The sequence below is a fragment of the Talpa europaea genome (assembly GCF_964194135.1).
Source record: "Talpa europaea genome assembly, chromosome: 1".
Lineage (NCBI taxonomy): Eukaryota > Metazoa > Chordata > Mammalia > Eulipotyphla > Talpidae > Talpa > Talpa europaea.
This window is the reverse complement of record NC_140073.1, coordinates 36,633,488-36,694,435: the sequence shown is the minus strand read 5'-3', so window position 1 is coordinate 36,694,435 and position 60,948 is coordinate 36,633,488. Positions and strand designations below refer to the sequence as shown.

Sequence of the window (60,948 nt, the reverse complement as noted above, 5' to 3'; positions counted from 1 at the left end):
AGGGAAACATTTATTAAAAATATTAACTGTCTAATACATTATACTTTAACCCATATTTATAGTAAAGGATTCTTACAAGGAAGAATAAACGGCTTTATGATACAATTAATATAAGAAATATCCACATGGGACTTCTTTGTAGTGTAAAAACACCATACATCTGAAATGACCATTTGCATATAAAAGCTACCAATGATGCTTCTGTGCACAATGATTAAAAAATTCAACACAAACAGAATCCAAAATATACAATTAATGCAAGCTAGCCCAATAATCATGATGAAGAAACACTGGAGCAGGCTTAGGTCCACTTTGTCTGAAGTTACACATGGTAAGATTGACTTGTATCAATGGCTCTGAAATGGCTTTTATGAAGACAGTACATAAAAGCTGGTCTCTCCTTATCCAGTAAGCTTCATAGACTGTAAAACTCCACCAGTAATGCACTTTGATCCTTACCTGTTGTCAAAGCAACACGTAGTGTTTACAATGGCCATGGCAAGTCACTAAAGTCAACAGGGCCACCCAGCCCAGCATCTGCTTCCAAGAGGCTCATTATGACAGCCATTGCTGCCTCATCATTACTGGGGCTACTTGAGCCTTGATCGTTGTCTATCATGTCTATGCCTATGTGAGGGTTCTCACCTGTGGGAGGAGATAAAGACCAGTCAGTGATCACACCAAAGCACGTGTAACTTTCAGGAACAATCCTGAAGCACACCAAGAAAGTTAATAGTGTGAGAAAGCCTTTTTGGGCTGCACTGCCATAATATTTGGCATTTTTCAGAGGGAAAAGCCAATATTTTAGAAATAAAATGCTTAAAATTCAAACATAAAAGGCATTTCAGGTGATCGCATTTTAAGTCTATAAGCAGAAGGATAAACTGGAAGGTAAAAATCAGGAAAAGAATCTGAAAAGAGAAGTTGGGTGGGATAAGAGCAAACTTCCCATCCTTCAATGATTGAATACCCTCTAACTGCTTATTGACCACCTTTATATATCAACTTTCACTGGTTCTCCCCTGAAGAGATTATGTTCCGTACGGTAGGAAAAGGCCTGTGTCTAGACTATTCTCTTGAATTCCATGGACAAATTTGGACCCCCACCTGAACTCTTTAAAGATTTAAACAAATATTAAGCAAATTTTAAACCTTCACTTTGTTCTTATCAACTTAGCTAAAACTAGTTTATACAATTCAGTTAAAACTATGCCAGATGCTTACTGCAATGAAATAATGTCACCTACCAAGAATAGAAGAACTATCCGAATATGGATAACCTGGGTTCTCTGGAGCCTGCCCTGGTAGTAGGCCACTGGAAGGAATGTCTGGTGTCCCTCCATTTAAAATCTACAAACAAAAGAAGTTTTCACAGGAGGTTCAATCAGTTGTATTCATCATATGCGCAATGACTTCAGTTTCCTATGGAATGAATTCAAATAGTTTGGAATGATCTCGATAAGAAAAACCTGGACCCCAAAACTCTTCCTTAGATTCAGCCTACACAGGCAGTTTAAAGCTGAATAAAATCCCTAGCGCGTTCAATTACCTTAAATGATGCTGTTCACCTATTCAAGGAGAAGGACTAAATCTCAATTAGGCCACCTGGGCTGTTCCCCCGTAACTCAGAGAAATAATTTTACAGCAATAGATGATGCTAAAAGGGGGGGAGGGCTGTAAAACTGGCTCTAAGGAGTCAAAAATAACAAAACTTTAGAAATGAAACCAGTTATGCTACAGGCGCTGACTGCACTAGCCAGTGGTTTAATAAGATAGGTCACTGAGGAGCATTACTACTTAAATTTTCTTTCCCATCCTGTTTTCTTCCCCTAGCTAAGTCTCATTACAGAGAAGCATCTTTGAGAAGTATTTGGATGTAGGTGACAAAACGCTTTTTGGTAATGCTGGAATTTCAGGGCAGGTGTGATTCCAGGCCTTGCCAGTAGATGGCATTACAGCTTTTATTGCCGCAGTTCGGTTTCAGGTCTAGGCACCCATTTACTATCTCAAAAATTGAGGACTCTTGAGGAATTGTTTTGTATGATCTATACTAATAGTCACTATTTAAAGGTAAAGTTAAAAATATAACCTATTAATATAAATAACATTTTAATGAAAACTTCAAAACAAAAAATTTTCTATTTTTTGCAAATAATGTATAGCTGAGTAGACTACATAAAGGATTCTATATTTGCTGTTTCATTGTTTTCAGATTTGTTTCACTGAAGCATATGAAAGAAATTTGGCCTCTCAGGGAAGCTGGAAAAGGTATTTCATTAGCCTTTTCAAAATAATCGTCATTGTCTTTGTTACTACATCAAACTCAAGGAAATTTTCTTAAATGTTAGTTGCAGTGTAGTATCTGCAACCGTATAAATGAAATTTTGTACTCTGCTATGTTGAAATCGGCATTTAGAATAGATGAGTCTGCTTGTTTTTGAAATTGTCTTGCTGTGTCACTTGGAAAGTGCTGGTTCACTGAGTCAGGCAGAGCTTCCAGATGTTGACACATTTCATTATACAATTTCATAATATGACCATTTTTAATATTTTACCTGTCTCATCAGAAATATCTTGTTAAGCTTTCGAAAGAAGCTGTTGAGCTAAAAGTAGATTATGTTTTTCTAAAACTTTCAATTTTGCTTGATATTCAAGCTAAAATTTTATCATCAGTAATACTGTTAGTTGTTTTCCTTGAAGTGGCAGATTCACTCCATTTTCAAGACAATATATGCTAAGTACCCAAATCTGAACCACACTGTGTGATAGTAAAAAGGGTATCCTATGAAAAAAGAAATTCAAGTCAATCACATAAGTGCTCCCCCCCCCCCCTTGAGACAACTGTCATACTTGCTATGCAGTGCTTTTCTATACTTCCCATTTTGTAACATCATTAGAGTTTTACTCAAGACTTTTATAAAAGTAATCATTTTTACTGCTCCATTAAGGACATTCTTAAATGGAACTGGCTTTTAAGTTACGTGTATGAGGAAAACAGTGACGACACCGACAGTATGGTGCCACTGCCCTGATTTGTGCAGAAGCATCAGTTTTAACCAACATTGCTCGTACACTGTCAGTGCACGTATCAACGCTGAGAAAAAAAATCATGTTTCAGTATTATTAGTTTGTTTGGTTTTTTAAGACTACTCTTCTTACATTGTTTTGTTGCTGAGGCCTCATAAGAATGTACATTTATTTCCAGAATTCCTCCAGACCCATTTTTATAAGCCCAAAGCAAAGGAAAAAATTCCATAAATGCTTCAAAATGACTGAGTGCTTTGCAATGCACAGTAGAGTTTTAGATCTCTGGCAGTTGGTATGAAAAATCAGAAGACACCTTGACTTAGTTTGGGTTCATACTTTGAGGCAGCACTTATTAATAAATGCTCAGCTAATCTTTTAATATTTGGGAGTCTTAACCTCATTATATATAAAGTTGTAAGGATAAGATGGAAGAATGCAGATGAAAATTGCTTGAGTAATAATTTTTAGGTACCCTATTGGACTGATAACCTTTCAAAACAGTAGTAGGATTCCTTGTGCTACCAGAAAGTCAAGTGCCCAACGTTGAATTGAGAAGCCCAGAAGGGGAAACCACTTAAAGGGGATGGTGGATCCAATATGGATGAAGAACCTCCAGGTGTAACAGAGCAGAGCTAAGAATAGTTGCAAGCAGTGGGGGAGGGTACCCAGCCCAGCTACTTCTATTGATGCTATTTTCAGAGTCATTACTGAAGGCTACTCCGGCACTTGCACATGTATGTATTATCGCATAATAGGGTTTCCATGTGCAGAGTTGCTGGCTGTCCTAACATTTTAGCCCCTTTATAAAGAAAACCAGGGCTTAAAAAAATTATAAAGGGTCACATAACTAGCTCCTGAGGAAGTCAGTCTGAAACCCAAGTCTGTTTTACTTTGACAGTACTCTTAGCCATTAATTTGTTGACTTTTGAACATTCCTAGGAGGAGTTAAAACCTTTTTTCAAAAATAAAAACTTTCACAGAAGATTCATATATAAAATAAAAATGTTGCTCTAGTAGAAGAGGTGTCCTACCCTGCCCTTCCTCACCAGCTACCCCGTCCCACCTGGCAGCACCACAGCTCATGGTAACCTGAGCCACTTCTGAAAATTCATGCCCTGCATTCAATGTATTTTGGGTCCCAGGAGTTCCAAGTGGGTAAATTACTAATATTCTTTCTTTCTCTCTGTATTTTGGGAGATAGGAAAAGGAGGACTATGTCCAAAATGATGGCTTCTGGACTGTCCTAACCCATATTAACATCAGGCACTGTAGGTAGATCCATAATTTACAGTGAACACTGGCCTAGACTTGTATATTCTCCAGCAGAGATTGAAACAGATGAGTGGCTGCTAAACCCAGGGTGGAGCCTTCCAGACAGCTCTTCTTGGAGACGGTGACTGACAGGCATCTGTGCCCAACGCTGCCACCTCACAGGTGACCCAGGTGGCATATCCCTAACTTATCTGCAGTTGCAAAAGCAGGACTTACCTTTCAAAGCACTGCTGGTTTTGCTGTTTCCAGTGCCTTCACTAGACTCGATTATTTTCTTGAAAACTGGCAGAAAACTAAGTTTTCTACGTGAGGCACTCACTAATCATTCCTCAGCACAACAGAACCACCTTTTCCTGTGTCCCCCAGTTAAATGGAATAAATGCTGAGGATGTCGCAACCCCCCTGGCACTAGTGGGCAGGCTTTTGTGCTGCGCGTCACACAAATACTTTACTTCGAGGGAAAAAAAGGCCCAGCTTGTGGCACCCACAACTGTAATTATATACTCCCACTTCCAACATTTGAGAACTTGAGCAAGAGGCTCTCTAGATTAAGAAGGACTGTAGTCTAAGAGTCACCAGGCTTACCTTCTTGCCTCCCGGAGAAGAGGCGTCAGGGGGAGGTGTACTTGTGATGTTCAATGGGCTAGAGCCACAGCTGGAAGGCGACGACCCTCTTATCCTGTCAGGGAAGAGAGGTGTTTGTTATGCCGCCTTTCCTTCCCCCGCCCGGGAGTATGAATTCCACACACGTGAAGAATAAAGATCTATAGCAGGGACTGGCAAACCTTTCTGTGAAGGCCAGATAGTAACTAGCTTCGGCTCTTTAGGCCATTTGGTCTCTGGCATAAGTACTTGACTCTGCCACTATGTAATACATAAATGAATGGGTTATATCTGTGTTCCAATAAAACTTTATAAAAATAGGTGATAAACTAGATTTATTCTATAGGCACGTGATCTAGAATGTGGGCCTTCGAGTCAAGCCTCTGTTAAAGCCCTCAGATTAGAGTCTATTCCAGGCTGATGAATTTCAACTAAATGACCAATTTTATTTCCTCACAAAATCTGTATTTCAGGGTTGGAGGAAACCTTTTTAATAGCATGAACTGGAATCCACAGCAAGTGATTTATCTTGTTCCTACAAACACTGGTTAGTAAATATTCAGGAAATGGAGGGGCTAGGGTGACACAGGCGCACCTACAGAGCAGACTCGCAGCAGTGCAGCTGGATTTAGGGAGCACATGGTAGCAGCTGTGCAACCACCAGCTCTCAGCTCCTTTTGACTCTTATTTGTACTGCCTACTTCTATATAAATTCGTTACCACATTTTCTCTTTTGGATTAGAAACTCCTCAAAGGCAAGATAAAATTATATCATACTTTCAGCATACACAGGCAGGCACTAATTACTTGCTGAAAATGTCTCCATCCTTTTCCTATTTATGACTCTGAAGCCACTATTTTCCCCACAGTCCCCATCTTGGAATTGCTTTTGCTCATTACTTCATCTTTACTACCTTCCTTAAAATGACTGAGTTCTCTTTCAGACAGTACCACCCTTATAAGCTGGGCTTCATTCCTGGGTGATTACTTGCTCACCTTCATCTCTTCCAATTCAGTGTCCACAATACTTAACCCTCTGGACATTTGCTCAGCATCCTACAATGAATGGGGTCTTGCCCTTTTTTTGGGTCTAAACTCTAATATGCTTAGCATAATTTCATGGGATGCTTAGTACTATCTCCCATCATGAGCCTCTACAAAAAGGCTCCCCAGTTAGATGGCCTGCTTTTAGAACCCAATATGCCACTCACATGCCCACTCCAGTATGTGCTTGTATTTTCTAGAAGGAATGCCCACCTTCATCACAAACCCTGGTTAAGATCAAATTCAAACTCTTGCCTGCTCAGGAATTCTCCCTCTTTTCATTGTCATAAAGAAAACAGACCTCAAAGACTGTAAGATCCGTGAGGTCAGGTACTCTTTTGTATTATCCTTGGATGAACTCAATCAAAACACAGTGTTTAGTGGCCGATCACTGCACACAGGTCCTTCCTGAAGTAGACTAGGGCAACTACCTCCATCATTCCTAGGGCTGGTGAAAGCACACTGGGGTAAGCGCCCTCTGCGGCCAACTGGAAAACGATCATCCTCTGAGTCTCCTAAGAGAATCAAGACAGTGGCAGCAGGGATTGTTTTTCCCTTCTGAGTATGTTCCTTTTTGTCTGCATTCCCAAGTAGTTGGTTACCATTCTCTCCACCCCCCAAATTCAAATCGACTTAAAATGCCTTCTCTGTGACTGCTCTTGAAGACAGAGACTCAGTATTGAAGCACTCAAAACACACCACTCACCCTATGTCTGTTTCTGGTCAGGAACTTGCCTGCGTTCCCTCACAATCCTCAACAGTCCTTGGGAGGTGGCTATTGCCTGCCATTTTTATGGTGTAAGTCGACAGAAACCAAAAAATTAAAAGATGCTCTAAAGAAGCCAAGTTCAGAGGTCCAGGGTGCAAACTTCCAAACTTCTCTTAGATGCGGAACAGAAGTCTTGCGCACGAGAGCTTTCCTTCGTACCTGACCTGCTCGGTCTCTATTACTAACCTCAGGCAGCTTTTTGATTTGAAGAAGCTAATGTTTTAAGGGCTTGATCACGCGGCAGATCACAGCGTGTACTCCTGCAGTCCCGGATGTTAATGTACACCCATCCTCCCTGGAAGCTCTGTGTCATACAGAAGCAATAAGAAAGTCGAGCTTCCAAGTAGTTCCCTTTAGCTCCGGCCTGTTTGGATTTAGGGTCTTTATTTCAGGCAGGATTTCCCAATCACGGCACTGCTGACATTTTGGACTGGTGGGCGGGAGGGAACGGGGCGAGTGCCCCGCGTACTACAGGACATTTGGCCAGAGTGCTCCCTGCCTCTACCCACCAGGTGTTCCGCAGCAGCCTCCCGCCCGGCCATGACAACCAAGTCTCCACAAGACCCCCATAGTGGGTGAAGCGCCCGTGCTTGAGGGGGTGGCGGGGGACTAGAAAGGGCTACTTGCCTGTGGATTTCCATGATTTCCTCAGCAATCATGCGACCTATTTTTCCTGCCCCGGCCCTGGTTCCCCCTGGAATCCCTGGAACAGTGGGGTGGGTCCTCTTCGGGCCACCTACAACAAAGGAATCTGAGAGTGGGAAAAGGGAAAACCGAGGAAGAAATGCTATTACATGTTAAATCAAAACCAGTTTACCCCACGATGTGGAGTTCAACGTTAGGGTTGTGCCCTGAGGGACATCAGAGGCACAGCCTGTCCAGAAAAGGCATTCCACAAGAAAACGCTGCAGTTTCCTTCCGGGATCAGAGGCAAGCGCTGCCGAGAAGCATCTAATTTCTCTTGTGCGCTCAGCGGATGTTTACCCAGTACCGGGCCGAGCACCAGAGAGAAGTCAGCATCCTTGGCCTCAAGGAGCTCACCGTCTTCACGGGCTGACAGACAACATGAACGCTGGCTGCAGCAAAGTGTAAGTTTGACACCCAACAAGGCACCCAAATTATCTGTGGTCAGTTTTCTGACCACAGGAAGAGCTTAACTGTGGGACGAGTCTTGCGAGAGGAATGTGCACTAACTTGTCAGCGAAGGAGGGAGGAGTCAAGGTAGAGTAGTAATACATGCAAGGGCACTGAGGCAGGACAAGGGGAGAAGCTCGCCATGACTGGCCATGAGGGAGTGACAGAGTAAGCTGGAGAGGCAGCAACAGTCAGGCCACGAAGGGCCGCGGGCATGCTAACAAACTCGGACAGTATCGAGTGGACAAGAAGCACCAAAGGACTCCACAGAAAAGGCACCGACTTAGATTTGGGTTATTAGAAAGTCCACTGCTGGAGCATGAGCTACAGAGGGGGACAGGGCAGGTGTGAGAGAGCAAGACAGAGGCCAGGAAGTCATCTGTGACCATCCGAGAGATGAAGGCAGCACAGCAGCAATAGTGGTGACAGGACTGAGATGGAAGGGTCAGGACTCCATGTCTGGACAGAATGAGAGATGGAGGGAGGGGTTTAGCAACCGACCAGACAGAGGAGTGCGGACCAGCAGGTGCCTCTGGGACCCCAGGTGGCTCTGTCCAAGAGGCACTTGGCGAGACAGACCGTGGCACAGGACAGAGTGGCTGCAGGAGTCGTGGGTAGAGCGAGGTGGGGACTGAAGCAGAGGTGGGTGCGAGGAAGGGTAAGTCAGATGTAGACAGCAGGGGCCAAGGCCCCATCCCGGATATGGCACCCCCCTTGAACCCCTGCACGTTGACAGATGCCCCCCCACCACCACAGGAGCCAGTGACAGTCGCCAGAGAGCACATCACAGCCACTAGACACCACACAGGGAGGAGTGCACAAGAGGAGCAACGAGTTTGCTATTTCAGGGACTTCCAGGGTGAGGGCAGCCCCAGCAAAGAGGGAATTCCTGGTATTTCAGGCTCCACAGAGAAAGCGAGACGACAGCGTCCTCAGTGCTCATCCCCTCGAGGCCTCCCTTGCTCCACAGGACATGCTGGCTGGGGCTCCTGAGTATTTATCGGCCACAAGCAGCTGCTCACGGGCAAGCCCCGATGCCCAGCAGTCCGTAGTTACCTTCTCCAGAGGGCAGCATGCTGTCCATGCTGTGGGGGGACGCCGTGAGCTGCGGGAAGGTTGGGTCCCCACCTTCCAGGACGTTGGCTCTGTGAACAGCCCAGCAATAAGGAAATGTGAGTCAGGCCTGCTCAGAACCGTGCACCTTTCACCTTGGCCCAGGGGTCCGGTGTCCACTCTGGACCTGGACAGGCCAGAAAATGAAGCGTGCGTCTGAGTGGCTGGACAGGCTTTGCTGTTGGGTAACGCGATGGAGAGCGCCCAGCCTTTGGCCTCGCTGCCTCCTAGTCTGTGCAGGACACTGTTCAGCAGGGATGGCGACATTGGCAAGGCCTGCCTCTGCTGCCGGGCCGCCTCTCCTGCCTGCCGCACACCCAGCCCCAGCCCTCCACTCAGTTCTAACCACCGGTGGAGGTCTGGGAACCCTGGAAAGGAGACTGGGGAGCAGCCAGGGACACGGAGGAGGTCCTTCCCTGCCCCGTTCACGCCGCAGGCGGCAGCCTTTGAGGCATTATTCCGACTGCCAGTGCTCAGGCCGCCAGCCTGGTGGGGTGGATGCCCGCCCGTCCTAGGCCACAGGCAGCGTGCGCGGTGCCTGTGCGCGCCGCCTCCTCCACAGCAGCACCCCGGGACGCCCTGCCAGTGAGGCCTGCGATTCAAAGGCTGATGGCTTTGTCAGAAAGGAAGTGCTGCCCTTTCCTGGAGCAAGTCCACAGGCTGGTGGCCTGCACGGGATGGGCACCGAAGCTGGTGCTAATAACCCCTTTGGCTTCTGTCATTCCTGAGGTGTCACAGGATATTAGCAGGGGGGGATTAAAGGATGCGACACTGGCCCTGCCTGAACCCCCTTCCCGGTGAGGTGCCCAAGGCGTTTCTCTTTGAAGCTTCGCTTCTGACACAGGAAGAACACTTACAGAACGACTGTGTTGGTGGAGACAATGTATTCTACTTCCTTGGTCCAAGGGTTCATGAAACTGAACCATCGACTCCGTAGCGTGATGAAAGAACCATCCTTGATTTTAAACTTATAGCAATTAGTTGTAATCTTTTCTCTTGTCTGTAAAACTGAAAATACAAAGAAACCGTGAACGTTGTTGTTTCCTCAGGCCAGGCTGTTAAACTAACCAGATACTTAGCGCGCTCAGGCCCCGGTGCTCTCCTGCTTTCATAAGCCGAAGGAGCCGGCACATCAAAGAACAGACTGTTTCTGGGGGCCTGACTCCGCGCCTTCCCATTCATTAGTGGATCTGTCACTATTTTTCAGACTGTATGAAATGCTGGCTCCAGGGAATAACAGTGCAGCCTAGACATCCAGCTGCAGCCAGCTGTGAAGTGAACGTCAATGGACAAGAAGGCGCGAAAGGAGCACCTGAGGGCAGCTCAGCATTTTCAGGACATCTGGATCAGGCGAGGTCACCCACCGACGGAGACCTCATGCTATGGTATAACACTCGTCACGAGCACGCTTCACGCGCCAGGCGCTGGAGATGGAAGAGGAGCCGGGGGAGAAAGCCTGCCCCCATGCAGCTCTGCAGAGGAGATCAGAGCCCTTGGGATGAATGCAGATTTGCCCAGAGGAGGAGAGAGGAACCCAGAAGTGACTTAGGGGTGGCAGGGCCTGGTAGGACAGGGAGTGAGGAGCTGGTCAGTGTGGCTGGCGCATGGGGTGTCTGTAGGTAGGGATGGGAGTGTGAAGCTGAGGAGGTGGAGCGTCCTGAATATCTGCCAAAGGCCTTTGGATTGGAATCTAAAGGCAGGGATTTTGAAGCAAGGACATGTCATCATCAGGCTCAATTTCTCAGGGCACAGGTGGGATAACAATGGAAGACAGACCAGAGCAAAAGGGAGCAGGCAGGCCTGTTGGGAGTGGGCATAAGGGCCTGCAGCAGAGTCATGGCTGTGGAGGTGGCAGAAAGGGGCCTCTCTGGATATGCGTGTCTGCAGGGAATCAACAGGTCTGGCGTAGGACTCAGCGCTGGCTTCTCTCAGGAGACCACATACGCAGCTGTGTCAAGAGGAAAATACAGGAGACGGGGCGGGATTTTGTGGAGATACATATTTAAGGCCTCCTGTAAATCTTTGCAGAGTCCAGGTAAATTCTCTGAACAAGAGATGCCTTCATGAAATTGCTCTGGCCTGTGTACAGAGGACGGCATGACAGTCGGGAGAATAGGGAGACTCTTGGGCTGGCTGACTTCCACATCATGGAGGGAGATTTCTCTGGAAGGTTAGACGGGCTAGTCTAGAAGCAGGGGGACACTTTAAACTTAAGACTTTGTAGACTCCAGCTTACCTTGTCTATGACATTCTGCAAGATGTCCTATGTCATCCTGGTGAAAATACTCATAACATGATGTGCCTAGAAGTTCTTGCGGTAAATATGCCAAAATAGCTGTTGCCCTAAAAAAGTTATTTTTAAAAAGGAAAAGCTATTCAGATGATGAACAAACATCTCTGCTGTCGATGAGCCCTACTATCAGAAGATCAAAACTGTTACCTTATGGATACAGACACGAAAAAAATACAACTGGATTTAATCAAGGCTATAAAAATAGAAGGAAAGAAAGCAAAAAAGCCTTTCAAAGGGGCTTCTTAAGAAATCAAATGCCGGGAGGTTTAAAAGTGGCATAACCATACTGGATGTAAACGGTGGCAGAGATCTAAACTCCTGTGCAAAGCCTCTCCATCTTAATGTCCATTTTTATCGGGATGACGAAACACCAGGCACTCCAACAGTGGGGCCACAAGGACCTTGAAAAGCAGGTGTTTCCAGCACTTAGTTACTATTTTTAGTAGCCAGAAAATTATTACTCTGTGAATGATCTTCAGGACACAGTGGAGAGCAATGGGAAATTTGGGACATCAGGGATCTTAGTCCAAATCAACTACTAATTAGTTGTGAAAACAAAAGAAGTCAGCTTTCAGGATGGGTCCCCGCTCCTATGGATATTCCATAAAAGCTGAGATTGAGATAGGTCAGTTCTACCCAACAGGACTTTCTGAATATAGAAATGATCTCTCCCTGTGCCCTTAGCTGCATACGGTTACTGAGTACCTGAAACATGGTTGCTGAGTATGAGAATTCAAATTTTTTATTTAATTTTAATTGATTATATTCAAATCTAAATAGCCATATGATGTTACCATACCCAATGACACTATTTGGGTAACTCAGCACTTGTGAATCTTTTCCAAGAGCTACCTTCTAAGAGTCAATCACGGTAATGGCCGCGGAACATTCCATAGTTTCAGAGTGCATGCTCTACCTACTACTTCTCTCTCGGCCATCCACGTCACTCCCTTAACTTTCGACATGCCAACGAATGACACAGAAAACCTACTGGGCTGCATTTCTCAGAGCCTCATCACTTCCTTCTCTGTAAGTCTTAAGAAAGCCAACTGGTGGCCCATGTACCTTCTGCCTCACTCAGAGCTGACAAGTCCTCTACCGTCATGTTCAAGGGTGACACGCGGACTCTTACCTCTGGTCTACAAAAACAAACTTCCCGTCTATGGCGTGCCGAGAAACATATTCCATTGATTTCACCCTGATCTCCCCATTCACTGGTTGTGGAACCACGTGAGAATGCAGCCGACCAATGGCGACCAGGCAGCTGAGATTGCAGCCCTCGTTGTCTGGTTCGTTGTCTTCATCCAGCCCCATCTTTGTGGGTGGCCAGCTCTTCAAATATCCTGTGCTGTGGATTGTGCAGAAGCTTTTTCGATCCGCTAGAAAGCAAAAGCCTGTGGTTAGTGGCGGTGTGGCTCTGGGGCATGAGGCACAGGTAGTCTAGGATGGGTTGGAAATCAAAATAGGAACTACGGCCTTCCTGATCCAGATGCAAGCATCCGGAGAGAGAGGGAGGAAACCAGGCAGCTGCCCCCCAGGGTCGCACGTGCTTAGTGCAACAGGTTTTACTGAGAAGGGAGCCCCGACTCCATGGGGATGGGGCACTGCCCAGAAAGACAACACAGAGGATGGAGCAGGCAGGAGCAGCACCAGCTAAGGGGCCGGCACGTGTAAAGGTGGGGGAGTGTATGAAGGCACAGAGGAGCTCCTGTTTCTCACACAGAACTAGCCCAGTGACTAGCCCCGACCCAGTGCTGCGTGAGCAGCAGGACTTCTGTGTGGTTGAGTGAAGAGCAGGCACCAGGGGCAGAACTGGAAAGGCAGGCCAGGGGCCAGTGTCAAGGATCCTGGATTATCTGCTAATGTGTTCATTTTTTTCAAGTAGGAAATGGAAAGCTCCCAAAGGTATGGAAGTGGGGAAACAGCGAAACTAAAGTGTGGTTAGGATGCTCTAGGAGCAGAGTGATGGGCAAACTGAAGCCCATGAAAAGCAGGAGGACAACAAGAGATGAGGCCCACGCCATGGCAGTCCAGTGAGGATAAGGAGGCAAGGGAGGCCGTAGGGGGAATGTCTGAGGCAGATCTGCTGGGAAAGGCATGAACTTCAAAACATTTGGTACGAAAAAGAAAGTGAGGATGATTCCAACTTCTTTTCTGCATAGAACAGTTGTTGGTACAATTCACTGACAGGACGTTTCAGAGGAGACGTCGTTTTAGAGATGAAGATGTCAATTTTAGTGACGTATGCGGCACCTATGGATTTCAGCAGTAAACAAATTTTTTGGCGTGTTGACTAAGCACTGGGACTAGTCTGTTTACTAAGCATCTGGGCTAGTCACTGGGAGAGAGAAGAAAGCAAGTCAGATGCGCCTTTGTGGAATGTACAGTCTCCTGGGGGAGACAGGCATCAAGCAAACAATCACAAAAACCACGTAACTGCCACTGCACGAAAGAGCCAAAAAGAAACCCTGCAGGGCGCTACAAAAAGACAGAAGGCAGCCTGAGGGAGGGAGTGGCAGACATTGCTGCCAGGATGAGCAGAGACGGGGAGAGGTTCCAACCAGGGGTGACAGGTTGCCTAGAGGCTGGTAGAGAAAGGTTTAAGGCCTAGAAGGGAACTCAGCAATGCTCATGCGTACTGAGTAGAGGCAGGGCTGGGGGCTGCATGGTCGCAGTCAAGATTTTCAAGTTTTCTTCAAGAGCAATGGGAAAACTTGAAGGGTATTCAACAAGGGGCTGATCAAATGATTTCCTGTCAGAAAGGTCATTCTGGCTGCTCGGTGAAGGGATGAAAAGTATGAGATGCTTACTGCACAGACTGTGAGAGCTGAGCGCAGCCTGGATCTTGGGCTTGGTAAACATGGAGACATGTGAAAAGGTGCATATCACTTCTGCGGAAACAATTCATTGTGGCAAGACTTCCTGTAACTGACTGGCTGCGGGGAGGTGGTATAAAAGGGGTGAAACAGGGTGAGGGCCATAGGGTGTGCCCGTCTAGGTGGATGCTGGAGACTTTTACACTCAAGCAGCAGCTCGGGTGGTTACTTCAACATGTATCACGTCTGAGATGCCCTTGGGTGTCTATGCAGGAGATTTAATAAGTTGTTCTTTTAGGGATCAGGAGTTCAAGAGAGAAAGCTGGGCTAGGAACATAAAGTTGGAATGTGTTGGCATATAAATGGCACTGAACGCCAAGGGAGGGGGTGACATTACCTGTGGACAAAGCATGTGAATAGCTGCTCTTGAGAAGAGAAGGCCCAGGACGGAGAGGAGGAACTAGCCGGCGGGCCAGGAAGAGAAGTGGCAGAGGATAAGGGAGACAAGAGGGAGGTGGATGCACAGCATCCTGGGGAAGAGAACACTTCAAGACGGAAGAAAAATACAGTGTCCACTGCTTTTAGGAGGTCACAGGGGACTTAGTGTGAGTAACTGTGGTGTGCCAGTGGGGGCGCAGGAGCAGCTGCGATTGTGGCTGACAGTATTCCTTCCCAACCACATTAAAACACACCGAATTTCAACAGAGAAAGCTCTCCCACAGAGACAACCAACCAGGGCTTTCCAAACTCACCTGTGCTCCCCAAATGCCCTACACTGTAGAGGGAGGGACAGGGTGTTTAGCAGGCTCCTAACTACAGCCCTGGGGCCTGACCAGCCAGGAACCACCGACCCACAGCCTGCTGACAGCACCGTGGAAAGAAAGCAAGCCTCACCTGAAACAGGATTTGAAAGAACTGTTGAAATGGTTACCTTTTTTCTTTGAGCAGGTAGAGGGGAAATCCTTGTCTTCAACCTTTACTGAAGGCCTGTTACACTTCATCCTACAGAAGAAAGAACGTCGTGCTCCAGAACATAATCGAGATGGCCCAGGGGTTATATCTGTTTTAACTGGAAGTCCAGCTGCAAATCAACACACAAAATGTGATAAACTGAGAGTCGTGCTAGGTGTCAGGAGGGGGAGTGTGACCTTGCACAAAGTCTTTTCTTTCCTGCCTCGCGGTTTTATAGTGATGACACGAGAATGACACTTCTCAGGTTAAGCCTTAACAGGTGTGCTGTGGAGAGGTGTGCTGTCAGCGTGGAAGTGTTTACAGGTCATGTGGGATGCAGCTACTGGAGCATCTACTGGACTAGATGCTCCAGGGGGTACAAAGAAATTAACACAGGGCTCCTGTCCAGCAGGAGTTATAGCGGAGAAGGGGAAACGGAAGCTCATCACGAGAAGACGTGATGGCGCAAGGTCATGCATCACTGATTAGCACCAACTAAAAGGCATCAGCGTCTGTGCTGCCCAGAGGACGATCCTGGGCTGGGACTACAGGGCGGGCATGATGCGGATACAGGACTGAGAGGAGGAAGCAGGACTGCCCGACAGCCTCAAACCTGGCTGCATGCCAGGACCCCCAATGTGTCAACATACAGCTTCTCGGACCTCATTCTAGACCTCTGCTGCCCAGGGTCACTCGCTACGTGTGGCTACTGGGCACTGGAAAGGTGGCTCTTCGCAAAGGGGTGCTGTGCTGGAGTGTGAATACACACAGGATTTCAAAGACTCGTACAGAAAGGCTGTAGAAGACGTCATTCAGTTGAACATTAACGTGCTGCAGTAGTATTTGAATTTCTCAGCTACATAAAACATAGTATTAAAATTAACTTCACATTTATTTTTACTTTTAATGTGGCTACCAGAATATTTAAAGTCACATGTAGCTCCTGTGTGTGGTTCACATTATGCTCCCACTGGACCGCGCTGTTCCAGACCAGCGGCACCCGTCTCTGGAAGAGCAGCAGGACCATTATCCGCAGAGAAACACGGGCCGCTTGTCAGTGCACAACACAGCGCTAAGGCTGACACCTGGGGCACAAGCGCCCTCACCGCCCATCACAAGAGGGCAACTGTCAGAAAGTGGCTGCTGCCCAGGTCTCAACCTCCCAGGGTCCCTCAGAATACCCACCCAGCTCAGAACCCCTCACTGGGTACCCATGAAAAAAATCTTGGTGGTCCAGCCTTCCTGCTCCCCGCCCCCAGTAAGTTATGCTCCGACAGCACCACGCAGGCCACTCTTCTGCCCCCGTCCACAAATGTCCTCCCTTCATCACCTGGCAATCAGTAACTCATCTCTGCAAACCCTCCTCAGCTGCCATCAGCTCGGTGATGCTGTCCCCACACCCACATGAGAATTAGTCATCATTCTCTATGCTGCTATTTCTATGGCTGCACCTATTACAAGGGTGCTGTCTCGTCTCCCTGACTATGAAAGAACCTTAAAGACAAGCACCAAATACCATTCACCTTTGCTTCTCAGGTCATTAAAAAAATTGCAGGACCAGACTACAAAGAGCAACAGGTACCAGGAACTGTATTGTTCTTAGAGGAAGCGGAGTACCCAAACGAAAAGAATGATTTAAGAGAGATTCCTCTGCTGGTGTTTCCCTCCAGAGATGATAATGGAGACCTTGGAAGCAGGAAACTGGCGACTGCCTGGACAGCACTGGAGTGAATACCAACACAGGTGTTGCGCTTACTATGTGCTGGGAACTGTCCCACCAGTCGAATATATATTAGCATATTTAATCCCCACCATAACACAATAGAACAGGTATTATTCCGTAGATACGGAGGCTGAGGCACAGAGAGGCTAAGTGACTTGCTCAAGGACACACGGCCAGTAAATGATGCAGCCAAGATGTGAGCCCAGCAATCTGACATGAGTCCACTCTCTTAACTGCTGCATGGCCTCCTGCGGAACTAATGGGGAGGAGAGCTGCTGGGGCCTCTCCCAGGAGGCGGGAGGGGGTGCAGGTGCAGGAAGCTATGGGAGAATGTGAAGGAGATTCCACCGTGGCCGGAAGGCAGCCAGGAGGTGAAGCAGCCTACGGAGGAACCGCTGTGGTCACAGACACGCTGTATCTGTACCTGAAGCTTTCTTTGTCTTAAGACATGAGAGCAACTCAGGTCAGCAGAGGTGATTTTTTTCAGGGGAAATGAATCAATCTGCTATGAGCCCTTTAAACTCAGGAGCACACAACTGGGTATTTCTAGATTCTGAAAAAAAATTACTAGACATCAGAAAAAATCAAATCAAAGCAGCTGTTTTTTGGGGCCTCTTGGTGGCCTAGGGGTTAAGTCTCAGCGCTATCACTGTTATGGCCTGAGTTTGATCCCCCCGCCAGGGAACTAACCCACTTATGCTGCAGCAGACCTCTCCTGTCTCCCCTGCTGCTGCCCTCAGCAGTGTGTTTCAGCAGGTCTGCCTGTTCTGCTCCCCACTCTGTCTCTGGTGGATCCTCTCACCGTCCCACACATCTGGCCTACACCCCAGGTTCTCCTACACATAAATAGATAAAAAATAAAAAAATAAAACAAAGCAGCTTTTTTCCTTCTCAATGAATTTAGACATTGAATTTTTTCTTTCTTTTTGTAAAAAGCAAACACAAAGACAAGGAATAGACATAATCCCATTCAGCCAAAAAAGCACCCATGAGCCAAGAGAGGGAGGCACGCTGAGCACCCAGATGTGGGGCCACACGCCCTGCTCCATCCCGGCTCAGCGCTGAACTGCTGCTGCTGCAGAGGGAGCCCCGGCAGCCTCTCCCCACTCACTTTTTGCATCAATGAGCCGCTCCCGGGGTGCAGTGTCGGAGGAGGAGAGCTGCTCCTTGACTTTGGCGATATCTTTAGGATGCAGGTAATCAAACAGACTCTGACCTATCAGGTCATTCTGTGGGAACGACACACCAAAAGCAAGTCAACAGCTTATGGAACAGAAATTATCCAACAAATGGTCTGCCTGTGTTTTATATTTTTCTGCACGAGCGTGTCAGGCATTTCACACGTGAGCATGTGCCCACGTGCAGCCGCCTGGCCGAGGTAGAGTGAGGAAAAGGCGGCTCAGTGCATGAATAGTTGTTGTACCCAAAGCAGAAATCTCTCAGCTGCATATATTCTATTTTATTTCTATCTGAGACCCTCAAATACCCTACTAGGACCGTGGAGGAATGCTGGCTCCCTCCATCCTCTCGGTTCTTGAGGAAGCTGAGCCACACAGCATGCCTGAGCAGCCTGATCTGGGAGCAGAGAGAACTTTATTCTAAGACTAGAAAGAGCAAAACACTTTGGAAACATTAAGTTTGCATAAATTCAAATTTACATAAATGTTGTTTTGATTCTTTGGTTCTTCTGAATTCCAGATTCCAGGCAAACACCAGCATGTGAATTAGTGAACAAATACATGAGTCAAAACTCTAGGGATGTAATAGGTGAAAAGCTCTGTTCTTACAGCTTTCATAAATGTTTATCTTGCTTGATCCCACAAACAATCATAAAAGATATGGATCATTGCAGCTATTTTTTTGAGGATGTCAAGGTTCAACAGGGCCAATAAGTGACACATCAGTGCAAGCACAGTATAGGCGGATTCCCAATTTTCTTAGTCTCTGTTATTACCAGCTTACCTTTCCTTCCTTGTCAGGTAGGCCTTCACAACCCCCCCCCCCACCCCTTAGTTGTGGGGTATTTTGCAGTCATAAAACAATTAGAGTCAAACTTTCCAGTGGGGGAAATATAAAACATATTAAAGGAACTTTCCACATTTAAAGAATTTTCTGAAAGACGGATGGGGTGCAGAAACAATGTAAACCTTTCACATGTGACTTGACTGCCATCACTATTCTGAGAAGTGGGGTTTAGTCTGAAAATTTCTGGTGGCTGTGCGGCTGTCTACCAGCAACAGGAGTGTAAGCAATACCTGGCTGTAGTTGAGGATCTTGAAGACGGACTCTGACACAAAGAGGATCTTCCCTCGGTCACACCCGACGACAAACAAAAACCCATCTGCTGCCTAATCAGGAGAAATGGATAACCAGGTCACCACACTTTAAGAAACATGATCTATAATCATTCTGATAGCAATTAAAGATGTGCTTTCTAAATATCCCGAGCACTTGCTGGGCTGCCCGTGCCGACAGTCTCGCGAGTACCCTCAGAGTAAGTGCCTGTGAGAGCAGCGAGAGTCTCTCCGAGGGAGACACCCATGCATCACTTACTGATGCAGGGGTAAGTTTAATTAAGTAAGTTCTGTTTCAAAGCAGAATTCAGCTGAAGCGTTTTCCTTTGATTGCATGAAGGCTCAGGGAAATGATGTTTTATTTCCTTAATTATAAAACTCTATAGAATCTGAGGTTGGAAGGAAACTTTAAGATCAGAATTTCCTCTCTAATGTCTCGGCCACCTTCTACCCTCAGCTTGAACACCTGCATTTACAGGAAGCCCTGCCATTTACAGGAAGCCCTGCAGAGCAGCAGTTCTTGACATTTTAAGTGGTCTTTTTTTTTTTTTTTTTAAGGCAGATGATGTGGAATGGGGCTGGATCACTGGTACTGTCCTCACCCCATCTCACACTCCCTTCCCCAAGTGATTCCAATGTTCACAAGGTTGAGAACTATTACTGCAACTATTAGCCCTTGACTCAGGGTTGGGCTGTTTGCATCCCAGGTGAGACAGGAAAGGCACAGTAAGATTTTCCTTTAAAAACTTTTTACCTCTTCTTCACATTAAATGCACATAACAAACTACAGTGCCAGTAAAGAGTATTTACTAGACAGACTGGAGCACATGAACACCAAAACCACAGTGGCAGGGCGCTCAGGCTATTGGTGTTTGTGTGCGTGCCTCCTACCCACGAATTTCCAGAGAGGCAACCACTAACTGGGGTCTTCCCAGTGACGGGGAGAGCACCCCCCCAGGGACTTGTACACACTTGCTTGTATACTCTGCTGCCATTGCTCTAATACACAATATCCTCCTTTACTCACTAGTCTTCACTCTGTTCTCTGGAAATATCTAAAGAAAGTCTATTCCCTTTTCCACAAAAGGGCCTTTGGGATATATTTTAATTCAAAGAACTGGGAAATGAATTCATGTGCCAGAAGGTCACCGCAGAATGGTGCATCCACCTGTGCTGGGATGAAGCAGTGAGAAGGGGAGTGGAATTACTGTTGCTGGAGAGCCTGGCGGGTCACCCAGCTGGAAGGGAGCTGGGAGGATCCTTTCCTAAGTTATGCCTCTAAGCTGGCCCAGGGGCAAGGCATGACAGTGAGGGGGAAGCCACTTTCCAAGCACCATCTGCTGGAAGCCTCATTCTGTCAAAAAATAGGGTATTAATAACTTACTCATTTGCCTTGCAGACAATCTTATATCTACCAAGAGAAATGTTTGGAGGCTTTTCATTGACAAAGTGATGTGGCGCAAAAAGTGCCTGGGACGAAGGTGACAGAGACATTCTGGAGGAAAAGCACCACAGGCCTGGAACAATGACACACCCAGAGGACAGAGTAGGTACCAGAGGCTGGTGAATCCTGTCAGCACAGGGGAGGGGAGACTGAAAGCATTCTGGCTGGGCATCACTTGGGCAGATGAGCACCAGCTGGTGAAGCCCAGGTGAGGGAGAACTGAGGAGCAGACGTGTGAGAACACCAGCATGATCCCAGGGCCACAGTGGGGCCAGGGCAGAGCGCCTCCTGGGAGGACACAGAGGGACCCTGGCAGGGTCTGCCTAGCTTTCAAAACATAGGGAAGTCGACTATTTAGACATTATAAAGCAGTCAGGTTGACGGCTCCCCTGGCACACCATCAATTACATATGCTTTGAAAGCATTTAATAAATAGAGCTACTGGTCAGATTTGCATTGGTAAGTGAGAGAGAGTGGAAGTCCAGCTCCTGCTGCCAAGCTGTTCAGACAGCACCTGAGTGGACCCTGCCTTCTGTTGAAGCAAACTGCCAGGAACTGGGGACCTGGAAGTGGCAGAGGATGGGACACTACTTCATAGCCCCTGATATGTGCCAGAGATGTGAGAAAGGTTTCACCAGGGAGGACATCATCAGAGTTGTAGGCAACAGGAAAGCAGAAGGGGTGAGGGTTCGAGGAGACATCTAGGTCGAATAGCGTCAGCAGCCTTGTTCCATGCCATAAGTGAGGGCCTCTCACAGGAAATTACTTAGAAAAGGAACAGCTATTAAAACATGTCATTCCAAAAGACACTTGTTTTACATATGTGTGTGTTTTACATATTTTATATAAATTGCCTAACATATTACATGTATAAATATAACACACACAATTCATATATAAAAATATATCTTAAGAGAAAAATAGTATATATCAAATTATCTGTATGGTATTCAGGACTGGCTACAAAATTTGTAGGACTCAATACAAAATGAAAATGCTGGGACTTCTGTTCCAATATGATGACTTTCGAGATGGTGACAGCAGCACATTAACTGCCTGTCACAGAAAGCCCTGCACACGCAGCTCCTATCTTCACTTCAGCAAGTCCTCCCTGAGAAGAAGGGCATCTCTATGAAGTGGAGGGAGAGTTGAGGACAGAGCTGGGCCTGAGGAGCAGCAGCGTCACTAGCTGGCAGACCTCAGGCCCATGGTGTGTGTGTCACACCGTGACATCTATGGGATGTTCCTATAGAAAGTCCTCAACAGTGCTTGAGTTAGTGAATGAATGAATGAAAATGAAAAACTCAGAAGGCATGCCTATCAGATCTGTACGTCACATGAGGCTTTGAGGGCTTGCTAATGACAAGCTGGGGTATAAGACTATTCAATAAATAGATTTCAGCAGAGATATAAAGTTTAAAAAAATACTAACTGCATTTATACATGATGACAAAACCTGATGCAACAATAATTCCCAGTAACGCGTGTCAGGAAAGGGCAACATTACAGCTGTTCCAAATGTGGCGCCCATCAAACGGCTTCTGGGGGAGGGAGGCACCAGTCAACCCCAGGCCTCGGCGACCACAGTGGAAGTTCTGTATTGGCTTGTGCGAGCCCCTTGTGAAGGGAGACCAGCACATGGAGGTAGCTCTGGAAAGCGTGTGTTGCAACTGCTGTTTGGGGGCTGATTCCGCCCCCCTTTCTCTTATGCCTACCACTATTAGGGAAGCTGGAAAATCAAAATACTTGGACCATAACCTGCCCTGCAGCTAGGAGTGACAGCTTCTGAATAATGTGAAATCCACTACCCGGCTTCCAGGAAGCATTTCTTGATAAAAAGGGCAGTCGGCTTCCAGCCTCTCTGCCACTTTAATCTGGCTAATCTGGCTGTCAGATCTGCCACAGCCACCTCACTACATGGAGGAGACAAGCCACATGCCAGTGTGCTGCGTGAGAACACAGTGTGGGTCCTGCTGACTTTATGGAGCCACTGCACCAGCCCCTACCTGGCTATACTTTCCCAATCTTCTAGGTTATGTAGAGGAAACAAAACCCTATTTGTTCATCAGGTCTTCTGTTCCTTGCAGCTAGATGTTTTCCAATTAACAAAGCATGTCACAGGGCTGGGCAGGAATCCTGGAGTGAGCAGTAGGTCAGACTTAGAGGTACCCAAAGCGAGGCTGAGGCTGAAAATGGGTAGTGATGATGTTGGGCTCCCCTCCAGGCTGGGGCTTTGCAGACTTCTGCTGAAAGAAGGGTGCCAAGATGGTGTAGGGGGCTCAGTAAACCAAATCAGCTCTAGCTGGGGGGAAGTGGGGCAGTTATCTTTTTAGTTCTATTTTTCCTTTTATAATTTGCAAGTGGACCTGTTACTGAATCCAGTTCTCTCTCTCCCTTCAATTTGCAAGTGAATCTCACGCTCCCTGGGAGCAGACCTGCTTATGCACGGAAGCCAGGCTCCGTGTGCCACCCGAGTGCCTCTCTGCAGAGACTGGCAAGACAAATCGAGCGCTGCAGTCAGGCAGTGAAAGCATCACCTCCTCCATTTACTTTCCTCTTTAAGCCCCGATGTTTTTAGGAGCTTCCTTGTTTTGATGAAATTTTGGTATCAAGATTCAGGAGGAGGCTTCTGAGCTAGGGCTTAAGTGAGGGTAAGAGAAATTTTCAACGGTTAAGCAGTTTCAGTCCCTTTCTAACATTCAGGAAATTCTTAATTACCTCCTATTTGAAACAAAATTCTGCCTGATAGAAAAAAAAAAAAAATCACAGTAGCACAGACCTTCAATTTTTGCCTAAGCAAGGTTCAAAGAGGAGGAAGAAGGTGTCAGGGAAGGAACGGGACGTCTATCCAAACAGTACGATAAAGGGATAAAGGGGGTGACCTGAGAGAAAGAGTGTTCTAGGAGTTCAGCATGCAGGCATTAAATTCCCACATGCCGGAGCGCTGGAATTGTAAAAATAAATGTGCAAAAATAAACAATTCCATAATTGCAACATACCCTGAGAATGAGGTGTTTCAATTCATCATCTGACAGAAAAGTTGGTTTGTAGTTTGCTTCTGTGTATGGATTGGTGGCACCTTATGGGGAAAAGAAGAGAAAGAGTCAGTATACTTTATGTTCAAGATCATGTGTCATTCTACTGCCTGTGTCAGACCTTCTAACTGAAGAATTTTATTTCATCCTCTTACTCACTTTTTCACTGAGACAGGGTTATTAGTTCTGGTTTTGGACAGATTCTTGCAATGCCAAAGAGAATTCCACTGAAAAGAGAACACTGTTGCCCACAGGAGACTTAACAAGCTTGCTTTTGTCACGATCGTGAAAATCAAGAGATAATAGAAGGAAGTACAAAATCTGCTTCTAAGTGGTAGCAGCTCTTGAAGCAAACTGGCAAAGGCTCCTGGGAGGGCTCCTTCTGCCCAAGATCTATATTAAATAGATTGTCTAGCAGTCCCTCAAATCACCACTTTAAATGTTCTTGGGAAATCACCCTGTTTGCCAGGCCCTGAGTAAATATATTGTCGAGGGCATTGACTGTGAGTTCCTCTTCATCAGGGGAGAATTAAATGAGCTTGGCAGCCCTGAGACATGTATTGCTTCAGTAAATGCAACTCAAGATCCTCAGCCTTAAAGTAGACAAGACTCACGTTCAAATGGCAGTCAATCTAACATTGTTCAGGAGAATGGTGACTTAGAGAAAAATGCCAGGAGTAAACCACTTGGCATCTGCAGAGCAGTTAGCAGAATAATGAAGAAATAAAATGAAACAGAGCCATAACAGCTCCAAGCACCGTGGGGAAGGAGAAAAATCAGAATCTGTCTGAGATGTTCAAATCAACCACCGAGGCTCCTAGCATCGCTACCCTTTTATGTTAACTCGAGATTAGCCTCTTTCCCTTCCAATTTAATAGAAATTAGTTTATGATAATTTAATCTCTATCATTTTTCTAATATGAATTTTTAAATGTCATTCTCCAAGGAATACATTTTAAATTATGATCAAAAGCCAGACAAAACCAACTATAACTTCTTTCTGGAAGCTTTGTAGGAACATAAAGATGCAACTCTTTTTTTTTTTTTTTTTTTATTTATTTATTTTATTTATACAAGCACTGGGTACAGTCAGAAGCTTGGGAGGGTGAGAGAATTCACCAGAGCCAGAGCGGGGAGCAGAGCAGGCAGAAGGACCGAAGTACACTGCTGAGGGGAGCAGCGGGCGGCAGGAGAGGTCTGTGCGCCATGTGGACCCTCCTCTGGTGGCCGGGGAGCAGCCGGGGATCGAACCGGCGCTGCAGAGGCTGCGGGCAGCTTCGCAACCCAGCGCTCAACCGCTGTGCCACCGGGGAGGCCCAAAGATGCAACTCTTTCTACACAGGTCAGCGATCTGATTGAGTGCCCACTTTCCAGTGTCCTTAAAGAAGTCCAAGACTTATGGAAAATTCCAGGAATGGCATTCACTACAATGCCTGGCCTGTTTCAGATTTCTCCTTCGGTTTGGATAAGTCACTTTCATGTTTCTGTCTGTTTTCTCACCCTCCCCACATTCAGAAAAGGAAAACACACCTCCCTCATAAAGCGTCAATCTAGTTTGGGAAAATTTCAGAAAGATGAAAATATCATCAGTGTTCATTCCTGACAATAAAATGCAGCAAGAACCATCAACTAGTGACTCATTCCTCAAAGGAAGCAAGACGAATTTTCCTCTTAAAAACTGAATGTGACTTTTCTGTGTCATAAAGTGCACCTACATTTCTGATATTATGTGTGGAGGTCAGCAACACACATGTGGACAGGACATCAGCACCGTCCTCTGGTCTGTGGGTAGCCTGACCACCTGCACCACAGGCACACGCAGAAGACACAGCTCTGCCCTCGGAGAAGCAGGACTGCAGAATCCCACCTTGATGCCATGTAAACTCAACAATCATTTGGCATCACATCTACTCCTGAAAATTACAGGCATAGTCCGAGATAACATATTTGCAGTAATGAACACTTGCCTTTGGGATTCAGGTCCATTCTAGGTGAGGGTGGCAACACTGCAGGCATGGGCATAACGGACAAGAAAGCCTAGGATCTCACCTCGTAATGTTTTCATGTGCTGAACAGCCATCCTCAGCACAGTAAGTTTATCTAACTTTCTGGACATCGCGTTGCACGTCGGAACCAAGGAAGCCAATTCATCAATGAAACTGTTCATTTTATCCCGACGCCGCTTTTCGATCTGACTGTGAGCTTCCCTGAACGATATGAAAAAATATCTCCATAAAATGTAACCAAGCATCAAGGAAACAAAACCAAGTTATAACTGTTTTCAGTATCAACCTGACAAGGCAAATTTAGAATCTGTGAAAGGTTTCAAGCTAGACTTTCCTAGGAATATCACCAAAAATGTGGTCTTCCTGCTAGGTCAGTTCTAGTTTGTTCTAACGCTTACCTCATCCCTAGAACTAAGGGGAACTATGACAAATATTGTCTTTTCAGAGTAAACTGAACCACTAATTTCTCAATTTTCTTTTTCGCTCAGCCTCTGTGAAGGTTGAAGATGGAAGCAGAAGGGAGAAGGGAGGGGGAGGTTTCCAAAAGTGCCCAGAGCAGCTCTCAACATGGGTCCCACAGCGTGTTGTGTCTGAGGTTTGAGAGGGGCCCACTGAATGGTTCTCAGACACTCACTGAGTCGCCAGGTAACTAACGCTGCCATCCTTGGATCAACCATGACCCCACCTAGGTGCAGCAGATGCTACATCTTCAGATTATCATCCTTCTCCCTCCCTCCCAGGAGTTGCTACTCGCTGGGGCTCACGCTCACTCCTTCACAGATTTGCACCTGCTGATTGTGACTGTCCCCCTAAAGAGGTATATGAACAGAGGAAATGTAGCAGCTGCCACTGCTGTAGCAACAACCACAGTGTCTCTGGCTGAGGCTGTTCCGAGAGGGGAAAGCTAGCAGTCCCAGCTGAGCCAGATTCTGCAACCTTGGGGGGCTCTGGGGCTAACAGCAGGAGAGCGGAGCACCCCATGGAAAGGAGCCAGCAAGTGTGGTAGGAGGCAAGAGAACCTACTCCTGGGAGCAACTCCCACCCACAGGTCTGGCCTTCAAGTGCAACTTGCAGCGCAATAAGGGATCCTTTCAGCAGCCAGCCCAGGAAGTGAGTCAGTGGGCCAGATTTTTTTCTGGAGTGGGCCCCAGGAAGAAGTAACCTGCTGAAGGCTGGGGAGAAACTTTAGCCTTGATTAATGTTCTGCTACTTCCAAAGTCCCCTTCTGGTTAAGTGTGCTTAGACAGCAAGGCATGCAGGCCAACTCAGCCTAGTAAGAGGGAAAGGCAGATGGCCCCAAGGCCTCTACACTCTTTCCACATCCCTAAGGACATGACTGTGTTGAGGACAGATGAGGACCAGAGACACAGACCCTGTGACTGCATCACCCCAGGGAGTAGAGCAGAATGAGGGGCCAACCATACCTGGCATTTTTGATCCTTCCTTGGTGCTCTGTGTATTCTAACCTGGAAAAAATAAAAAAGGGCAATAGATGAAAGCACAATCCCCCAGAGAGGCACAGTAAAGTTATACATGCCTGTCTCCTTCCTTCTAAACCCTGTCATCTCTCTACAACACACAGGGTTCTTGGCTGTAAGCTACATTGGACTGGGGTCACGGGAGACAGTCTTGAGCCTGTGGCCTTCGAGCTTATCCCCACTCAATGACAAGGGTGGAACCAGCCCAAGTAGGAGAATGTGTAATTATGCAAAGAACAGGGCTGTGAGGACACTGAGGTTCTTATTACTAAGGTCACGATACCTTCCATGAGGATCCTCTTTGTCTGTGTCCATACTTTCTCTGAAAAAAACAAGAGAGAACATGACTATCTGTTAATAAAGACACACAAAATAGCTTACTATAATATAGAAGGCTCTCGTTTATCCAGAAACCAAATAATTAGAAAGCTCAAATAGTCACAGTATTTTTGATGGATAGCAATAAAACAAAACAAAGCAACCTGAACCTCCTATAAAACCCAGACTGGTTTTCTAGTTTATCAAACAAAAGTTATGGATCATAGAGCTTGTATGTTAATATATATTTTACCATATTTTGATTGTTTGGAACTTGGGAATTACATAGCAACTATGGAAAACTCTTAAAGTATCCAAACAACTATATCATTACTCCTATCATTCTGGATAAATGGAGTTTATTCATTCTGAAAATTTATCTAGCATCAAATACATGTATACATACATATATACTTGGGGTGTGTTGGGGCGGGGGTGAAGTGAGGAGGGGAAATCAAATTACCAAGACATAGAGCAGAACTACAAGCCACTTTTCAAAGGCACAGCTACCCAATATTCTGTTCTCAGCTAGGCAGCACACCACTAGGCTCAAGGAACTGGGCTAGAGGGGAGGAGCAGGTTGTGGGTGTGGAAACCTGTCTGGCTGCAGGAGGTCCTAGGGTAGCAGTAAGGATCTGCCTTCCTTGCAAAGATTTCAGAATTTCATGGCGCCTTGTGGGTCAGCAGAAAATAGACTGAAATCCTCAGAGGAAGGAGTTGCAGATTCAGCCGGGATCAGTACACTCCCTTCACCAACACTGACTGCCACTTGACCTTTCTCCTTTATCCCATAAAATAGGGTGAGGGGGATGATGGCTCCTCAAGCAATGTCATCTCTAGGACAAAAGCCGCTGTTTCTTAGGAATACTGAATCCCATCATGGGCATTCTGGAACACTGGTTCCCAACCTGGGGCCCCTTCATTTCCTCTTGGGCAGAGGTTTTTCTAGTTAATCCTAAAATGCAGAGGAACTCATATAGGCCACATGGAAAAATGAAACCCCCTCTTCACCCCAGCTTTGTCTAGACTTGGATCTGCTCCTTGAGGTCAAGTTGATCACTTTCTGACAGCCCTACTTTTACTTTTTTTCTCATCAATGTCTCATCAATGAAACTATAGGATTTACTTGTTAACTTTGTAACTTTTATAAAAGCAAAAAAACCTCCATGTGTACGAGGGAATCTAGAAAATGCTCCCTTGTCCCTGGCCCACTCATAAAGTCTATACCATCTTCCCCTGTCCTTCTGTAGGTAAAGAGAAGCTCTGCCTTTAAGTATGATACAATTATATACAGGGGAAGGACCATGGATCTTTAATGAGGGTTCCATGAATTACCAGAGATTAGCAAATGGGGGTCCACAAGGGAAACCTGAAGGCCTTGTATGGTGACAAGGTTGGAAGCCATGGGTCTAGGTAACAGAGGTCTTAAAACACATCACTGGCTGAATCAGGACATGAAACAAGGAGGCCATGGAAAACATCTCCTGGTCTCCAGAAGAATACCCACTGGGTCCTCACCCCACTCTCCATCCCCTGGGCTTTTGGCTCTCTTAATTATCTGGGATAACTTACATATTTAATCATAGCATCTCCTAGTGGGCATCTGACCTCCAGTCACTGTGCTCCCCAAATTCGACCTGTGAACTTCAGCAGAAAGGACATCTGCTGTACAGGGGGTACCTCTTTGGAGATGTTTCCTCATTAAACAAAAGAAAATCTCTTAAGTGGACATTCGGGTAAGATTCCACACAGCTGCCTCAACAAAACAGAATGTGCCTTTGACTGTTCTGCTCTGCCTAGTTCCCTGGGTTTCTGTACAGAGATGGAGGAGTTGACTGTAAGTGTGAACATTTACTTACTCAAAAGAAAAGTCATCAAGTCTAAAAAGAAACAAAAATACTATTTAATATAGCAGGTACATATTAATTTAAATAATGTATAAGGACAACACAGATGTTTTCCGAAATGACCTTGACTTAACTCATTCCACAAACATTAATTAAGCAATGGGTGTCTTTCTCAGAGACCCTCAGGCAAAGCTCTCTTTAAGCTACTGAGATTATATCATACATTGATTTAGCCACCTAGCTCAAAGGAGCAAAGGCAGGCAAGGAAGGGGTAAACAGAACTTGGCTTTAAGGCTGTTCTTTTTCCCTGGATGAGGAACCATTTGGGGCTGGGACAGTAAATGCCTTTCTGCATTTACTGGGGCTGGAGGGCCCCCCGCCCTGTTTGTAATCCAGGGGGTAACCCAAAAGCCAACTGTGGGGCCACCCAGAGTTGGATCTTTCATCCCCATCCCTTTCCATAAAGAGGATCCTTTCTTTCAAGAGCAAAGGTGGCTCCTGGATGGTCCACATCTGCAAACTGACACCAAATTGAGCCAGAGAAGAGGCGCTCTGAAGGCCTTACTGGTAGTCCGTGGAGCTGCCTTTCCTTTTGCGGTTGCAATCCACGCTGCTGGTGCCGAGGGGGCTGGAGAGGAGGTCGGTGGCACCCGGGGACATGAAATCACTAATGGTTGAAGAAATGTCCATTCTTTGGTCGGCCATTGGAGGTCTAGAATTGGTACAAGGGGGCACAGAGATGTCTTTATTTCCAGCTGCTCTTCTCAAGTGGCAGAGGCACTCTGGAGGCGCGTGGGGGTTGTTTACAGAGCCAACACTTCTCTCACCCAGCCACTGCACCAGGACACGGCCGCGCCAAAGTGCATCGTAAACTTTAAGAGTTAGCATATGTAGTGCACACTCACCTGCTTGTTTTGAGTTCAGAGAAACTGGGTGGCTTTTCCTAGGTCCTGGTGCTAGGGCATGGGAGAACCCCAGGGCCCAAGGCCCTAAGACTTGCAGTCCAGTGCATCTCCTGCTGAGGGGACTAAGTGTCCCAGATGCTTTCTGATAGCAGTTTTACTTTTTTCTCATCAATATGTCTCATCAATGAAATAATAGGATTTACTTGTTAACTTTGTAACTTTTATAAAAGCAAAAAAACTCCTTGTGCATGAGGGAATCTAGAAAATGTTCCCTTGTCAATGGCCCACTCATAAAGTCTATACCATCTTCCCCTGTCCTTTCATAGCCAGCATCCAATGCATGCAAACATTGCACAATGAAATGATAAAGACATTGTAGATAAAATCTCAAAAACATTTTGAGAATTCACATTTTAAAAACATGAAGTATGCTGGCTCAGAGGGAAAAAGGCTGCCAAGTTACCTTGCAAGGGGCTCCAACAGCAAGCCAAGGTGAAGAGGGCGGTGTGCTGCCCACGGTCGGAGGGTAGGCGCTCCACACGCTGTGACGGGGCTGTCACTCCCTCTGTCTGGGCCCGAGTTTCCTCATCTGCCAAGCAAGAGGGGAGTGTGAGCTAATCCTCACCACCACTTCCCACAGATCAGTGAACCAGGCCCTGGTGGTTAGGCATGTGTGCCAATGTTTCACTTCACAAGCATTGCTAGAGTAAGACATCTTGGTGCTAATATATCCAGGCGTATGAGCTATTCTCTTAGAATTATTTCTAAAAGTAGGGCTGACAGGGACACACACTGCAAGTACCTATCCCCAACAATAGCTCTTATCAATCTGAAAGAAAGAAAAACAGAACTTCCTTGTTTTTTTTACTTGTATTTTTATTTTATTTTACATTTTAAAAGGACAGGTTTATTTGGAAAAGAGAAGCATTTGTGTAGTCACAGGTGGGCAGGAGAGTTGCCTACTTGTATTTTTAAATCATCATGGCTGGTGTCCTGTTTATAGGCATTGTTGCCTTCACTTGTGCCTGCTCATACACTGTTTTGTTTTTTTTTACGGTGTTGCCTTTCCTATGGGTGGACCTCCTAACTTGTCTTCTCCCTGGCACTGGAATTCAGATTCCAGGGACTGTCCTCACTTTCACTCCGTGGCCTTCATCTCCAAGGCCCAGGGCTGCCTCGTCAGCCACCACACTCCTGTCCTCTCCTCTCTGCTATCCCAGGCTCACCGGAGATCTGCTATTGGGAAATCCAATGCCCATCTCTATTCCTTCCCTAGTTGGCCTCTCAGTACCACCTGACAGAGATGATCTCTCCTAATTGTCTCTTGGCTTCAGAGATGGCTCTTTTACTGCTTCAGTGGCCAGCTGCTCCTTTTTGATCTCTTAGAGTTTTGGTTACTCCCCTCTCCCTCACTTCTATGTGAGGGCCCCACAGATGTCCTTGAACCTCCTCTCTGTTTATACTCACTCTCTATGGATCTGACTAGTTTTGTTGCTTCAAATATTCTGCCACTGCAGTCCCCAGATTTACATCTGGGACACCCCCCCACCATTCCAAACTTATATACCAACCATCTCCCTGACATCTCCTTTTGAACATACATGGAGACCTCGAACTGACACAGCCATAACAAAACCCTGTCTCTTAGCCAAGCCCATGTCGGTAAGTGGTCCTTCAATTCTTCCGATTGCTTAGGCCCCAGACTCAGAAGGCACCCCTGACTCCCTTCACAGCCTGCATGCATTCCACCAACAAATCCTATGAGCTCCAGATGCAAAACACATCTAGAGTACAACTACTTTTCCCCTTTTCCTTCCTACTTCTGCTCAAATTGTCACTTCCTCCCTAAATATCCATAATGGGACCCCCATCAACCTTCACTAACCAGTCCACTTTCACTGTTTTTTTTTTTTCTGTATCCCTATCAAGCTTGGCCTACATTAACTTTCTTTACTGGCAGGCCTCTCCATTAAATTTTAAGCATCAGAGGAGCAGGGGTTTTGTCTGGTTCACTGCTTTGTACCCTTAGTGCCCATAACACCTCCTAGCATGTAAGTCTTCAAAAAGTAGCTGCTAAGTGTATATTACGAATGTTACTTGTTCATCTTAGATGTTGTAGGTACTGTTTCCTTCTTTTCACCTTTTAGCTTTGATGTGGTGTTTGTATATGATATTAAAAGTGACATTTTTAAAAGCTTTTTACCGCACTATCATAAATATATTCTCTTTAGTAAAACTTTTGTAATTTTCTTATTTAGCTCTTTTAGTCCATTTGGAAATGTGTGGTAGACTACCAAAGGCTGGGAATTTTTTTTATCTCCCTCCAAAGACTGGATAACCATCCCAAGAACACATAACAGAACAGACATCCTGTTACTGATCATTTGAAATTGGGTTTGATTGATTTGTTGTCTTATTTCTGAACTTCCTATTCTGCTCATTTGATCTAGTGATTTCCATTTAGTATCACACTTTTCATTATCATGGCTTTATTGTAATATCTGGTAGAACAGCTCTTTTAAGTCTTCCCTTTCAAAAATTTCTGGCTATTCTGATTTATTCTTCAAGAAGCATTTTTAATCATTAATCATATTAATAACTGCCCTGTTTGGTGGCTGCTACTATTGTTACTGATGTTAAGACTGAGAGAGTAGAGTCAGGAGGGAGTACAGAGCCCCAAGCTCAAGGCTGACCACCCTCTGGGCTGCATACCACACATGGGTGCCCGTCTGGCTATCTCCTCTTTTGAACAACCAGACAATTGGAGGAGTGAAACTATTCCAAGGTTCAGGCCTCCTGGAAGAAACCCCACTTTCTGAAGAACTACCACCCAAACATCCACTGACAGTTGCCGAGGGGGTTAGGAGCTGGGGTGATTTTTACCTGAAGTTACAGTTCTAAAACTCAGATCCACCCTGGCAGGAGCAAGGGGCTTGCTGGTCACCTCAAAGCAATTTTCATGTTTCGTAGTTTCCTTCCAGGCAGTCAACTTCTTTCAGAGACCTATGGGGGTGGGGGGAGCCACAGGAACAGAAAACCCAGACAGGTCACTCTGGGGTTAATAACTTTAACAGCATGGGATTAGCTAAGGGTGAAGGGGAAGCTGCTCATGATTCCCAGCTACAGGGAGTTACGTGGACAACACACAGTCCCATCCTTCAGCTGCCTGTTAAGCTAAACTGCAAACACATGGGGGAAACTGGCAGCTGTTTTCTGTAAAAAACAAAGCCTTTTAAGTTGCTAAACATGGACTGGGCATTTTCTTAACGAAGACGATGTTTTCTTTTTTCCTACTGAGGTAAACTGAGTGTACACTCAGTTGAGTACAAAAGACACACAACTGGTTACGCTTTGAGTCAGGCACAGTTTTCACTGCATTATTTAGAATAACACATCCAAATCGGAAAATAACTCTGAGGTAGAAACTACCGTTTCCCTTTTTACCAATGAGACTGAAGCAGAGCGAGGTGAAAAGACGGGCCGAGGTCACACAGCCTGAGTGTGGTGGGCGCCAGAAGCCAAGCCGCTGCTCACATCACCCGCTGTCTCAAGTGAGGTTCATTAACTAAACACAGACAACAAGGACCAACAGAAAACAAGTCTTCAGGAAATACTAAGTGAAAACAAAATGCCAGCAGGGCCAATACCTAAAAACTGTCGGGAGTGAGTTCAGATATTTAAAGAAAATGTCCATGGACCTCAGGTGTGTAGGGCGTGCACTCAGCGAAGGGAGAAACGGATCCTGAAAAGGCGCCCGCGTTAACAGAGTGGCATGTTGCCCTGCCCTGCCGGCATGGGTTTGATCTCTGCCCTTCTGCTCCCTGTGCTGGAGCCGCCACCCTCTCCATCCCTGCTCAGCCCCAAGACTGCAAGACTCAGAACAGATGGGGCTTTCCCGATCCTTCGGACCAACAGCATGGGTATTTCACATCCTATCAGCTAATTCTTGCAACTGCTGGGCTCCCTATCATTGGATTCACCATAAAGGTCTTCTCCAAAGGAATATCTAGGAATACAATGGATTTTGTCCTCTGGAATTATTCCTCTATGCAGTAAGGTTCAGGAACCTTCGCTGTCTGGCTCTGATAGCCTCATTCTGAACATGTGCAAATAGGTGACTGGGAATTTTGTCCCTAAGTCTCAAGCGACACAGCAGCAGCAGCATCAGTGATGAACACAGTCCCCAGTGGAATGCTGCCGGAGGGGGGCTTGACACACGATTCCATCTAAATCGTACTCTCGGCTCCCAAATCAGCAGCTCACACTCCACCCTGGGCCTTCTCCCCCGCCCCCACCTCCCTGCACCCTAGAGCTCCCACATGGTCCTCTGATGGATGGGCCCAGCCACTTCCCTCCATTCCTGGTCGTTACCTCCATCCAGGCCTATTCCTTCCAGACTCGCTTCGCTCTTTCCTCACTGTGGTCTGAGACAGGACACCTCTTGCCTAAAACACTGCAGTGGCTTCACTGCTCTGCCCCAAGCCTTCCAGAAAAAACCCAAATTCCCTAGCAGGACATGCCAGGACTCCATAACGGGCTTGCCTACTTTCCAGCCCAAACTCATCTCCTACCCAAGACGCCAGCTGGCCTGAAATAATTGCTTTCCCAGGAGCACATGGTCTCAGTTGCACCCACTTGTGTTGTAGGTGTGGGTGGCTCCCTTACTTCAAGGGTCCTCAGGTGCTGCCTACTCTCCTCGGAGGCTGAGTGTTCTCCCTTTAGCGTATGGCCCCCCCCACCCCCGCCGCCCTCCTCCGTGATCCCATGGATAGGCATCTCCCAGCACCACCCCTCACTTCAGGTGTTCTCAATCAATGATAAACAAATTCAAATCCCTTCTCTTTCCCTCCCTTTGACACCTTAGGTTCAAAGTTTAACGTAGCAAATGCCACATGAAGTTTCTCACTTTCCCAATACTCATAATTACTTTATAGAAATACACGTTAATGCAGATTTGTGCACTATATTTTGCAAATCGGTCATGAGAAGGCCTTTCTTGGACACCCAGACAAGGCAAGGAAGCTGAACCTGCTAGGACACTCAATTATTTGTGGAAAACAGTTTTCTCTCTAAGAAGGTGCACTTAGATGTGAAAAAAATAAAAGAAAAACTCTTTCTGTGCTAAGTACTTCCAAGAGTCTGGAGCCAAGGGAGGCGTCTCAGGAGATGGAAGGTATCTGTGAGAGAGACGCTTGCTGGGGTGGGCTCAGTGCCCACTTCTAAGCTAGAGATTTCCAAAGGCAGGAGGGAGGCTCACTGGATGTCCAGAAAAAGGCCACGAGGAGTCTTGTGCAGACTGACTGGGAAAAACTGGGGCACCGCCAACTCCCTCCCCTGTGCCTCTCTCAGGAGCTCTGCACAAAAGGCAAAGTCACAGCACGGGGGCCTTGCAGAGGTGCCTCAGCAGCCAAGAAGGGCGAGAGTGTCAATCAGGGATTGGCACCAAAAGGAGACACAGCTGCTGCTCTAAGGAGAGCAGGGCCAACCTGAGCATCCTTTAGGAAGCCCTCGCTCCCCACCTAAAGGAAGACCGTAGCCATGACCACCAACCGCAGACCAGGTGTCTCTGCTTTCCTTCCCCGCGGCCCCAGGGCCCCAGAAGAGAAAGGGGAGCGTGTAGATTGTACGAAGATTCAAACCACTGGCTGGCCTGCCTGTGGGGAGCACCTGCAGGCTGCCCGTGGCAGGCGTGGCCATGGAACTTGCTTTGGCCATTCAATGTGAGTGGAAGGGATAGTGCAGCTTCTTCTGAACAGAACCGGTACCATGTGTTCCTGCCTGTGCCGAGACCAGTGATTTCCTGGAGAGAAAAAGGGGCCTCCTTTAGCCAAGGTCTTGGGTAGATAGCGGCATGACAAAGACATGAACCTTTGCTGCTGCAAGTCATGGAGATGGGACGTTGCTTATCACTGGGGTGACCAGCTCTTCTGCTTGACTGCAACCTTCCCATTTTAGCACCGGAAGCCCTACACCCCGGGAAAGCCCTTTGCCTCAGATAAACCTGGTGGTCAGTCACCTCGTTCTGACCGCTGCGTCGCTCCTCCTCGGCTGACTGATAGAGAGAGGAGGAAGTGAAGACTAGGACCCCATAGTCGCTGACTGTGCCTGACCACAGAGCAGGGATGGGAACAGTTGTGTTCACACACTAACTATCCGTTAAATGGGATCATTACCCAAAGATCCTCCCACGCAAGGAACTAAGAACTGAAGAGGCAAATTACCTTGCTTAAGATGATGCAGTAAAGAAGGGTAGACTGAAACCCAGGTGCATCTGGCTCCTGCTGGTTCTAACAACCATAACACTGCCACGCCTGCCTCCAAAACCACTTCCAAAAGTAAAATATAAACCCCCAACACCAAGTATTCCTGGGGAAGGTAGGAGGGGTAATCCTGGTTCAGGAAACCCACAGAAACTGGGCCCACAGGCTGTCTCTGGGCTTCCTGGCAACCTGGGCGGGGTTCCCCCAAGGGCACAGGCTAGGAAGGGTGCTTGTGCATGGGAACAGAGGGGAGAAGAGGGGCGTGGGTCGGGGAGGGTCTCTCTGAAGGTCCTGAGTAATACTGTGCTGAATGACTCTCGGGAAGCAAGCTTTATGAAAGAACAGAGGGTGTCCCCCTTTTAAAATGGACCCCAATGAAAGCCTATCACCCTCGGGCCCCCATCCTCCAGTGTGACAGCTAAATGGAGTTCTGTTAAGAGCACTGTGCCACCCCAGGATGTCTCTGAGGCAGTGGCTTCGTATAAAATTTAATAAAAGGGTTAGGCTCAGGAGATATGGACAATAGTGAATCAACACCCTTAGCTACCCGCCTAGCATCTATAGGCTATTGATCAACCTCCCCACAAAACCCAGAACCTGCCAAGAGGGGCCCTGGAAAGCCCCCTCTGCATGCCTGCAACCTGCGAGGCGTTGGTCCTGGGCACACCACCTGATCTGGAAGGACTTTCTTCCCCTGCCCAGAAAGCCACGACCCCTGCTCCAGTGCTCCACTACGTGGTGCTGGTGCCAAGCTCCAGGTCTGCTGAGGGGATGAATGTGGAATTGCTCTGGTCTGTTTGGAGGGTAATGGCCTTTAAGCAGAGGCAAGCGGCTGATGGGGCCCTCTGCCCTCTTCCCTCTGCAAGTGTCCCCATCCACGGTTACTCAGGCAGTCCGAGGGAGTTTGGTTGCCTTGCTTTGCAACAGATGGATTTAGAGAATCCACCGAGTGAGACCAGGTGCCTTGAACCTGAGGTAACAGGTGTTTGCCCGGTATGATTCAGCAAGCATTTCCCTAGCATCTTGCAGAGGTCAGGGCACTGGAGACATAGGGATCAGCAGTCCTTGTGGTCCAGATTCCTTCATCTAGTTGGAAAGTCAAATAATTAAATAAGGACACGACGGCATGACTACTGTAATAGGCAGGAACATGCTTATAGTTGTGCCAGCAGCACCTACTACAACTCCAGGATGTGCTTTTGCATTTCTAAGTGGCAGAGATTTCTGGAGTCATTACCACAGACTTCCGGCAGGTGGCAGTCAAGTGTCTCGAGGAAGCAGAGTTTTTCTAGCTGTGGGGCATATGTAAAGTACAGGAAGGAGCAGAACAGAGAAAATGATTAGCTTATTGGCTGATGACAGAGAGAGAGAGAGAGAGAGAGAGAGAGAGAGAGAAGGAGGGAGAGGCAGAGAGAGGGAGGGAGAGAGGGAAGGGGGGGAGAGAGAGAGAGAGAGAGAGAGAGAGAGAGAGAGAGAGAGAGAGAGAGAATATGAATGGTAATGGAAGGAGAAGGGACCAGGGAGGAGGTGATATTTGAATTAAATGTGGGGGGGTGGTGGGGAGGCAGGATGTTTTGAGCGGAGGAGAGCAGTGTTTGCAGTGGACTAGGAGGAACAGGCCTGTTTTGGTCACTTGTGTATCCAATCCTATTGACAGCTCTGGCTGCTTGGGGATCCCAATGTCAAAGATAAATCAAGGAGATTACATTTGGAACTACCTGGAGGCCAGTGCAGAGGGTCTCATAGGAGCAGATTTGTGAATCCTGGGGTGCTTTGTGGTAAGGCCGGCTCCACATGGATGGAGGACAGTCCATGAATTCCAGTCTTGCAGAGCTACCACAGGCTCTTAGAGGAATTGAGAGGTCTAATTAAGAGTCATTAACCAGGACTAACCGTGAATTCCCCAATGGCAGGCATCTAGCCCAGGAAAGGCATACTGTAAATGCTTACTGAATGAATGATAAAAACAGATGCCTGCTTAGACCTTCACCAGGCCTATCACTGAGATAAAGGGAAGATAATAGGCTGGGGAATAAGCTATGGCCCCAAGGAGCTTTCTAGGAGGATTCCTGGGCCTGGACAGAACTACTGATGGCACCAGTGGGAGAAGTGGCTCAATTCCAGCTGACAGTTGACCAGCTGCCCACCTGAGGCAGATCACGATGTGAAGACAGAAAAATTATAATGAGAGCAACTGAGCAGCAGCTAAATTACTTCTTTAGCAGTTTTGATAAAAAATAAAAGACTTCAGAGATACTTGGAGTCTCAGGAATGACCAATCCCCTAAGATACCCATGAAGTGCCTATAAAAGGAGTTGATGTTTTTAGTTCTTTCAACACACCAGGCCCTTCATGAAACAGTGGTTAAAGACTTGCTCTCTGCTGGGAGATGATGGTCATGTTTCAAACCCTGACTACCATTTATTAGTGCCTGGGGTGCAAATCTCAGTTCCAAAATGTGCTGGACACTTAACCTCCTTCATTATGGTCCTGTGACCTGTGAGAGACTGATGATATAAAGAGCTCAGAATGGCGGCTGGCACACAGCAAGCCCTCATAAGTGTGAACCAGTGCTAATTCCTCAGTCAGCCATCACAATAGCTGTATTAGGTGCCTGATGTCATCTCTCCTGCTTTACAAGTAAGCAAACTTAGCCTCGTAGAGATTAAATAACTTGATCAAGGCTAGTGATTTTGCAGGAAGGCAGATTTAAACCCAGCTTAGTCCTGTCTAAAACTCACACCCTTCACACTCTATGGCATGGTTGTCGTGCAAGATAAGAATCATGAGCACATTCCCCAGTAAGCAGAGACTTAGAGATTCGTCAAGTCTGTATTTCCCATGGGTCTGTCACAGAACACCGGTTCCACAGGATCTTAAAAATATTACATGGGTGGGGAGGGATCAATGGCCAGAGCAGTCTGGGAGATGTTGGTTAAATCACTGGGTTTCTCTTCAGCAGGGCTTCTCAGAACCTAAACTTGCCCTGGTGGAGAGTGAAGGTCCAGGAGCAGCAGTCTCCAGTTCCCCATGGGTTCCCATCCATAAGCCTTTTCAATTCTAACATGTAATAGATAAGGGTTCAGTGCAGCACACTGAGGGGAACCCTGCTCTGCAAACCATTCAGGACTGAGAATCTCCCTCTCCTGTGACCCTATGATTGCAACCCCAGAGGTGCTTGGTGTGTCTCCTGGCTCCTCTGAAAGCAGCCTGAGGTCTGTCTCAATTTTCCCTGAGTCACCACATCCTCTGCACTGCATGATTCTGGCTCTTGTGCCCTCTGCCTCTTAGCACCCACATCACTCCCCAGAATCTGCTCAGGGTTTTGCCTCCAGGATTTCTCTACATCGCCCAGAAGATGACAAGGGAACTGAATCTGAAGCTCCCAAGGGAGCCTACAGGGGCTGCCTCTCCCCACCAGGGTCTAAGCCCTGTTCTTCTCTGCGCCCCAGTGCCCACCACAAGGCCAAGCACAAAGGACATGCTCAATGTCTGCAAGGATGGGTATGCTTGATTTCTGTCATGTCCCTCCTGCTCTTCCATCTCAGCCCTGGGATACAGCCCCCAAGGGCAAACTTTCTTCCTGGCCCTTAGCCTTGACATGTCATTCAAAAATGGCAGAGGTGACAGTCTCCCTTAGCCTCCCATACCAAAACGCATTAGTGAGTCATGTTTATTAATGGAAGGCATATCAGCCTGGCTTCTGTTTTCTTCTCTTTACATGTTTAGGTGCTACAGAATAAGAGACAAGAGCCTGGCTCTAAAGACTCAGGAAAACACTCTACCAAAAAACTTACTGCCTGAAGCTGAAGAAAGTTCTGGGAAACATCTGCATCTTGTTCTAAAGAAAACAAAAGGATGCATGGCTGTTATTTGGCAGAAAAAGGAAAGATGCTGGTGAGAGGGAGAGCAGAATCAAATATGGGGTGGCCTCACAAAGGAGCTCAGAAAGGGGTTCTGAATTTCTGCTTGCGGCTGAGGATAGAGACAGGCCAGGACAGGCAACGGGGGGTGGGCCCAAGGAGGAATGAGACTTAGAGAGAAGGGATGTGCCTTCTTTGAAAATATGAGGAAGATTGAAAGGGGATGAAAAACTGGAGAAGTATGGAGGAGGGGAGAAAAGCGATGCTGAGGATCTTAAATGGAGCCGTGTTCACTTTCTTGCCATGACAGAGAGAAGGCCAAGTGCAAAGCAGAGGAGGCACCTGAAGACAGGCCAGGGCGGAGAGCAGGCCGCGCAGCAGCGCTTACCCACAGCTATCTCCACCAGGTGTGCCGGCTCACGGGCACCCCCTCTCTCCCCGCAGGAGCAGAAAGGGCTGGGATTCTATTCCAGGCAAGAGGCATGTGGGGTATGGACAAATGGGTGAGAGGATGACGAGTGGGTGAAGAGAGGTAGGACAGGACAGTGGTCACTGTGAAGTCTATGAACCCTGACAGCCTGGGCTCCATCCCAATTCTGCCACTTACTGGCGGTGTGTCCTGGGCCAGGCCCGTGACCTCTGGGAGCTGGGGCTCTCTCACCTGGAAAAGGGGAGGATTCTTCTTCCAGACTGAATGAGCTCCATAGAGGAAAAGCACTTGCCGTGCTCGTCGGTGCTCATTAACTCAATGGGTAACCTCATGCTGGTGAGAAACAGAGGGGCAGCAGGCAGTGGGAAAGGTAGGCACTGCCGTCTAAGACAGCAGACTCACACTGGAAACCTCAGGGATGGAGGAGCTCAGAGATGGGGAGGGCAGAAGCACGTGGGCCGTGGGGGGCATGCTTGGCAAGTGGACGAGAAGGAGCTTGAGGTTGAGGAGACCCGGGTAGTGACGTCTGGGGCCTGGAAAGGCGTGGAAGAAGGTGACTGTGGGATGGCTAAAGAAGGGCCTGGGGGGACGGGTGGGAGACATCACAGAGGCCAGCACTGGCAACAAGCAGCACTGGGCACATAAGAATTTGAAAGGTGAGAGGTTTTTTTTGAGTCCAACTGCTTCATTTTACAGTCTGTGCAACTAAACTACTTAGAAATGACTCCCATGGAGTCGGGAATGGGATAATGAGAATTAAGTCAGTAGGCGCTAATAACAGAATTTCGGAGTCGCCCGGGGAGAGGAGACAGCCAGAACAAAGGAGGATTTCCCTACAGAGGTGGAGCCCACAGGAGGAGGAGAAGTCGACAGCTGCATCAGGGCTCTGGGTGCACAGGACACCCAGCTAGGAGGGAGGTGGGGGTACCCCTCTTGTGGCCCATTGCCTGTAGGTTTTGGCTGGTGGGGAAGGAGGCCATAGATGGCTACACGGTCCCAAAGCCTTAAAGCAATCCACCCGACACAGCTCACTGATCACTCACATCTGCCAGGTAACTTCTGTGGTATAGAACTGGTGATTTTAGTAACTTTCCACCACAAGCTGCATGTAGCAGCCAAAAACCTCAATTCAGGACAGTTTTGTAATAATGAAGACACTGTTAGCGTGCTGGCCCACAATCACTCATTGAGCTTTCAAAACATATTTACTGAGGGCATCCAATGCCAGGCACTGTTCCCCACAGCAGTGCCAGGGATGAGACAGGAGACAAAGGTCCTTGTCCTCAGCTGGGAAAACTTTCTGGTGAGGAAGGTGAGCAAAGATGAGATAAGTAAGTAGTCAAGTATGAAGGACACTGGGAGGAGGTGAGTGCTGGGGAGGAAAGTCTGAGACGGGGCAGGAAGAGCTCTTGAGATGAAGGAAGTTGACACTGAGGCGATGAGGGGTCACGGAGGGATCATTCCAGGTCAGGAGGAGCCGCGGACCAGTGACCAAAGTGGGAGAGAACTCGTGGTGCCTGGCGGCCTCTGTAGGTGTCTTGGCTTTGCTTCTGAGTGAAATGGGGTGAAATGGGGAGTGCTGTGATAAACTTGGGCTTTAAGTCAGGCTGTGGTGCTGAGAAGAGACTGGGGGTGGGGTGGGAGGGAAGGCTGTGTACATGTGTTGGGTGAGGTTGGGGGGGACCTGTGCCTGCACGTGATTGGGCAGGGGGCAGATAAAATTAAAACAGGGAGGTGAGTAGGGGAACAGGGAGGTAAGGGGATGACTCCAACAGTCTGGGGAAGAGAAGACAGAGCTCAGCCTTAGTCTTTGGAGTAATGGTGGTGAGAAGAGCTTGAATTCTGGACAGATTTTCAGGCAGGCCACGCTGATTGACAGGATGTGAGGTGCTAGAGGAATGGGGCTGAGTAGACGTGGTGGGTTGAGGAGAACCTGTGGATTCTTGGCATACTCTAAAGGAGGATGGGATTTTCTGTCTTTTTCTGACATGAGAGGCATCGGCCAGTCTGTGAAATGCACAGATGCCCCCAGCCAAAGAGGTGTTCTGGGGTGAAAAGGCAGCCCAGTGGAGCTCACTCGCCAGGCAACGCGCATATATGACAGCTGGAGAAGAGCTGCCTTTTTGTCATTCGCCTGGCAGGGCAGGAGCCACTGGTCTGGGGCATGTTAAGGGAGAGATCCCTGTGGGATGTGGAGTCGCATCATAGATGACACCTCTGTGGCCTGGGCCTGTCGCCCTGCCTTCCGCAACAGTGACCATCTTCTGTTTACGGAGCATCAAATATGCAAGGACCATGCCAGCCTTTATACAGCCCCATTTAGTTCTCAAGATAATCCTCCGGTAAGTGATTATGATCAACATCGGGTAGAAGATGACAGTGAGGCTCAGAGGAGTCCAGTGCCTTGCCCATGGTCATACGGCGGGAGAGGGGAACAGGGGGCAGAACCCCAGGGTGCCCAACTCCAGAGCTGGGACTCTGCACATGCTCTGCTGGTTCAGTGACGCAGCGAAGAAAAGCAAGAGCTCGGTTCAGAGTAGGGGGAAGGGGGTGAGGTCCGTGGGGCCTGTCGCCTCCCTCCTACAGGGCAAAGCCAGCAAAACCAGTGAAGACATGAAGTGAGCAGAGTGCTGGGGGATGCAGGTGTGTTTAACTTACTGACTCCCAGTTTATCAGACGGTCACTTCAGTTTCAAGTCTGAACGGCTGGAAACCTGGCTAAAACGCCCTTGTCCACTTGCCTGCCCTGGTGAGCACAATTCCAGGAAGAGGATTTAGTCTTGTGAGGGGTCTTCTGCCAGGACTCTAGATCTAAGATGCTGATCTGGGTGTATCCTGACCCCAGAATAACCCTGCCAGTTCCTTTTAACTAAAATGGAATCAGCTGTTTTCCTTCATCTATCTCCTACACCAGAAATACAAAAATATCTCAGTGATTTCAGTTTCGTTTTTGTGACCTTTGGTTACAGCAAGCGAGTGTTGTATGTGTGAAAAGCTGAAAAGGCAGGAGTTGTAGAGCTTGAGATACTTTTTCTAAGAAAATATTCAGTGCGGGAGTCACAACAAAAATAACAAAGCTAAAACTGTAGCAGCAGAAACCACACACCGGGGCTGGTGTGCAGTGCCAGTCAGTGTTATTTCACTGAGCTCTGGAAGGAGGAGGAACTCACTCTCAGATAGGTCAGAAAGCCAGATCCAAACCAGGGCTGTTTGACTCTAGAGCTCTATGACAGGTAAAGGAGTATTATCACAAAGCAAACAAAACAAAAACAAAAGCTCCTATAAATCAAGAACAAACCAAATAACTCAGCAGACATAATAAGAAAAGAACCTGACCAGCTAATTCACATGGTACAATTCATTCCTGCAGGCAGAGGCCACAGACCAGCAAAACAAACAGAAGGAACAGAGCACCTGGCTGGTTTTCCTTTCTGTGAAAACTTATTCTTGGAGGTTACAAAATATATATGTGCAGGTGAACATGGTGAGAAACAGAGATGGCAAAGATGGAAAAAAATGATCATAACCACCATGTTTCATGTGCCTTCATATTTTCTAAAAGGGGTAGGGAAAAATTTCATTTCTCTGATAAAGAATGAAAGCAGATAAAGACCCTGACTTCTACTACATATCCTTACGTAAAAGGATGTATTTTTTAAAAAGAGGAAAATATCTCTTCTAATTTCAGGTCCAGCACAAGGTTTTAGGTAATTTATAAGTGTGTGCATGCATGTGTGTACACACACACACACACCCTCCCTTTGTACTTTCAAAGACTCAATACAATTAACATTTTTTCATTCTCTTGAAATTTTTAAATAATAAAACCTACCAACACTTGTAACTTCAAAAACAATGAGGGTAATATCCTAACTATAACACAAAGAAAGGAAAAAACGTTTGTCAAAATAGGAAAATATGTACACCGATGTGCATACATTTGGCGAGGCTGCACCAGAACACATGATAAAAATATAATGAGATGCCTTACATATTGATAACAAAGAGGTAAATCTCATATGCTTCGCTTTGTAGCCTGGAAAATTCCTCTCAAAATTATTTGTTTATGTGTAAAATGAAGCCAGATTTCAGGCTGAGATCATCACAAACAGGGTTTCGCCCACATGAACGTCCACTGGACTTCAGGAAACTGTGCAGGACGCTGCCTGATCCTGAGTTCCCCATCACATCCAGCATCCCTGCTGGCCACCCCCACAGCCTTTCCCCCATCACCGTGACAGTTAAATTACCCCACAGCTGCAGGATGTCCAAGAGGGGGTGCTATGTACCCATTCAGAACCAGTAAATTCTAAGGAGAGGCAGATCTTTACCCAGAACCACAGAGTCAAAAGCAGTCAGGACTAGAAAAGGACCAGAAACAGAAAGGAAATCATTCTGGTGTCTATTAATTACTAGACATTGTGCAGGTGCCTTTTGTCATACCCATACTCATCTACACCTCCTATCCTTAACCTTAGTGGTTAGTGCTATTACCACCCCCAAAGTGTGGGTACGGGCCTGACATTGCAAGAAGATTGGTCACTGCGCAGGGCCCTGTTTTTTGGTAGTGAGAAAACTGATTTTAGCCAGTGTTTTTTCTATTGTTTCAAGCTGTTCCAGGTGTCCTGGCCCACACCTCTAGGACGAGGCCCCCCACTCTGCAGCTTAAACATTTAGGAAATAGTAACTAGGATGCATATTATCTGCAAAGCAACTGACAAAAAGAAAGATACTTCAATCCCCGCTTCTCGATCCTTCTGGTTCAGTGTGGCCAGTGTCTGGACCAGAAAAGGTCAGTGTCCCAGAGCACAGAAAGCAAAGATCTCACTGAGGGACTGGAGGACACACTACAGAAACAGGAAAGGCCAGACAGTGAAGGAGGGCGTGGTCACCAAACCTTGAGGTTATCAGGTGTGGGGAACACGCCACAGCACTCAGCTCCATGCACCTCACCTCTGCTCATTTAACCCTCAAAACAACTCTATGAAAAGGGAGTGTTATTTCCACCCCACTGGAAACCAAGAGCACAAGTGACAAGTACCTGGTTACAGGGCTGGTGAAGGGCAGGGCCAACACTACAGCCCAGGTTAGACTGGCCCCAATCCATCCCTTCCTGACTCCTCCTCCTGCACCTTCAAAAACCCTTCCTGATCTGCACATTTTGGTAAAATGTGTATTTGACACCTATCGTCCTGCTTTTGAGGGTAGACAGGGAACACATCCCTCCACCTTGTAACCAGTGGGGCTGTTCTGTGAGATGGAATACTGGATTCAGTATTTTAAGAGAGGAGTGCATATTTGTGAGGTTGTCCAGTCACAGTTCCTAGGCACCTTTCTCCGTTTTCTGGCCACAAAATTGTTTCCAAGCACTTTAATTGCTTCAGACTTCATATTCAGAAAGAGAAAATACTAATAGCTCATATTGGCACAATGATAGAAACCTAACTCCTGCAAGATCTAGCAGAGCTGGGCCTTGTTGGTGACAGTGCAAAGCCCTGTAGTCTGTCCTGTCAAAACAAAATGAGGAAGTGTCACAGAACATGGTTCAAGTCAGGCTCCAGTCAAATGGTTTCTTGCAAACTAAGCTGAAGCGGGGCCAGCCCCAGTCTCCTGCACTATGGCTTACTTTTAGCACTAAAGGTGTTAGCTATGGTGGCCCAGCAGTTAGGAGCACAAACTGGGGAGCCAGAACACCTGTCTCCAAGTGTCCCCTTTGCTGCTTAATAATATGACTCTGGACAAGTGTCTCTGGGGAAGATTTGACCTGTTCTCAGCTTCCACATTGGTAAAATGAAGATATTCACAGTACCCACCTCATAGGGGTGTAAGTAGTATAAGACAATTCATGTAAGAAACTTAGAACAGTGCCTGACACATGGTAAGCAAACAATGAATGCTGCTTATCCTTAAAATTAATACTGACAGCCACACCATAGAAAGAATGATGAAGGTGCTGGAGAACACAAATCTTGGGGAGGGAGATAGAAAAGAGGGGACACTAAGGGAAAGGGGTCTGTGAGCACTACTTCCGCACTTCTAAAGTGCAATCGGTCATGCTGATGGACTTTTGTTCCATACTGCTACAAAGGGAAGAACTAGGTCAATGAGTAGACGGTTCTAAGAGGCAGATTTGGACTAGAACAGAGAAGAATTTTCTAACAGGCAGACATGTCCACAAAAGGGGAGTAGGAAGCCTGGTGTGTGGGTTCTTAAGCGGGACCAGGGTCCTACCTGTCACAAACAGTACAGAGGAGATGTTCCTGTACACCAGAGTGGCAAGACAAAGTGACCGCTGATGCCCTCTTTCTACTGGACCACAGTATCACTCAAGATAAAGCACAGAAAGTGCTGACAGCCAGGGTGCGGCTGATTAGACTGGGGCAGGAGTATGGACTTTGGGCCCCTCTTAATGTAAACAACCTTGAGGACTTTTAACTTAAGGCTCTCAGAACACCATTAGTGATGGCTGCATGGCTGTGACCAGCAGTGGCTCCATAAACCAAAAGTGTATCTTCAATAGCCCCTGGGTACCTGGCAAAATAATTCAGAGAAGGTGTGAAATGACAGCAATAAACTAGCACTGTTTTCTTACTGTGGAGCATGTGAAGACAGCGTTGGTTACTAATGCCACTGTTCTCTGGGGGCACACACCATGACGAGATTAGGCAGGTCAAGTCCATGGACTCAGGAAGAAGGGGACCTTCTAGTTCACAGGCCTCTCTCAGGAGAAGGCTTCAGTGTTGTTCACCACAAAGCTTTTACAGACACAACCCCGACCTGGGTTGACTAGTTCTCTAGGGCCCAGCTACACACAGGGATGTGGCTGGGACATGGGAAAGGTCCAGAAACTAAAAGGAAAAGCTAGAAACTAGAGCCAGAAAGGGAGAATGTGTTCCTTGAAAACTGATTCAGGGCCTCCCCGGTGGCGCAGCGGTTGAGCGCTGGGTTGCAAAGCTACCCGCAGCCTCTGCAGCGCCGGTTCGATCCCAGCCACTGGGTGAGGGTCCCACATGGCGCGCAGACCTCTCCTGCTGCCCGCTGCTCCCCTCAGCAGTGTACTTCGGTCCTTCTGCCTGCTCTGCTTCCCGCTGCTCCCCTCAGCAGTGTACTTCGGTCCTTCTGCCTGCTCTGCTTCCCGCTCTGGCTCTGGTGGATTCTCTCACCCTCCCGGGCTTTTGACTGTACCCAGTGCTTGTATGTATAAATAAATAAATAAATAAATCTTTAAAAAAAAAAAAAACTGATTTAGACTGGCTGAGAAACCCAGGAGGTGTCCTCCATCCTAAAATAGTATTACCTTTATAAACTATAAAAACTAAAAGTGTATGTTAAGCTAGAGACTATTTCATCAACAAAAATATCATTAGAGTACACTATAATACAAACCAAGGAAAAATATAAAATTTTCAAACTAAAGCTCACCAGCAATTTTCCAGGTAATTCTCACATAATTGTTACTATTAATCTACACATTCTCAATTCAAAAGCAGGCAAGCAGCCCTAGGTGTCAAAAGCATTAAAAAAGAAATTGCACAGAGGTGACCTGGGGACAGTGTCTATACTGATTTCATTCCTTGCTACCTGGCAACATACGTGAGAACCACTGTTTTGGGGGGCAGGGTGGGGGCGAGGGAGACATCCTTCTCTTCTCAGAGAGAAAGTATCCAATGACCCAAAGGCTCGGCCTGGGTAACACAGGCTCCAGTGCTGCAGGTCTGGCAGAGCCCCGATTCCTCCCTTCCCACCACAGCAGGTCCGGGTCCCAGCACCTCACAGTCCTTCACTCTCCAGTGGGGTGTCTGTCTGTAACTAAATCCCACTGCTTCTTGCGCCCACCTTGAAATTTCTCAAGGAGGTGGCAGGCTACACCCTTATTTAGGCCTGGTTGCCCCCTTCCTGGCCTGCTCACCTCTAAAACTGGCCTCAGCACTGCCAAGGATGACTTCTCTAGAAGACTTCCACATCTACCTCTCCTTCTCGTAAAGGTTTCCAGAGCTCCCTCTCCCAGTCTCAAAAAGAGAATTAACACCCACAGCCCCCTGGGGCACGGGCACTGAGCAGACGATTAGCCCAGGGCAAGAAAGAGACTCAGGTTCTGGCTCATGTGCCAGCTCTAACCCAAAGAAGGAGTCTGAAGAGTCAGAAAAAAAGACCGCAGGGGTCAGTTATCATTTCTCTCCTGGCAGTCAGTGAAATGGGAATGGGAGTACTCGCGCCACTCGCATGCTACCCAGTAACAGATCGGGCACTCCAAAGACTCAAGGACACTGTCACCAGCCTGTGCCCCAGACTTCACTCCCTCTGGTATTCCCATGAAATCACAATGATTCGCTCCGGGGACTCTTCCGAAATCTCAATACTTAGCTTTACTGTCACCCATCACTGAGCCACACTTCCCCTCCCTGCAGCATTCAACAGATGTGCCATGCCTTTCTCCATTAAAACTTCACAGTATCTATAAAGTGTTTCCCAAGTGGTCAAAGTGCAAGTGAGTCTACTTTATCTTGGCATCCAAATACACAGATTCTGAAATTCCCCATTCTCACCATCTCCCCCAATCAAGCAGCCAGTTTGTTGTACATATGCAACTTGGTCTACTTACGCATAAGGTGATTACTTAACTGCCTTCTTGTCAATCTGAGTCAGTAAACCCTGAAGGGCAGAAATCAGAGCTCCCAGTTTGGCACACCTGGTCACGGACAGAAAAGCACAGAGACCATGGCCCCAGCTTAGCCAAGCATCACCATGGGGCCCTGGGCCCATCATGCTCATCTCTGGGCCTCAGTTTCCCCACCTATAGTAAGATGCACTTGAACTAGAGGGTCTCTGAAGTCTCATCCAGCTTGAAGGCATTGATAGCATAGGCCAAAAAGCACTAGATTCATGTCTTTTTATGACCGTGTAATTATCACTCCAGATTGGGCGCAGAGAGAGATCACAATACAGCACTTTAGAGTGGAACAGATCTGCCACAGTGATGAGTGAAAGCCCTAGAGTGGGTATTTAGAGCTATGGGATGTATGCCTGTAGGGTTAAGCATAATGGACAATGCAGGATGATTTTATCTCCCTTAGAGAACATAAGTACACTATTCTATATTTATACCTCCCATCTCCTAATTTAGACAGTGTAGAGCTTATTCTGATCAGCACTCACTTGCCAATAATTTCGCTCTACATCTAAATGAAGACTAAGAGTCATATAAGTTCACAGATTGAATGGATGGCTGATTTACAAAGCCCTTAAAATGTGGCTGCAGGCCGACGCTGGCAACCCCATAATTAGATGTGGCATGCTCTGCAGTGATGTATTTTTTACTGTTTTTTAATAACTCCATTCTCCTTCTGGGATGAGGGGAAAATGGAATTTGTTAAAAATAAAATGAGATTTAGTGGCTTTTCAGCCTTCTGCTGCTTGTTGCTCACAATATTCTATAAATAAAAGAAGCCTTGCCCTATAGTGCACTGTAAACACCCACAGACACTCAGAGCCAAATTCCTCCAATTATGACCCTGTGCCAGTTGCCAAGCTACTGCAAGGACCTACTTGAAAGGCAGCCATCTAGGCCATTTCCTGATTAAGCTGCCCCATAACAAGGAATCAAGGCCTGCTGCTTTGGCATCGTATCTAGTCTCAAATAATTGCTCCGTGTTCTTGAAATTAAGCCCTTTCCTTGTGATTGAATTACAATTCAGAGGTAAGTAAAAAGCTAATCACTTGTCCATCTTTCCATTTACTTCGGTCTTATATGTGTATAAGATCCTGGGCTGCCTCATCGACTTAATCAGGCAGCAGAAGTACATTCATGACAGGCTCAAACTGCACTGAACAAATCAAGGTCAAGATAAAGTAGGTGAGCTGTGGACATGACAGGTGAGGCACAGGGAGCCTGCCTTCTGTTCAGTGGCTTCCCTCACTAATCAGCTTGGATCACCATTGCCAGTGCAGCAGGCTCAAATGGTCACTGAGAAATCCACACTATACCCAAGAGGGGCGATGTGGCTGGCACTGGGTGTTGGACCGACAGTTCTATGGTTCAAATGCTAATGCATGAGCAGGTGCTTCCCTGACTACCCTGCTTTTGTGGCCCCAACAAGTCCTGACGGCACTGCACTGTCAGTGAAGCAGGAGGCTGCAGTGTGGCACAGTCTCACTGAGAGAGAAATTACTTTCAGCTCCTTAGAAACCAAAATGCTCAAAAAACAGCACTGGAGCAGAACAGGCTCCAGCTAGAAAAACTCACCCTCCCTCCCCACACACAGGCCCTTCTGGGTGAATGCTCTGGGAATGCTTCTCCAAGCTCTGGAGAGGCCTTTGAAAGACCCAGTCAGTGACAAGGTTCCCAGCCCCAGGAGCTCAAACACTGGAAGGGAAGCCGATGGCAAACAGGTGCCACCCAAAAGAAGTGAGGCGTGTCCTTGTGGTCAGATTTTCCAACCTCGAAGTGTCCGGGGAAACCTGGGGCCTGGTGGTCACAAAGCAGTGAGCCCTCTCGAGAGAGGTGTCCTCTGGCTCTGCATTCTAGCGGGGCCCTGCTACGCCTGCGCCCCACCCTCAGGTTCTAGTTCTTACCTTCTGAAATGATCTTGTTTCTTTGTTTCTCCTCTAGTAAGAATGTGAGCACCACAGTAAGAGCCCCCCTCTGTGTTGTTTTCCAGTGTTTTCAAGACACTAGAACAGTGACAGGCTCATAGTAAGCACTCAAGGTACGCCCAGTAGACAAATCTAGACCTCTGGAAGAGCAATCTCTGTACCAACCTCCTTACAGTGATACTATGAAGTGAAACGAGTCTCTCTCCTGTACAAAGAGAAAATTGAGGCTCAGGGAGGGTATGTTTTTCCCCAGGGCTGCACATCTGATAAGCTGAGAGAGCTGGAGTTCCAAGCCAGACGTGAAGAGTTCTGATCCTGGCTTTGAAACGAGCATCTGTTGCTTTTACAATTTAGAAAAAAAAAAATTAAAATTTAGAAAAAGCAAAAAAGATAAACTTTAGAGGAAAAACTACACATCAGAAAGAGCTTGACATCAAAAGATCTGCCATAGGATGAATTCATTTCCTGCACCCACAATCCCAGTGCCCCTTCTATCTGCAGCCAGAGAAAGGTGGAGGACTCCAGGGCCATTTTTGGGGAAGCTTCTGTTCCCATTTTTCTTTGGGGCCTAAAAGGCCAGGGAGGGGAGTGGCCATGAGCAGCCACACCCAAGACTCCAGCCTTATTCCGTGGTTCACTGGAAAGGCTCCATGGAGAAGCCTCTGAGCAAGTTAGAAGACCACAGGGTTAACATGCTTGGAATCTGCCTTCTCCCAGACCCATAACTTGAACAAAAAAAAAAAAGGGGGGGGGGAGAAAAATACATGTTTTAAGACCGAAATTTCAAAAAATTTTAATTGAAAGTAGAGATTTACATTTACCTGAATTTTGAACACTAAATCCTGCTGAAAGGCCTTTATAATTTATAACTCTCTACACAACTCCTATTAGTCTGATAGTTTGGACCATAAACCTTTCCAGTCTGTCTGCCAGACATAGCCAACGACTTGAATTTATGTGCAAATCAGCTGCCTAGTCTTATGAAAATAGCCAGACAAGTTCTGTATATAATGTATATAAAGTTCTGTATATAATGTATATAAATACATTTCTCAAATGTGGGAAAGTAATGAAAGTGGTCAATAGTACCAATAAGACAGATATTTCTAGACGCGACTGGGATGGTCCAACAACCACGAAATAAACCCTTCATGGGGGTGAGTAAGGAGCAGCAGGATGACCAAGGAGTACATAAAGTTGATCTTCTGGATGTGAATTTCTCAGATGGGGTCCCCAGTGGGCTGGGAAGCATTTGTCATGTGTGTTTTTCTAGAGAGGGGCACTATAAATTTCACTGACTTCACAAAGAAGGCTGTGACCCCAATATAGGGGAACATCCAGTACCCTTTCTGCGCTATCCCCACTTCCTTTGGACAAGGATGCTGACACCATCAACTATATAGGACACCCCACCTACTCACCCCCACTTTCATAATAGACAAGATGATGTTAACAAATAGGGAAAAGTATCCCTGCTCTTGCCTGTATGATCCAGTCACTGGGAATTGATTGAATCAAGATCATTGGTTGGAAGGACTAAGGAAATGTTGAACCTAAGCTTGAATCGACTGCTCAGATGAGAAAAGAGCACAACCAGAAAAGACCAAGAGATCCAATGCAGTGACCAGAAAATCTTAGGTAAGATACTACCCATAGTAACGTTACTACCCATAGTAACGATGTAGGACAGAAGAAGAAACCTGGATTTCAGAGCCAGCCCAGCTGAGCTACCATCAAATCCTGAGTCCTGTATCCACCACACATACACGAGCCGTGTGGCCTTTAGATAGAGACAGTGATGATGATGGTATTATCTATGATGAGTTATTTACTGACAGCTCAGCAATGACTAGCTTATAGTAAGCAAGTACTTATGTATTTATGAATTTACATATATTATTTCACTAAATTTCACAGCAACCCTTTAAACCCTCTCTGTAGTCTTTCTATGTTCTAGATCTGAAAGAAGAAGGTTAGTGAAATTAAGTAAAATGCCCAAGGTTCACAGCTAGTTAGGATTCAAACCCATGTCTATATGACTCTAAGCCCACGCTCTTAACTACAAAGCTCTACTGCACTGCCAAGCTTCAGCCTCCTCATCTGTAAAAAGGATAATAATACTCACTCTGGCAGGGTGGTAAGGATTAGACAGGATGCATGTGAAGTGCCTTATACAGTACCTGGCACACAGGAAGCTCTATAGTGTAGCTATTAATGTTACTCTTATGACATCTGGACCTTTGGAAAAGACAGGGAGATGTGGGAGGTGAGCATCTGGCTCTGCAGATGGTACCGCATTTCACTTCACAAGCCTTGACAAATATGATTTGGAACTTTGGTCCAAGCCTTAAGAGCCTGGAATGACATACTCTCAGTCAGGGACAGGAGGGATACCTCAGCAAGACAGATAGGACTGTTCTTACTCAGAGATGAAAAGCTTTTCATCAAACCTTGGAGACAACTGTGGGTTTTTTTGAAAAATGAATAACAGGTTCATGAAGAAAATCCTCAAGGGTCATGTGACAGCATGGGTCTGCCTGGGCCAGGAATGCGGGCTCACTGCCAGTCTGCCTCCCCAGTACCTGAGGAAGTATAAGTGTTCCTGTGCATGTTTGCAGCAAGTGAGACGCTAAACCCCAAGTTTGCAGTGAGCTCCGCCTAGAACTAGGGCAGAAGCTTAGACATTTGGAGGAAAGGATAATTTGTTAGAGAAAGTCCCTTGTTGAGTCAAAATCAAATATGGAGAAATGTACCCATTGTTAAGAAAGAACCGATGACTTAGCGTGGGTTCAGTGTGTAAGATCAAGACTCATCTGCAGGAAGCAGCAGACTAAACAATCCCACCACCTTGACCACATTCTTACTGAAATATTGAATAAGGGAATCTACGAGAGCAACAGAGTCGCTCCCTTGAGAGTCAACAGCACTGCAGAAGACAAGCATCTCAGGGCTGACATTTGTTTGGGCAGAAAAGTATCATGGAGTGTCACCAGTCTCTCCCCAGACCAGCTCACCCCATCCTATTTCTCTCATAAAAGGAATCACGGTACCTAGTTATCCCAAAAGAAACCAGAGATACTCAAAGTTCTTCACATCCTATCATCGGTTCCCTCTCCATCCGCGCAGCTCCACACAGGGCTCAGCATCAATTTCCTAGACCATTTTCACAGCCTCTAACTAGTTCTGTTGCCTCCCTCCTACAGTCCAGCCCCCACACTGCCACCAGCTGGCTTTCTAAAATAAAAATGCTGACCACGTCACTCACCTCCTGAAAGATGTCTACTGGATTTGCACTGCCTACAGAATAAACACCAAGTCTTAATTTACATTAATCCATTCATTTTTTTTCATCTACGGTTTCATGGTTACCTACTGTGTGCCAGGCTCCGTGTTAAGCACTGAAGACAGAGTAATGAGTGAGATAGATAGGACAAGGACCCATCTTTGTGGATTTACATTCATATGGAGTAATAAAAACAAAAAAGATAAATAAATATGCAGTTCAGATCAGACAGTGATGAATGATAATGAAGAAAAATAAAGCAGAGTAAGAGGTCAGAGTGAAGGGGGTGGGTGGAGAGTAGTGCTTTTTTAGATAGGTAAAACAATAACAAAAAAACGAGAACGGAATCTATGAAAAAACAGCAAGTGCAAAGGCCCTGAGGCAACAAAGAGAAAACCAAGAGAGACATAGAGGCTGTAATGGAGTAAAGTGCAGAATACTAAGAAATGAGACCAGAGAAGTAGCTAGCAGGCCATGCGAGCTGCTTTTAGACTGCTTTTCAAGGAGGTAGACAGCCACCAGAGAGTTTTAGGTAGGGAAACATGATCTTGATTACTTTAAAAAAGAAAAGATCATTCTGCCTATCTGTGTGGAAGACTGTGGTGGGGCCAGTGTGGCAGCAGGAAGACCTGCTGAGAGATGGGGGAAGTCTGGATGAGGGCAGAGAAGGGTGGTGGCTTTCAGGATAAACTCTAAAGAGAAAACTTTAGAGTCAAAAAATTGCCAACAAATGGTGTGATTCCGGAACCAGGAAAGAAAAAACCAAAAATGATGCCTACATTTGGAGCACGGGTAACCAGGAAAATGATTGTGTCACATGATATGAGGGAGAATAGGGACGGGCAAGCTTATGTTTTTGCTTTTTTTTCTTTTTAAGAAAAAAAAATCAACATCTATTTAGCTATGTTGGGTCTTAGAGGCCCATGAGCCATCAAAGTACAGAGACTGAGTGGGCAGTGAATATATGAGTTGGGGGTCAGGAGAAAGGTCCTCCTATGTGTCTTGGCCCCAGTTTTAGACACGGATCCAGAAGTAAACTCCTCCAGGGTTCTGGCTTCTGCCCTGTAGATTCTCATCCCTAGAATGCCCTGCCTGCCTGCACAGACTCCTGCTCATTCCTTAAGACTTGCTCAAAAGTCCCCTCCTGGCTACAAGGAGTCGCTCGGTTCTCTCGACCCCCCAACCCCGCACCCTATTACATGCTTTGATACAACACAGCCCCATGTGTCTCCATTACCTGTGTGCACTTTTCCTCCCCGTGAGCCTCTCCAGGGCAGCAACTGTAAGTCTGCTCCTCTCTGGATCCCAGTTCCTGACATAAGGCCTGAGCATGGTGAGCATTTACTAAATGAATGAAATTCTCCTCTCTGCAAAGAGGCACAAGAAATTATATACATGCAAACTGACTCACACAGCAGCTGCTGTCTGCAAGGGAAAAGAAGGTGAAAAAAAGAAGGCGCTGTCACTGAAGCACTAATAAAGCTCAATGGGGTAGAATGGTATCTTCCTTTGAGGCGCTTCTTAACACAAAAGAGCTTCAAGAAATCTAAGAGCTGAGTATGCCAGGGGGTTGCGAGGTGTAATGAACACTGCATCTGAGAACGGTGTTTGGGTTTCACTGCAGAAACACCCAATGAGTCCCAAACCCACGTACTTAGCAGTCGGAGACAGAAGGAAACGAACCAGTTTACATGGACTCCTTTAATCCTGACAGTGATCCCACAAGCAGGTTCCATGCACCCACTTTCACAGACGAGCACTATGAGTATCAGACAGGCTAGGTGACTTTTTCAAGGTCACAGAGCTGGGAAGCACAGGATACAGGATGGCATTCAGGTCTTCCTACTACCAACACCTGTGTTTTCTTCCAGCCTATTCCTGCCTCACAAATAGCAGGCAGGATGCTCAGAGACCACCTGAGTCCCAGATTACACTGAGGAAAGCAGAGAGGGAATGGGATTCACCCTGTGTTACTGAGGAGCTACCAGCAGAACAGAAGCCAGACCCAGAGTCACTGACGCCTCGGCCAGGCTCTTACAGATCCCTTACCAGGCAGAGAGAATGCAAAACTCAAGTTGTAGAGGTCTAACAACGTACCCACTTACAAGTACCTTAGGAATAAATGCAAGGAAAATGGCAAATTGTATTTTCATCAGTTATTACTGCTGTGGGATTCTGAAATCGCGTTACTAGCTAGAAAGCCAAGCGAGGAGTGCCACCACCACACTGAGTGGGCCACAAAATGCAACTGAGCGTGGTGGCAGAGCTCTCATTCATTCAGTGTCTGCTGCCCACCTACTGTGCACAAGATCCTGAGCCAGGCAGCGGAGGATGGGGACAAGAGCACCCAGGAGAACTATGACTCCTCCCACTTGTGCAGTAGTCACCATAGTAGCTTCTCCGAGTCTCAGTTTCCTCATCTATGAAAAAGAATCATCAGTCCTTTTTTTACCAAGTTGTTCTAGTGACTAACGGGGGGTGGGGGGGACACATCACCCAGGTATAGAGGAGTGACGCAGTAAACATCAAACCGGTAGCTTGTTCTCTGCCAAAAAAAACAAAAGAAATTATTCATACTGTAGGAAAAAAGGAACAGGAAAAAAACAGCTACATCAAAGCACATGTAAAAACGTTAGCAGAGTGAAGTAGCATCATTTTCTGAGATTTACTAAAGCATAAAAAAAATCCCTTAGAAAAATTTAGTGGCAGAATAGCAACCAAGGTAGGGTGGGGAAGAGGAGGGGCAGAACACGAAGAAAAAGGGGAGAGAGAGATGCTGACTTTGAACATATCAGTGTCTTAGTAAGGGTCAAAAGGAGTTAACAGATATGTCATATATAGGATACATACCGATGTATTACCAGGGCAGCCTTTTCTAGTAATTATAATCTTGGCTTCTCTGTCAAGCTCCTATTCAACTTTCAATACCCTACTTGCTGCATGACTTCTTCCATTTCAGCCCACTGAGGGCTGTCTAATCTTTCCTCTGTCCATTATTTCCTGTTAGTGTAGCCGTTACACCGTCTCTGCTCACTGAGCTCCTGCGAGTCCACGTTGTGTATGATTCATGGGAGGGGTCCTCTGGCCCCAGGATCTCCAACCAGCTGCCACCAGTTTGGGGCATCCTAGAGGAGAACCTTCTCTTTACAACAGGAAAATGAGAGAAGACTCACCCTTTTGTAAAGTATCTATTCTGTGCTGCACAACAGACTCACCTTTCAAATCTTAATTTAAGTGGTTCTCAAAATGCCCCTCAGAATTTTTGATGCAATTTTGCAGAAGGATACAGAGGCTCAGTGACTTGAGATCAAAAGTTGAAGGTTCACGTTGCTAATGCAAGTGAGGAGGACAGGATTCGAGCCTGGATCTGTCTGAATCAGATCCCTGTTTTCACTAGACCTGACTGCACTGCACAGGTCTAAGAAGCTGAGGGAACCCTGGAAGGATGAGCAGTCTGGGTATCAAATCTACCTGCAAGCACATCAGTGACATTAGTGCTAAGCAGTTTTGGCTAATATAGGGTGAACTGTTAGCAAAGCCAGATACCAGCTCAGAGAGGCAGAGGGGGGTGTCTGGAGAAGACGGAATTAAAATTTCACACTCAGCAGGGTGACCATCTTTTGAAACCTGTACTTTCCAGAGAGACGCTATATCCTGGAACAGCAGTTCTCAAATATGTCAAGGACCCTGGCCAGGAATTCACAGGAAACATTTGAGAACATGAATATAACTCTGCATTCCTAGGAGAAAGCTGTGGACCAAAGAGACCACAGGAAGTCTGGGAATGTTACTTCTCTTTGCTTCCTCCTCTCCCAGCTCAGGAAACTTCCATGGCAATGTTGTAGGCAAAAAGCTACATCTCAGCCTCACAGGGGCCTGATTTCACTGGAGTCACAAGACCAGTGGTGTCAGAAGACCGGTGTCCAATGTGCTCTTCTGCTCCACATAAAAGTGTTGCCAGTTACCAACAGTGGGAAGAGGGGATGCTAAGCGCAAACATGTGCAGGAAGGAACCTGTTATTGTCACTAGCACTCAGATGTAAGAGAGGTGCTGGACATTGTCAGGCAGCACACCATATCCCCTGCTGCCTCCCCTCCTCAGTTTCTTGGAACTAAAGCCTGATGCTCCCTAGTACAGTCCAGCCCCTCAGCTCTTGGGAGGGAACACAGGCAGACCTGGTAAAGTCATGGAAAACGAAGCTATGATTTGACTATTACTCTTCCAAAGGCCACCTGGCACAAATGAATTCCTTAGGTAAGTATTCAATAAGTAAATTGGTTATATTATTTTGTCACCTTGTAGAATGATAACCATTACCAAAAACAAGGTATGAAAGTCATTTCATTAAACCTATAGGCTTAAGTATCATGGATGCTTTTCTAAGACAAATGTGTCATTTTGATGGCATATTTGTAAAATTTTCAATTTACATTTCTTAAACATGTTAAGCAAAAGCTAGATTCTTGAAGCCATAATCAGAAACTCTTGAGAGGAATCAGAAACTTCTAAGGAGCATTTATGGAGTGCAATTTGATAACAATGATTCAAATCTTAAACCACGAATACACTATAAGTCCTACTTCTGGATATCTATACCACAGAAACCTCATGCAAAAATTCACAGGCATGTGCAAGGACTTCCACATGGGCAACGGATGCAACAGCAAAGGATCAGAAATGTGGGTGTCTACCAACAGGAATGGCTAAATACACTTAAAATGTATTCATACCATGGAGGACAAGTGTTAACAATGATAAGGTACAGGTCTCTGCACATACTGACTTGGAAAGATAATAATCATTGACAGCTGACTATAAAAAAAAGGAAAGCTGCCAAATAGTGTGCACATTCTATTTTTACAAAACAAAAGTAAAATTGTGTATATTGGGGGTGAGTACAAAGGGGTGAGGATAGGACATAAGCCAATGAAAAAGTGCAGGACTCTACCCAGCAAATTCTTAAAAGTGCTTATCTCTGGGGAGAGGTTGGCTGCTGGTTGTGTGTGTTGGGGGTTATGAGGAGGGAGGTCACAGAAGACTTTGTTAATGAACTTCAGTTTTATCTGAATATGTTACAAGTATATACTCTTTCATGGTAACAAAAAATTGAAAGGTAGATTTTAGAATGCAGGCCCTCCTCTGCAGTCTCACTGGCTGGAAGGAGGCCCAGTCTCCTCCAAGAGGAGACTATTGGAGGGGTTGGCCTCTGGTACTGAGAATCTCAAACTCCTCACCTATTTCAATAAAAATTCTGCCAAATTACAGCCATTTCTTTTTTTTTTTTTTTAAAGATTTATTTATTTATTTATACAAGCACTGGGTACAGTCAGAAGCGCGGGAGGGTGAGAGAATCCACCAGAGCTAGAGCAGGGAACAGAACAGGCAGACTGACGAAATACACTTCTGAGTGGAGCAGCGGGCACGGCAGGAGAGGTCTGCACGCCATGTGGGACACTCGCTGGTGGCCGGGGTTCGAACCGGTGCTGCAGAGGCTGAGGGCAGCTTCACAACCCAGCACTCAACTGCTGCGCCACCAGGGGAGGCCCAAATTACAACCATTTCAACGACAAGGCTAACAAAAAGTCTAAGTGTCTTTAATAGTCAAATTAAAACCACATAAACTTTTGAACTACAGTAGTTCACTTGTTTTCAACCTCTTAAATAGAGGCAATCATTATTTATATCCTGCATTATCCAATATTTTACGCTGACAAGTCTTACTGAAGACTTCTTAGAAATTGCTAATTAGCAAATCCTATAGGGAGGAGAAAAGGTGACCCTACTAAGCCTAAGAGCCTAAAATACAACTGCCACTGGGGTTAACACAAAGCAGCACCTAGTGAGTGAATGACCTTCCAATCTACAATTAAAGTTGTTAGTGAAAATCATTCTATATTAATGCCCAGTCAGAGCAGTGTTGGTACATTTAATAGAAACTACACAGTTAATTATCCACAAGCCATGTAATGGTGGCGGAGGGGAGAGGATAGACAGGAAGGGCAAACTGGAGAAACAAGCCTATAATGGGCATCCCTCTGCACTGTCGCCATCAGGGAAGATGAACCTCATGCTGCCAGAACTTCAGTTTCCCAGGAAGAGCTGGAAGCCCTTGTTTTTAGACAATCTATAGCAATTTCTAAATGCTAGTCACTAACTTAAGGTTTAAAATACTGTAAGCACTGAATAAAATACACCTGCAGGCAAGATGCAGCCAGTGAGCAGAGTTTCCAATCTCTGCCTGAAAGGATCTACATTTTATTGCATGGGTAAGTTTTGTATGATCTTACATTCAGAATGATGGGGAGAGGCAGGGAAATGGTATGAAATGGAGATAAATGCAAAAGAGTCAACATTGAGAAATATTTCTAATACACCTGAAAAAACAATGACAGCTATGTTTATCAAATTCTGACTAAATTGTTTAAATTTATCTAGCTATACAAGGCA

The 60,948-nt window shown here is 46.6% G+C and overlaps 1 protein-coding gene across 6 annotated transcripts; it reads right to left on the bottom strand.

Moving 5' to 3' along the window:
* Positions 1-484: 484 nt before the first annotated feature.
* BMAL1 (basic helix-loop-helix ARNT like 1) lies at positions 485-29,872 on the bottom strand (the record flags this gene model as incomplete). Of its 6 annotated transcripts, none has more annotated exons than XM_084230286.1 (17): positions 485-645; positions 1,248-1,350; positions 4,885-4,978; positions 7,343-7,466; positions 8,906-8,994; positions 9,820-9,970; positions 11,199-11,305; positions 12,388-12,634; positions 15,003-15,152; positions 17,857-17,974; positions 19,001-19,093; positions 23,483-23,562; positions 25,568-25,725; positions 26,949-26,990; positions 27,286-27,324; positions 29,180-29,200; positions 29,733-29,872. In XM_084230286.1, the coding sequence occupies 17 exons, from the start codon at positions 29,870-29,872 to the stop codon at positions 485-487; spliced, it is 1,917 nt and encodes a 638-aa protein (XP_084086412.1). The 6 variants fall into 6 exon arrangements, with proteins under 6 accessions (XP_084086412.1, XP_084086413.1, XP_084086414.1 ...); XM_084230287.1 differs by having other exon boundaries at positions 7,343-7,451; XM_084230288.1 differs by lacking the exon at positions 29,180-29,200.
* Between the last annotated feature and the right edge of the window lie 31,076 nt (positions 29,873-60,948).